Source organism: Pan troglodytes, chromosome 6, assembly GCF_028858775.2.
Source record: "Pan troglodytes isolate AG18354 chromosome 6, NHGRI_mPanTro3-v2.0_pri, whole genome shotgun sequence".
NCBI classification, from domain to species: domain Eukaryota; kingdom Metazoa; phylum Chordata; class Mammalia; order Primates; family Hominidae; genus Pan; species Pan troglodytes.
Window position 1 is genome coordinate 64,090,615 of NC_072404.2, and position 72,089 is coordinate 64,162,703.

A 72,089-nucleotide genomic window follows, 5' to 3' on the forward strand; every position below is an offset into this window, starting at 1 on the left:
GAATGGAATGGAATGGAATGGAATGGAATGGAATCAACCCGAAAGGAATGGAATGGAATGGAATTGAATGGAATGGAATTGAATGCAATCAACCCGAATGGAATGGAATGGAATGGAATGGAATCAACCCGTATGGAATTGAATGGAATGCAATGGAATGGAATGGAATGAAACAGAATGTAATAGAATGGAAAGGAATGGAATGGAATGGAATCCACCCGAATGGAATGGAATGGAATGGAATGGAATGGAATCAACCCGAATGGAAAGGAATGGAATGGAATGGAATGGAATGGAATGGAATGGAATCAACCCGAATGGAATGGAATGGAATGGAAAGGAATGTAATGGAATGGAACGGAATGGAATCCACTGGAATGGAATGGAATGGAATGGAATGGAATGAAATGGAAGGGAATCAACCCGTATACAATGGAATGGAATGGAATTGAATGCAATGGAATGGAATCAACCAGAATGCAATGGAATGGAATGGAATGGAATGGATTTCACCCGAATGGAATGGAATGGAATGGAATGGAATCAACCAGAATGGAATGGAATGAAATGGAAACAACCCGAATGGAATGGAATGGAATGGAGTGGAATGGAATGGAATGGAATGGAATGGAATGGAGTGGAATCAACGCGAATGGAATGGAATGGAATGGAATGGAATGGAATGGAATGGAATCAACCCGAATGGAAAGGAGTGGAATGGAATGGAATGGAATGGAATGGAATCAACCCGAATGGAATGGAATGGAATGGAAAGGAATGTAATGGAATGGAACGGAATGGAATCCACTGGAATGGAATGGAATGGAATGGAATGAAATGGAAGGGAATCAACCCGTATACAATGGAATGGAATGGAATTGAATGCAATGGAATGGAATCAACCAGAATGCAATGGAATGGAATGGAATGGAATGGATTTCACCCGAATGGAATGGAATGGAATGGAATGGAATCAACCAGGATGGAATGGAATGAGATGGAAACAACCCGAATGGAATGGAATGGAATGGAGTGGAATGGAATGGAATGGAATGGAATGGAATGGAGTGGAATCAACGCGAATGGAATGGAATGGAATGGAATGGAATGGAATGGAATGGAATCAACCCGAATGGAAAGGAGTGGAATGGAATGGAATGGAATGGAATCAACCCGAATGGAATGGAATGGAATGGAAAGGAATGTAATGGAATGGAACGGAATGGAATCCACTGGAATGGAATGGAATGGAATGGAATGGAATGGAATGAAATGGAAGGGAATCAACCCGTATACAATGGAATGGAATGGAATTGAATGCAATGGAATGGAATCAACCAGAATGCAATGGAATGGAATGGAATGCAATGGATTTCACCCAAATGGAATGGAATGGAATGGAATGGAATGGAATCAACCAGAATGGAATGGAATGAAATGGAAACAACGCGAATGGAATGGAATGGAATGGAGTGGAATGGAATGGAATGGAATGGAATGGAATGGAGTGGAATCAACGCGAATGGAATGGAATGGAATGGAATGGAATGGAATGGAATCAACCAGAATGGAATGGAATGGAATGGAATGGAATCAACCCGAATGGAATGGAATGGAGTAGAATGGAATGGAATGGAATGGATTAGAATGGATTGGAATGGAATGGAATGGAATGGAATCAACACGAATGGAATTTAATGGAATGCAATGGAATGGAATGGAAAGGAATGGAATCAACCTGAATGGAAAGGAATGGAATGGAATTGAATGGAATGGAATTGAATGCTATCAACCCGAATGGAATGGAATGGAATGGAATCAACCCGTATGGAATTGAATGGAATGCAATGGAATGGAATGGAATGAAACAGAATGAAATAGAATGGAAAGGAATGGAATGGAATGGAATCAACCGAAATGGAATGGAAAGGAATGGAATGGAATGGAATCAACCCAAATGGAAGGGAATGGAATGGAATGGAATGGAATGGAATAAACTCGAATGGAATGGAATGGAATAGAACGCAATGGATTGGAATGGAATCAGTCGGAATGGAATGGAAAGGAATGGAAAGGAATGGAATGGAATGGAATCAACCCAAATGGAATGGAATGGAATGGAATGGAAAGTAATGGAATGGAATAAACTCGAATGGAATGGAATGGAATAGAACGGAATGGATTGGAATGGAATCAGTCGGAATGGAATGGAATGGATTGAAATGGAACAGAATGTAGTCAACTGGAATGGAATGGAATGGAATGGAATGGAATGGTATGGAATGGAATAGCATCAACCCGAAGGGAATGGAATGAAATGGAATGGAAAGCAATCAACACTAAGGAATGGAATGGAATGGAATGGAATGGAATGGAATGGATTGGAATCAACCCGAATGGAAAGGAATAGAATGGAATGGTATGGAATGGAATGGAATAGAATGGAATGGAATCAACCCGAATGGAATAGAATGCAATGGAATGCAATGGAAAGGAATCAACCCAAATGGAATGGAATGGAATGGAAAGGAGTGGAATGGAATGGCATGGAAAGGAATGGAATGCAATAAACCCGAATGGAATGGAATGGAATAGAATGAAATGGATTGGAATGGAATCAACCAGAATGGAATGGAATGGAATGAAATGGAACGGAATGGAATCAACTGGAATGGAATGGAATGGAAGGGAATGGTATGGAATGGAATGGAATGGTATGGAATGGAATGGAATGGGATGGAATCAACACGAATGGAATGGAATGGAATGGAATGGAATGGAATGGAATGGAATTGGATGGAATGGAATGGAAAGGAATGGAATGCAATCAACCCGAATGGAATGGAATGCAATGCGATGTAATGGAATGGAATGGAATTAACCCGAATGGAAAGGAATGGAATGGAATGGAATGGAATCAACACGAATGGAATGGAATGGAATGGAATGTATTGGAATGGAATGGAATCAACCCGAATGGAATAGAATGGAATGGAATGCAATGGAATGAAATCAACCCAAATGGAATGGAATGGAATGGAATGGAATGGAATGGAATGGAATGGAATGGAATGCTATGGAAAGGAAAGGAATGGAATAAACCCGAATGGAATGGAATGGAATGGAATGGAATGGAATGGAATGGTATGGAATGGAATGGAATGGAATGGAATGGATTGGAATGGAATGAAATAGAATGGAAAGGAATGGAATGGAATGGAATCAACCCAAATGGAATGGAATGCAATGGAATGGAATGGAATGGAATGGAATGGAATGGAATAAACTCGAATGGAATGGAATGGAATAGAACGGAATGGATTGGAATGGAATCAGTCGGAATGGAATGGAATGGAATGAAATGGAACAGAATGTAGTCAACTGGAATGGAATGGAATGGAATGGAATGGTATGGAATGGTATAGCATCAACCCGAATGGAATGGAATGAAATGGAATGGAATGAAATCAACCCGAAGGTATGGAATGGAATGGAAAGGAATGGAATGGATTGGAATCAACCCGAATGGAATGGAATGGAATGGAATGGTATGGAATGGAATGGAATGGTATGGAATGGAATGGAATCAACCCGAATGGAATAGAATGGAATGGAATGCAATGGAATGGAATCAACCCAAATGGAATGGAATGGAATGGAATGGAAAGGAATGGAATGGAATAAACCCGAATGGAATGGAACGGAATAGAATGAAATGGATTGGAATGGAATCAACCAGAATGGAATGGAATGGAATGAAATGGAACGGAATGGAATCAACTGTAATGGAATGGAATGGAATGGTATGGAATGGAATGTAATGGTATGGAATGGAATGGAATGGATTGGAATCAACCCGAATGGAATGGAATGGAATGGAAAGGAATGGAATGGAATGGAATGGAATTGAATGGAATGGAATGGAAAGGAATGGAATGCAATCAACCCGAATGGAATGGAATGCAATGCGATGAAATGGAATGGAAAGGAATCACCCCGAATGGAAAGGAATGGAATGGAATGGAATGGAATCAACACGAATGGAATGGAATGGAATGGAATGGAATGGAATGGAATGGATTGCAATGGAATGGAATCAACTCGAATGGAATGGAATGGAATGGAATGGAATGGAATCAACGGGAATGGAATGGAATGGAATGGAATGTAATCAACGGGAATGGAATGGAATGGAATGGAATGGAATAGAATGGAATGGAATCAACCAGAATTGAATGGAATGGAATGGAATGGAACGGAATGGAATGGAATCAACCCGAATGGAATGGAATGGAATGGAATGGAATGGAATGGAATGGAGTAGAATGTAATGGAATGTAATGGAAGTGAATGGATTGGAATGGAATCAACCGGAATGGAATGGAATTGAAAGGAATGGAATCAACCCGAATGTTATAGAATGGAATGGAATGGAATCAACACGAATGGAATGGAATGCAAAGGAATAGAATGGAATGGAAGAAGTCAACCCGAATGGAATGGAATGGAATGGATTGGAAAGGAATGGAATGGAATGGAAAGAAAACGAATGGAATGGAAGGGAATGGAATGGAGTGGAATGGAATGGAATGGATAGAAAACGAATGGAATGGAAGGGAATGGAATGGAGTGGAATGGAATGGAATGGAATGGAATGGAGTGGAATGGAACGGAATCAACCCAAATGGAATGGAATGGAATGGAATCAACCTGAATGGAATGGAATGGAATTGAATGGAATGCAATGGAATGGCATGGAATGGAATCAAGTCGAATGGAATGGAATGGAATGGAATCAACCCGAATGGAATGGAATGGAATGGAATCAACCCGAATGTAATGTAATGTAATGGAATGGAATGGAATGGAATGGAATGGAATGGAATCAACCTGAATGGAATGGAATGGAATGGAATTGAATGGCATGGAATTGAATGCAATTAACCCGAATGGAATGCAATGGAATGAAATGGAATCAAACAGAATGAAATAGAATGGAAAGGAATGGAATGGAATGGAATCAACCCAAATGGAATGGAATGGAATGGAATAAAGTCGAATGGAATGGAATACAATAGAACGGAATGGATTGGAATGGAATCAATCGGAATGGAATGGAATGGAATGAAATGGAACAGAATGTAGTCAACTGGAATGGAATGGAATGGAATGGTATGGAATGGAATAGCATCAACCCGAATGGAATGGAATGAAATGGAATGGAATGGAATCAACCCGAATGCAATGGAATGGAATGGAATGGAATTGAATGCAATCAACCCGAAGGAATGGAATGGAATGGAATGGAATGGAATGGAATGGGTTGGAATCAACACGAATGGAATGGAATGGAATGGAATGGAATGGAATGGAATGGAATCAACCCGAATGGAATAGAATGGAATGGAATGGAATGGAATGGAATCAACCCAAATGGAATAGAATGGAATGGAATGGAATGGAATGGAATGGAACGGCATGGAAAGGAATGGAATGGAATAAACTCGAATGGAATGGAAGGGAATAGAATGAAATGGATTGGAATGGAAACAATCAGAATGGAATGGAATGGAACGGAGTGGAATGGAATCAACCCGAAGGGAGAGGAATGGATTGGAATGGAATGGAATGGAATGGAATATAAACGAATGGAATGGAAGGGAATGGATTGGAATGGAATGGAATGGAATGGAATGGAATGGAATCAACCCGAATGGAATGGAATGGAATGCAATGGAATGGAATGGAATGGAATGGAACGGAATGGAATGGAATGGAATCAACCCGAATGGAATGGAATGCAATGCAATGCAATGGAATGGAATGGAATGGAATCAACCGGAATGCAGTGGAATGGAATAGAACGGAATGGATTGCAATGGAATCAAACGGAATGGAATGGAATGGAATGAAATGGAACGGAAAGGAATCAACCGGAATGGAATGCACTGGAATGGAATGGTATGGAATGGAATAGAATCAACCCGAATGGAATGGAATGGAATGGAATGGAATCAACCCGAATGCAGTGGAATGGAAAGGAATGGAATGGAATGGAATTGAATGGAATCAACCCGAATGGAATGGAATGCAATGCAATGGAATGGAATTGAATGGAAAGGAATGGAATGGAATCAACCCGAATGGAATGGAACGCAATGCAATGGAATGGAATGGAATGGAATGGAATCAACCCGAATGGAATGGAATGGAAGGGAATGGAATGGAATGGAAGGGAATGGAATGGAATGGAATGGAATCAACCCGAATGGAATGTAAAGGAATGGAATGGAATGGAACGGAATGGAATCCACTGGAATGCAATTGAAGGCAATGGAATGGAATGGAATGGAGGGGAATCAACCCATATGCAATGGAATGGAATGGAATGGAATGCAATGGAATGCAATCAACCAGAATGCAATGGAATGGAATGGAATGGAATAGAATGGAATTCACTCGAATGGAATGGAATGGAATGGAATGGAATGGAATGGAATGGAATCAACGCGAATGGAATGGAATGGAATGGAATGGAACAGAATGGAATGGAATCAACCAGAATTGAATGGTATGGAATGGAATGGAAGGGAATGGAATGGAATCAACCCGAATGGAATGGAATGGAATGGAATGGAATGGAGTAGAATGTAATGGAATGTAATGGAGTTGAATGGATTGGAATGGAATCAACCGGAATGGAATGGAATTGAAAGGAATGGAATCAACCCGAATGTTATAGAATGGAATGGAATGGAATCAACACGAATGGAATGGAATGCAAAGGAATAGAATGGAATGGAAGAAGTCAACCCGAATGGAATGGAATGGAATGGATTGGAAAGGAATGGAATGGAATGGAAAGAAAAGGAATGGAATGGAAGGGAATGGAATGGAGTGGAATGGAATGGAATGGAAAGAAAACGAATGGAATGGAAGGGAATGGAATGGAGTGGAATGGAATGGAATGGAATGGAATGGAGTGGAATGGAACGGAATCAACCCAAATGGAATGGAATGGAATGGAATCAACCTGAATGGAATGGAATGGAATTGAATGGAATGCAATGGAATGGCATGGAATGGAATCAAGTCGAATGGAATGGAATGGAATGGAATCAACCCGAATGGAATGGAATGGAATGGAATCAACCCGAATGGAATGGAATGTAATGGAATGGAATGGAATGGAATGGAATGGAATGGAATCAACCTGAATGGAATGGAATGGAATGGAATGGAATGGCATGGAATTGAATGCAATCAACCCGAATGGAATGCAATGGAATGAAATGGAATCAAACAGAATGAAATAGAATGGAAAGGAATGGAATGGAATGGAATCAACCCAAATGGAATGGAATGGAATGGAATAAAGTCGAATGGAATGGAATACAATAGAACGGAATGGATTGGAATGGAATCAATCGGAATGGAATGGAATGGAATGAAATGGAACAGAATGTAGTCAACTGGAATGGAATGGAATGGAATGGTATGGAATGGAATAGCATCAACCCGAATGGAATGGAAGGAAATGGAATGGAATGGAATCAACCCGAATGCAATGGAATGGAATGGAATGGAATGGAATGGAATGGAATGGAATTGAATGCAATCAACCTGAAGGAAAGGAATGGAATGGAATGGAATGGGTTGGAATCAACACGAATGGAATGGAATGGAATGGAATGGAATGGAATGGAATGGAATGGAATCAACCCGAATGGAATAGAATGGAATGGAATGGAATGGAATGGAATGGAATCAACCCAAATGGAATAGAATGGAATGGAATGGAATGGAATGGAACGGCATGGAAAGGAATGGAATGGAATAAACTCGAATGGAATGGAACGGAATAGAATGAAATGGATTGGAATGGAATCAACCATAATGGAATGGAATGGAATGAAATGGAACGGAATGGAATCAACTGGAATGGAATGGAACGGAATGGTATGGAAGGGAATCAACCCGTATGCAATGGAATGGAATGGAATGCAATGCAATGGAATGGAATGGAATCAATCCGAATGGAATGGAATGGAATGGAATGGAATAAACCGGAATGGAATGGAATGGAATAGAACGGAATGGATTGGAATGGAATCAACCGGAATGGAATGGAATGGAATGAAATAGAACGGAGTGGAATGAACCGGAATGGAATGCACTGGAATGGAATGATATGGAATGGAATAGAATCAACCCGAATGGAATGGAATGGAATGGAATGGAATCAACCCGCATGCAGTGGAGTGGAATGGAATGGAATTGAATGGAAACAACCCGAATGGAATGGAATGCAATGCAATGGAAAGGAATTGAATGGAAAGGAATGGAATGGAATCAACCCGAATGGAATGGAACGCAATGGAATGGAATGGAATGGAATGGAATGAACCCGAATGGAACGGAATGTAAGGGAATGGAATGGAATGGAATGGAATCAAACAGAATGGAATGGAAAAGAATGGAATGGAATGGAACGGAATGGAATCCACTGGAATGGAAAGGAATGGAATGGAATGGAAGGGAATCAACACGTATGCAATGGAATGGAATGGAATGGAATGCAATGGAATGGAATCAACAGGAAGGCAATGGAATGGAAAGAAATGGAATGGAATTCACCCGAATGGAATGGAATGGAATGGAATGGAATGGAATGGAATGGAATGGAATGGAATCAACCAGAATGGAATGGAATGAAATGGAAACAACCCGAATGGAATGGAATGGAATGGAGTGGAATGGAATGGAATGGAATGGAATGGAATGGAATGGAATGGAATGGAATCAACGCGAATAGACGGGAATGGAATGGAATGGAATGGAATGGAATCAACCAGAATGGAATGGAATGGAATGGAATGGAATGGAATGGAATCAACCCGAATGGAATGGAATGGAATGGAATGGAGTAGAATGGAATGGAATGGAATGGAGTAGAATGGATTGGAATGGAATCAACCGGAATGGAATGGAATGAAAAGGAATATAATGGAATGGAAGAAGTCAACCCGAATGGAATGGAATGGAATGGAATGGATTGGAATGGAATGGAATGGAATGGAAACAAAACGAACGGAATGGAAGGGAATGGAATGGAGTGGAATGGAATGGAATGGAATGGAGTGGAATGGAATGGAATGGAATCAACCCAAATGGAATGGAATGGAATGGAATGGACTGCAATGGAATGGAATCAACCTGAATGGAATGGAATGGAATGGAATGGAATGCAATGGAATGGCATGGAATGGAATCAAGTCGAACGGAATGGAATGGAATGGAATGGAATGGAAAGGAATTGAATGGACTCAACCCAAATGGAATGGAATGGAATGGAATGGAATGGAATCAACCCGAATGGAATGGAATGGAATGGAATGGAATGCAATCAAGCTGAATGGAATGGAATGGAATGGAATGGAATCAACCCGTATGGAATTGAATGGAATGCAATGGAATGGAATGGAATCAAACAGAATGAAATAGAATGGAAAGGAATGGAATGGAATGGAATCAACACAAATGGAAAGGAATGGAATGGAATCAAACAGAATGAAATAGAATGGAAAGGAATGGAATGGAATGGAATCAACCCAAATGGAAAGGAATGGAATGGAAAGGAATGGAATGGAATCAACCCAAATGGAATGGAATGGAATGGAATGGAATGGAATGGAATGGAATAAACTCGAATGGAATGGAATGCAGTAGAACGGAATGGATTGGAATGGATTCAGTCGGAATGGAATGGAATGGATTGAAATGGAACAGAATGTAGTCAACTGGAAAGGAATGGAATGGAATGGAATGGTCTGGAATGGAATAGCATCAACCCGAATGGAATGGAATGAAATGGAATGGAACGGAATCAACCCGAATGGAATGGAATGGAATGGAATGGAATGGAATGGAATTGAATGCAATCAACCCGAAGGAATGGAATGGAATGGAATGGAATGGATTGGAATCAACCCAAATGGAATGGAATGGAATGGAATGCTATGGAATGGAATGGAATGGAAAGGAATGGAATGGAATGGAATGGAATTGAACGGAATGCAATGGAATGGAATCAACCCAAATGGAATGGAATGGAATGGAATGGAATGGAATGGCATGGAATGGAATGGAATAAACTCGAATGAAATGGAATGGAATAGAACGGAATGGATTGGAATGGAATCATTCGGAATGGAATGGAATGGAATGAAATGGAACAGAATGTAGTCAACTGGAATGCAATGGAATGGAATGGAATGGTATGGAATGGAATAGCATCAACCCGAATGGAATGGAATGAAATGGAATGGAATGCAATCACCCGAAGGAATGGAATAGAATGGATTGGAATCAACCCGAATGGAATGGAATGGAATGGAATGGTATGGAATGGAATGGAATGGAAAGGAATGAACCCGAATGGAATAGAATGGAATGGAATGAAATGGAATGGAATCAACACAAATGGAATGGAATGGAATGGAATGGCATGGAAAGGAATGGAATGGAATAAACCCGTATGGAATGGAATGGAATAGAATGAAATGGATTGGAATGGAATCAACCAGAATGGAATGGAATGGAATGAAATGGAAGGGAATGGAATCAACTGGAATGGAATGGAATGGTATGGAATGGAATGGAATGGAATGGAATCAACACGAATGGAATGGAATGGAATGGAATGGAATGGAATGCAATGGAATGGCATGGAATGGATTCAAGTCGAATGGAATGGAATGGAATGGAATGGAATGGAATGGAATCAACCCGAATGGAATGGAACGGAATGGAATCAACCCGAATGGAATGTAATGTAATGGAATGGAATGGAATGGAAAGAAATGGAATGGAATGGAATGGAATGAACCCGAATGGAATGGAATGGAATGGAATTGAATGTCATGGTATTGAATGCAATCAACCCGAATGGAATGCAGTGGAATGGAATGGAATCAAACAGAATGAAATAGAATGGAAAGGAATGGAATGGAATGGAATCAACCCAAATGGAATGGAATGGAATGGAATGGAATAAACTCGAATGGAATGGAATAGAATAGAACGGAATGGATTGGAATGGAATCAATCGGAATGGAATGGAATGGAATGAAATGGAACAGAATGTAGTCAACTGGAATGGAATGGAATGGAATGGAATGGAAAGGTATGGAATGGAATAGCATCAACCCGAATGGAATGGAATGAAATGGAATGGAATGGAATGAACCCGAATGCAATGGAATGGAATGGAATGGAATGGAATGGAATGGAATTGAATGCAATCAACCCGAAGGAATGGAATGGAATGGAATGGAATGGAATGGAATGGAATGGAATGGATTGGAATCAACACGAATGGAATGGAATGGAATGGAATGGAATGGAATGGAATCAACCCGAATGGAATAGAATGGATTGGAAACTAATGGAATGGAATCAACCGAAATGGAATAGAATGGAATGGAATGGAATGGAATGGAATGGAATGGAATGGAATGGAATGGCATGGAAAGGAATGGAATGGAATAAACCCGAATGGAATGGAATGGAATAGAATGAAATGGATTGGAATGGAATCAACCAGAATGGAATGGAATGGAATGAAATGGAACGGAATGGAATCAACTGTAATGGAATGGAACGGAATGGTATGGAAGGGAATCAACCTGTATGCAATGGAATGGAGTGGAATGCAATGCAATGGAATGGAATGGAATCAACCCGAATGGAATGGAATGGAATGGAATGGAATGGAATAAACCGGAATGGAATGGAATGGAATAGAACGGAATGGATTGGAATGGAATCAACCGGAATGGAATGGAATGGAATGAAATAGAACGGAGTGGAATCAACCGGAATGGAATGCACTGGAATGGAATGGTATGGAATGGAATAGAATCAACCCGAATGGAATGGAATGGAATGGAATGGAATCAACCCGAATGCAGTGCAATGGAATGGAATGGAATTGAATGGAATCAACCCGAATGGAATGGAATGCAATGCAATGGAATGGAATTGAATGGAAAGGAATGGAATGGAATCAACCCGAATGGAATGGAACGCAATGCAATGGAATGGAATGGAATGGAATGGAATGAACCCGAATGGAACGGAATGTAAGGGAATGGAATGGAATGGAATGGCATCAACACGAATGGAATGGAAAAGAATGGAATGGAATGGAACGGAATGGAATCCACTGGAATGGAATGGAATGGAATGGAATGGAATGGAATGGAATGGAAGGCAATCAACACGTATGCAATGGAATGGAATAGAATGGAATGGAATGCAATGGAATGGAATCAACACGAAGGCAATGGAATGGAAAGAAATGGAATGGAATTCACCCGAATGGAATGGAATGGAATGGAATGGAATGGAATGGAATGGAATCAACCAGAATGGAATGGAATGAAATGGAAACACCCCGAATGGAATGGAATGGAATGGAGTGGAATGGAATGGAATGGAATGGAATGGAATCAACGCGAATGGAATGGAATGCAATGGAATGGAATGGAATGGAATGGAAACAACCAGAATGGAATGGAATGGAAAGGAATGGAATGGAATCAACCCGAATGGAATGGAATGGAAACAACCACAATTGAATGGAATGGAAACAACCAGAATGGAATGGAATGGAAAGGAATGGAATGGAATCAACCCGAATGGAATGGAATGGATTGGAATGGAGTAGAAGGGAATGGAATGGAATGGAGTAGAATGGATTGTAATGGAAACAACCGGAATGGAATGGAATGAAAAGGAAGATAATGGAATGGAAGAAGTCAACCCGAATGGAATGGAATGGAATGGATTGGAATGGAATGGAATGGAATGGAAACAAAAGGAATGGAATGGAAGGGAATGGAATGGAGTGGAATGGAATGGAGTGGAATGGAATGGAATGGAATCAGCCCAAATGGAATGGAATGGAATGGAATGGACTGGAATGGAATGGAATCAACCTGAATGGAATGGAAGGGAATGGAATGGAATGCAATGGAATGGCATGGAATGGAATCAAGTCGAATGGAATGGAACGGAATGGAATGGAAAGGAATTGAATGGATTCAACCCAAATGGAATGGAATGGAATGGAATGGAATGGAATCAACCCGAATGGAATGGAATGGAATGGAATGGAATCAACCCGAATACAATGGAATGGAATGGAATTGAATGGAATGGAATTGAATGCAATCAACCCGAATGGAATGGAATGGAATGGAATGGAATCAACCCGTATGGAATTGAATGGAATGCAATGGAATGGAATGGAATCAAACAGAATGAAATAGAATGGAAAGGAATGGAATGGAATGGAATCAACCCAAATGGAAAGGAATGGAATAGAAAGGAATGGAATGGAATGGAATCAACCCAAATGGAATGGAATGGAATGGAATGGAATAAACTCGAATGGAATGGAATGCAATAGAACGGAATGGATAGGAATGGAATCAGTCGGAATGGAATGGAATGGATTGAAATGGAACAGAATGTAGTCAACTGTAATGGAATGGAATGGAATGGAATGGTATGGAATGGAATAGCATCAACCCGAAGAGAATGGAATGAAATGGAATGGAATGGAATCAACCCGAAAGGAATGGAATGGAATGGAATGGAATGGAATGGAATTGAATGCAATCAACCCGAAGGAATGGAATGGAATGGAATGGAATGGAATGGAATGGAATGGATTGGAATCAACCCGAATGGAATGGAATGGAATGGAATGGTATGGAATGGAATGGAATGGAATGGAATGCAATGGAAAGGAATCAACCCGAATGGAATAGAATGGAATGGAATGCAATGGAATGGAATCAACCCCAATGGAATGGAATGGAATGCAATGGAATGGAATGGAATAAACGGGAATGGAAAGGAATGGAATGGAATGGAATGGAATGGAATCAACCTGAATGGAATGGAATGGAATGGAATGGAATGAAATGGATTGGAATCAACCCGAAAGGAATGGAATGGAATTGAATCGAATGGAATGGAATCAACACCAATGGAATGTAATGGAAAGGCATAGAATGGAATGGAATCGAATGGAATGGAATCAACACGAATGGAATGTAATGGAATGGCATAGAATATAATGGAATGGAATGGAATCAACCCGAATGGAATACAATGGGATGGAATGGAATCAAACCAAATGGAATGGAATGGAATGGAATGGAATCAACCCGAATGGTATGGAATGCAATGGAATGGAATGGAATGGAATGGAATCAACCCGAATGGAATGGAATGGAATGGAATGGAATCAACCCGAATGGTATGGAATGGAATGGAATGGAATGGAATGGAATCAACCCGAATGGAATGGAATGAAATGGAATGGAAAAAATTAATCCGAGTGGAATGGAATGGAATGGAATGGAATGCAATGGAATGGAATCAACTTTAATGGAATGGAATGGAATTGCATGCAATGGAATGTAATGGAATGGAATCAACCAAATGGAATGGAATGGAATGCAATGAACCCGAATGGAGTGGAATGTAATGAAATGGAATAGAATGGAACGGAATGGAATGAACCCGAATGGAATGGAATGGAATGGAATGGAATGAAAAAAATCAACGCGAATGGAATGGAAAGAAATGGAATGGAATGGAATGGAATGGAATCAAACCGAATGGAATGGAATGAATTTGAATGGAATGGAATGGAATGGAATTAAAATAAATGGAATGGAAGGGAATGGAATGGAATGCAATGGATTGGAATGGAAAGGAATGGAGAAAACCCGAATGGAATGGAATGGAATGGAAAGGAATGGAATGGAATGGAATGGAATGAACCCGAATTGAACGGGATGGAATGGAATGGAATGGAATGGAATCAACCCGAATGGAATGGAATGGAATGGAATGGATTGGAATGGAATGGAATCAACCCGAATGGAATGGAATGGAATGGAAGGGAATGGAATGGAATGGAAGGGAATGGAATGGAATCAACCTGAATGGAATGGAATGGAATGGAATGGAATGGAATCAAACCAAAGGGAATGGATTGGAATGGAATGGAATGCAATGGAATGGAATGGAATGGAATGGAATGGAATGGAATGGAATAAACCGGAATGGAATGGAATGGAGTAGAACGGAATGGATTGGAATGGAATCAACCGGAATGGAATGGAATGGAATGAAATGGAACGGAAAGGAATCAACCGGAATGGAATGGAATGGAATGGAATCATATGGAATGGAATAGAATCAACCCGAAAGGAATGGAATGGAATGGAATGGAATGAACAGGAATGCAGTGGAATCGAAAGGAATGGAATGGAATGGAATGGAATGGAATGGAATGAACCCGAATGGAATGGAATGGAATGCAAGGGAATGGAATGGAATGGAATTTAATAAACCCGAATGGAATGGAAAGGAATGGAATGGAAAGGAGCAGAATGGAATCAACTGGAATGGAATGGCAATGAATGGAATGGAATGGAAGGGAATCAACCCGTATGCAATGGAATTGAATGGAATGGAATGCAATAAAATGGAATCAAAACGAATGCAATGGAATGGAATGGAATGGAATGGAATGGAATGGAATGGAATGGAATGGAATTCACCCGAAGGGAATGGAATGGAATGGAATGGAATGGAATCAATCAGAATGGAACGGAATGGAATGGAATGAAATGGAAACAAACCGAATGGAATGGAATGGAATGGAGTGGAATGGAAAGGAAAGGAATGGAATGGAATGGAATGGAATGGAATGGAATGGAATGGAATCAACGCGAATGGAATGCAATGGAATGGAATGGAATGGAATGGAATGGAATCAAACCGAATGGAATGGTATGGAATGGAATGGAATCAACCCGAATGGAATGGAATAGAATGGAATGGAATGGAATCAACTAGTATGGAATGGAATAGAATGGAATTAAATGGAATGGAATGGAATCAACCCGAATGGAAAGGACTGGAATGGAATGGAATGAAATGGAATGGAATAAACTGGCATGGAATGGAATGGAATTGAATGGAATGGAATGGATTGCAATGGAATGGAATGGAATCAACTGAAATGGAATGTAATGGAATTGAATGGAATGGAATGGATTGGAATGGAATTGAATGGAATCAACGCGAATGGAATGGAATGGAATGGAATGGAATGGAATGGAATGGAATCAACCCAAATGGAATGGAATGGAATGGAATGGAATGGCTTGGAATTGAATCAACCCGAATGGAATGGAATGGAATGGAATGAAATGGAATGGAATCAACCGGAATGGAATGGAATGGAATGGAATGGAATCAACCCGTATGGAATAGAATGGAATGGAATGGAATGGAATGCAATAAATCCGAATGGAATGGAATGGAATGGAATGGATTCAACCGGAATGGAATGGAATTGATTGGAATGCAATGGAATGGAATCAACTGGAATGGAATGGAATGGAATGAAATGGAATGGAATAGAATGGAATCAACCCGAATGGATGGAAATGGAATGCGATGGAATGGAATCAACCCAAATGTAATGTAATGTAATGGAATGGAATAGTATGGTATCAACCCGAATGGAATGGAATGGAATGGAATGGAATGGAATTGAATGGAATGGAATGCAATCAACCCGAATGGAATGGAATGGAATGGTATGGAATCAAGGCGAATGGAATGGAATGGAATGGAATGGAATGGAATCAACCCGAATGGAATGGAATGGAAAGGAATGGAATGGCTTGGAATGGAATCAACACGAATGGAATGGAATGGAATGCAATGGAATGGAATGGAATGGAATCGAATCAACCGGAATGGAATGGAATGGAATGAAATGGAATGGAATGGAATGGAATGGAATGGAATGGAATGGAATGGAATCAATCCGTATGGAATAGAATGGAATGGAGTGGAATGGAATGCAATAAATCCGAATGGAATGGCATGGAATGGAATGGAATGGAATGGAATCAACCTGAATGGAATGGAATGGAATGGAATGGAATGGATTCAACCCGAATGGAGTGGAATGCAATATAAAGGAACGCAATGGAATGGAATGGAATGCAATGGAATGCAATGGAATGGATTGGATTCAACCCCAAAGGAATGGAATGGAATGGAATGGAATGAACACGAATGGAATGTAATGGAATGGCATAGAATGGAATGGAATGGAATGGAATAAACCGAAATGGAATGGAATGGAATGGAGTGGAATGGAATGAAATGGAATGGAATAGAATGGAGTTAAACCGAATGGAATGGAATGGAATGGAATGGAATGGAGTAAACCCGAATGGAATGGAAATGAATGGAATGGAATGGAATTGAATCAACCTGCACGGAATGCAGTGGAATGGACTGGAATGGAAAGGAATGGAGTGGAATCAACCCGAAAGTATTGGAATGGAATGGAATCAACACGAATGGAATTGAATGGAATGGAATGGAGTGGAATGGAATGGAATAAAATGGAATCAACACGAATGGAATGCAACGGAATGGAATGGAATGGAAAAAATCAACCCGAATGGAATGGAATGGAATGGAAAGGGATGGAATGGAATAAACACGAATGGAATGGAATGGAGTGGAATGGAATGGAATGGAATGGAATGGAATGGAATGGAATGGAATCAACCCGAATGGAATTGAATGGAATGGACTGGTATCAACCCGAATGGAATGGAATGGAATGAATCGGAATGGAATCAACCCGAATGGAAAGGAATGGAATGGGATGGAATCAACCCGAATGGAATGGAATAGAATGGAATGGAATGGAATCAACTAGTATGGAATGGAATAGAATGGAATGGAATGGAATGGAATGGAATCAACCCGAATGGAATGGAATGGAAAGAAATGGAATGGCTTGGAATGGAATCAACCCGAATGGAATGGAATGGAATGGAATGGAATGGAATGGAATGGAATCAACCGGAATGGAATGGAATGGAATGGAATGGAATGGAATGGAATGGAATCAACCCGTATGGAATAGAATGGAATGGAGTGGAATGGAATGCAATAAATCCGAACGGAATGGCATGGAATGGAATGAACACGAATGGAATGTAATGGAATGGCATAGAATGGAATGGAATGTAATGGAATAAACCGAAATGGAATAGAATGGAATAGAGTGGAATGGAATGAAATGGAATGGAATAGAATGGAGTTAAACCGAATGGAATGGAATGGAATGGAATGGAATGGAGTAAACCCGAATGGAATGGAAATGAAAGGAATGGAATGGAATTGAATCAACCTGCATGGAATGCAGTGGAATGGACTGGAATGGAAAGGAATGGAGTGGAATCAACCCGAATGTATTGGAATGGAATGGAATCAACACGAATGGAATTGAAAGGAATGGAATGGAGTGGAATGGAATGGAATAAAATGGAATCAACCCGAATGGAATGCAACGGAATGGAATGGAATGGAAAAAATCAACCCGAATGGAATGGAATGGAATGGAAAGGGATGGAATGCAATAAACACGAATGGAATGGAGTGGAATGGAATGGAATGGAATGGAATGCAATCAACCCGAATGGAATGGAATGGAATGGTATGGAATCAAGGCGAATGGAGCGGAATGGAATGGAATGGAATGCAATCATCCCGAATGGAATGGAATGGAATGGAATGGAATGGAATGGATTGGAATCAACCCGAATGGAATGGAATGGAATGGAATGGAATAAACCGGAGTGAAATGGAATGGAATGGAATGGAATCAACCCGAATGGAATGGAATGGAATGGAATGGAACGGATTCAACCCGAATGGAGTGGAATGGAATATAAAGGAATGCAATGGAATGGAACGGAATGGAATAGAATGGAATGGCATGGAATGGAATCAACCCGAATGGAATGGAATGGAATGGAATGGAATGGAATGGAATGGAATCAACCCGAATCTAATGGAATGGAATGCAATGGAATCAACCTGAAAGGAATGGAATGGAAAGAAATGGAATGGAATGCAATGGAATGGAATCAACCCGAAGGTAATGATATTGAATGGAATGCAATGGCATGGAATGCAATTAACCCGAATGGAATGGATTGGAATGGAACGGAATGGAATCAACCCGAATGGAATGGAATGGAATGAAATGGAATGGAATGGAATGGAATGGAGTGGAAAGCAACCAACCCGAATAGAATGGAGCGGAATTCAATGGAATGAAATGGAATCAACCCGAATGGAATGGAATGGAAAGGAATGGCATGGAATGGAATGGAATGGAATCAACCCGAATGGAAAGGAATGGAATGGAATGGAATGGAATCAACTGGAATGGAATGTAATGGAATTGAATGGAATGGAATGGAATCAACCCGAATGGAATGGAATGGAAAGGAATGGAATGGCTTGGAATGGAATCAACACGAATGGAATGGAATGGAGTGGAATGGAATGGAATGGAATGGAATCAACCGGAATGGAATGGAATGGAATGGATTGGAATGGAATCAACCCGTATGGAATAGAATGGAATGGAGTGGAATGGAATGCAATAAATCCGTTTGGAATGGCATGGAATGGAATGGAATGGAATCAACGTGAATGGAATGGAATGGAATGGATTGGAATGGAATGGATTCAACCTGAATGGAGTGGAATGCAATAGAAAGGAACGCACTGGAATGGAATGGAATGGAATGGAATGGAATGGATTGGATTAAACCCCAAAGGAATGGAATGGAATGGAATGGAATGAACACGAATGGAATGTAATGGAATGGCATAGAATGGAATGGAATGGAATGGAATAAACCGAAATGGAATGGAATGGAATGGAGTGGAATGGAATGAAATGGAATGGAATAGAATGGAGTTAAACAGAATGGAATGGAATGGAATGGAATGGAATGGAATGGAATGGAATGGAGTAAACCTGAATGCAATGGAAATGAATGGAATGGAATGGAATTGAATCAACCTGCATGGAATGCAGTGGAATGGACTGGAATGGAAAGGAATGGAGTGGCATCAACCCGAATGTATTGGAATGGAATGGAATCAACACGAATGGAATTGAATGGAATGGAATGGAGTGGAATGGAATGGAATAAAATGGAATCAACCGAATGGAATGCAACGGAATGGAATGGAATGGAAAAAATCAACCCGAATGGAATGGAATGGAATGGAAAGGGATGGAATGGAATAAACACGAATGGAATGGAATGGAATGGAATGGAATGGAATCAACCCGAATGGAATGGAATGGAAAGAAATGGAATGGCTTGGAATGGAATCAACCCGAATGGAATGGAATGGAATGGAATGGAATGGAATGGAATGGAATGGAATCAACCGGAATGGAATGGAATGGAATGGAATGGAATGGAATGGAATGGAATCATACCGAATGGAATGGAATGGAATGGAACGGAATGGAATGGAATGGAATCAACCCGAATGGAATGGAATGGAATGGAACGGAAAGGAATCAACCCAAATGGAATGGAATGGAATGGAATGGAATGGAATGGAATGGAATGGAATTGAATGGAATGGAATGGCATGGAATGCAATCAACCTGAATGGAATGGAATGGAATGGATTGGAATGGAATGGAATCAACCCGAATGGAATGGAATGGAATGGAATGGAACGGAATGGAAGCAACCCGAATGGAATGGAATGGAATGGACTGGAATCAACCTGAATGGAATGGAATGGAATGGGACGGAATGGAATCAATCCGAATGGAATGGAAAGGAATGGAATGGAATGGAATGGAATGGAATCAACCCGAATGGAATTGAATGGAACGGAATGGAAAGGAATCAACCCGAATGGAATGGAATGGATTCATCCCGAATGGAATGGAATGGAATGGAATGGAATCAACCCGAATGCAATGGAATGGAATGGAATGGAATGGAAAGGAGTCAACCCAAATGGAATGGAATGTAATGGAATGGAATGGAATGGAATGGAATGGAATGGAATGGAATGGAATGGAATGGAATGGCATGGAATGGAATCAACCCGAATGGAATGGAATGGAATGGAATGGAATGGAATCAACCCGAATGGAATGGAATGGAATGGAATAGAATGGAATGCAATAAACGGGAATGGAATGGAATGCAATGGAATGCAATCAACATGAATGGAATTGAATGGAATGGAATGAAATGGAATCAACCCGAAAGGAATGGAATGGAATGGAATGGAACGGAATGGAATGGAATGGAATCAACTGGAATGGAATGGAATGGAATGCAATGGAATGGAATGCAATCAACCCGAGTGGAATGGAATGGAAAGTAATCAACCCGAAATACATGGAATGGAATGGAATGAAATGGAATGGAATGGAATGGAATGGAATGGAATCAACCCGAATGGAATGGAATGGAATGGAATGGAATGGAAAGGAATCAACCCTAATGGAATGGAATAGAATGGAATGGAATGGAATGGAATGGAATGGAATGGCATGGAATGGAATCAACCCGAATGGAATGGAATGGAATGGAATGGAATGGAATGGAATCAAACCAAATGGAATGGAATGGAATGGAATGAATTGGAATGGAATCAAATGGAAGGGAAAGGAATGGAAAGGAATGGAATCAACCCGAGCGGAATGGAATGGAATGGAATGGCATGGAATGGAATCAACCCAAATGGAATGGAATGGAATGGAATGGAATGGAATCAACCCGAATGGAATGGAATGGAATGGAATGGAATCAACCTGAAAGGTATGGAATGGAATGGAATGGAATGGAATGGAATGGAACGCAATGGAATGAAATCAACCCGAAGGGAATGGAATGGAATGGAATGGAATGGCGTGGAATGGAATCAACCCGAATGGAATGGAATGGAATGGAATCAACCCGAATGGAATGGAATGGAATGAAATGGAATGGAATGGAATGGAATGGAATGGAATGCAATCAACCCGAATGGAATGGAACGGAATTCAATGGAATGAAATGGAATCAACCCGAATGGAATGGAATGGATAGGAATGGCATAGAATGGAATGGAATGGAATCAACCCGAATGGAAAGGAATGAAATGAAATGGAATGGAATGGAATCAACTGGAATGGAATGTAATGGAATGGAATGGAATGGAATGGATTGGAATGGAATGGAATGCAACAGAATGGAATCAACTGCAATGGAATGGAATGGAATGGAATGGAATGGAATCAACTGGAATGGAATGTAATGGAATTGAATGGAATGGAATGGATTGGAATGGAATGGAATGGAATCAAGCCGAATGGAATGGAATGGAATGGAATCAACCCGAATGGAATGGAATGGAAAGGAATGGAATGGCTTGGAATGGAATCAACCCGAATGGAATGGAATGGAGTGGAATGGAATGGAATGGAATGGAATCAACCGGAATGGAATGGAATGGAATGGAATGGAATGGAATGGAATGGAATCAACCCGTATGGAATAGAATGGAATGGAGTGGAATGGAATGCAATAAATCCGAATGGAATGGCATGGAATGGAATGGAAAGGAATGGAATGGAATCAACCTGAATGGAATGGAATCGAATGGAATGAAATGGAATGGATTCAACCCGAATGGAGTGGAATGCAATAGAAAGGAACGCAATGGAATGGAATGGAATGGAATGGAATGGAATGGATTGGATGAAACCACAAAGGAATGGAATGGAATGGAATGGAATGGAATGGAATGAACACGAATGGAATCTAATGGAATGGCATAGAATGGAATGGAATGGAAAGGAATAAACCGAAATGGAATAGAATGGAATGGAGTAGAATGGAATGAAATGGAATGGAATAGAATGGAGTTAAACCGAATGGAATGGAATGGAATGGAATGGAATGGAATGGATTGAAATGGAAGGGAGTAAACCCGAATGGAATGGAAATGAATGGAATGGAATGGAATGGAATCAACCTGCATGGAATGCAGTGGAATGGACTGGAATGGAAAGGAATGGAGTGGCATCAACCCGAATGTATTGGAATGGAATGGAATCAACACGAATGGAATTTAATGGAATGGAATGGAGTGGAATGGAATGGAATAAAATGGAATCAACCCGAATGGAATGCAACGGAATGGAATGGAATGGAAAAAAACAACCCGAATGGAATGGAATGGAATGGAAAGGGATGGAATGGAATAAACACGAAAGGAATGGAATGGAATGGAATGGAATGGAATGGAATGGAATGGAATGGAATGGAATGGAATCAACCCGAATGGAATGGAATGGAATGGACTGGTATCAACCCGAATGGAATGGAATGGAATGGAATCAACCCGAATGGAATGGAATGGAATGGAATCAACCCGAATGGAATGGAATAGAATGGAATGGAATGGAATCAACTAGTATGGAATGGAATAGAATGGAATGGAATGGAATGGAATCAACCAGAATGGAAAGGAATGGAATGGAATGGAATGGAATAAACTGGAATGGAATGTAATGGAACTGAATGGAATGGAATGGATTGGAATGGAATGGAATGGAATCAACTGGAATGGAATGTAATGGAATTGAATGGAATGGAATGGATTGGAATGGAATGGAATGGAATCAATCCGAATGGAATTGAATGGAATGGAATGGAATGCAATCAACCTGAATGGAATGGAATGGAATGGAATGGAATGGAATGGAATGGCTTGGAATTGAATCAACCCGAATGGAATGGAATGGAATGGAATGGAATCATCCCGAATGGAATGGAATGGAATGGAATGGAATCAACCCGAATGGAATGGAATGGAATGGAATGGAAAGGAATCAACCCAAATGGAATGGAATGGAATGGAATGGAATGGAATGGAATTGAATCGAATGGAATGGCATGGAATGCAATCAACCTGAATGGAATGGAATGGAAAGGAATGGAATGGAATCACCCCTAATGGAATGGAATGGAATGGAATGGAACGGAATGGAATCAACCCGAATGGAATGGAATGGAATGGACTGGAATCAACCCGAATGGAATGGAATGGAATGGAACGGAATGGAATCAACCCGAATGGAATGGAATGGAATGGAATGGAATGGAATGGAATGGAATCAACCCGAATGGAATGGAATGGAATGAAATGGAATCAAAGTGAATTGAATGGAATGGAAAGGAATGGAATGGAATGGAATCGAATCAACCCGAAAGGAATGGAATGGAATGGAGTGGAATCAACCCGAAGGGAATGGAATGGAATGGAATGGAATGGAATCAACCCCAATGGGATGGAATGGAATGGAAAGGAATGGAATGGAATGGAATCAACCTGAATGGAATGGAATGGAATGGAATGGAATGGAATGGAATGGAATGGATTCAACCCGAATGGAGTGGAATGGAATAGAAAGGAATGCAATGGAATGGAATGTATTGGAATCTACTCCAAAGGAATGGAATTGAAAGGAATGGAATGGAATGGAATGAACACGAATGGAATGTAATGGAAAGGCATAGAATGGAATGGAATGGAATGGAATAAACCCAAATGGAATGGAATGGAACGGAGTGGAATGGAATGGAGTGGAATGGAATGGCATGGAATGGAATCAACCGGAATGGAATGGAATGGAATGGAATGGAAAGGAATGGAATGGAATGAAATCCACCCGAATGAAATGGAATGGAATGGAATGGAATAGAATGGAATGCAATAAACCGGAATGGAATGGAATGCAATGGAATGCAATCAACCTGAATGGAATGGAATGGAATGGAATGGAATGGAATCATCCCGAATTTAATGGAATGGAATGGAATGGAACGGAATGGAATCAACCCGAATGGAATTTAATGGAATGGAATAGAAAGGAATCAACCCGAATGGAATGGAATGGAATGGAATGGAATGGAATGCAATGGAATGGAATCATCCCGAATGGAATGGAATGGAATGGAATGGAATGGAATCAACCCGAATGGAATGGAATGGAATGGAATGGAAAGGAATCAACCCAAATGTAATGGAATGGAATGGAATGGAATGGAATGGAATGGAATGGAATGGAATGGAATGGAATGGAATGGCATGGAATGCAATCAACCTGAATGGAATGGAATGGAATGGAATGGAATGAAATGGAATCAACCTGAATGGAATGGAATGGAATGGAATGGAACGGAATGGAATCAACCAGAATGGAATGGAATGGAATGGACTGGAATCAACCTGAATGGAATGGAAGGAATGGGACGGAATGGAATCAATCCGAATGGAATGGAACGGAATGGAATGGAATGGAATGGAATGGAATGGAATCAACCCCAAAGGGATGGAATGGAATGGTAAGGAATGGAATGTAATGGAATAACCCGGAATTGAATGGAATGGAATGGAATGGAATGGAATGGAACCAACCTGAATGGAATGGAATGGAATGGAATGGAATGGAATGGAATGGATTCAACCCGAATGGAGTGGAATGGAATAGAAAGGAATGCAATGGAATGGAATGGATTGGAATCTACCCCAAAGGAATGGAACGGAGTGGAATGGAATGGAATGGAATGAACACGAATGGAATGTAATGGAATGGCATAGAATGGAATGGAATGGAATGGAATAAACCCAAATGGAATGTTATGGAATGGAGTGGAATGGAATGGATTGGACTCAACCCGAATGGAATGGAATGGAATGGAATGGAAACAACGCGAATGGAGTGGAATGGAATGGAATGGAATGGAATGGAATGGTATGGAATCAACCTGAATGGAATGGAATGGAATGGAACGGAATGGAATCAACCCGAATGGAATGGAATGAAATGGAATGGAATGGAATGGAAGGGAATGGAATCAACACGAATAGAATTGAATGGAATGGAATGGAAAGGAATCAACCCGAATGGAATGGAATGGAATGGAATGGAATGGAATCATCCCGAATGGAATGGAATGGAATGGAATGGAATGAAATGGAATGGAATGGAATCAACCCGAATGGAATGGAATGGAAAGGAATCAACACAAATGGAACGGAATGGAATGGAATGGAATGGAATTGAATGGAATGGAATGGCATGGAAAGCAATCAACCTGAATGGAATGGAATGGAAAGGAATGGAATGGAATCAACCCTAATAGAATGGAATGGAATGGAATGGAACGGAATGGAATCAACCCGAATGGAATGGAATGGAATGGACTGGAATCAACCCGAATGGAATGGAATGGAATGGAACGGAATGGAATCAACCCGAATGGAATGGAATGGAATGGAATGGAATGGAATGGAACCAACCTGAATGGAATGGAATGGAATGGAATGGAATGGAATGGAATGGATTCAACCCGAATGGAGTGGAATGGAATAGAAAGGAATGCAATGGAATGGAATGGATTGGAATCTACCCCAAAGGAATGGAACGGAGTGGAATGGAATGGAATGGAATGAACACGAATGGAATGTAATGGAATGGCATAGAATGGAATGGAATGGAATGGAATAAACCCAAATGGAATGGTATGGAATGGAGTGGAATGGAATGGATTGGACTCAACCCGAATGGAATGGAATGGAATGGAATGGAAACAACGCGAATGGAGTGGAATGGAATGGAATGGAATGGAATGGAATGGTATGGAATCAACCTGAATGGAATGGAATGGAATGGAACGGAATGGAATCAACCCGAATGGAATGGAATGAAATGGAATGGAATGGAATGGAAGGGAATGGAATCAACCCGAATGGAATTGAATGGAATGGAATGGAAAGGAATCAACCCGAATGGAATGGAATGGAATGGAATGGAATGGAATCATCCCGAATGGAATGGAATGGAATGGAATGGAATGGAATGGAATCAACCCGAATGGAATGGAATGGAATGGAATGGAAAGGAATCAACACAAATGGAACGGAATGGAATGGAATGGAATGGAATTGAATGGAATGGAATGGCATGGAAAGCAATCAACCTGAATGGAATGGAATGGAAAGGAATGGAATGGAATCAACCCTAATAGAATGGAATGGAATGGAATGGAACGGAATGGAATCAACCCGAATGGAATGGAATGGAATGGACTGGAATCAACCCGAATGGAATGGAATGGAATGGAACGGAATGGAATCAACCCGAATGGAATGGAATGGAATGTAATGGAATCAACCCGAATGGAATGGAATGGAATGGAATGGAATGAAAGTGAATGGAATGGAATGGAAAGGAATGGAATGGAATGGAATCGAATCAACCCGAAAGGAATGGAATGGAATGGAATGGAATGGAATGGAATGGAATCAACCCGAATGGAATGGAATGGAATGGAATGGAATGGAATACAATGGAATGCAATAAACCGGAATGGAATGGAATGGAATGGAATGGAATGGAATGCAATCAACCTGAATGGAATGGAATGGAATGGAATGGAATGGAACGGAATGGAATCAACCCGATTGGAATGGAATGGAATGGACTGGAATCAACCCGAATGGAATGGAATGGAATGGAATGGATTGGAATCAACCCGAATGGAATGGAATGGAATGGAATGGAATGGAATGGAAAGGAATCAACCCAAATGGAATGGAATGGAATGGAATGGAATGGAATGGAATGGAATGGAATGAAATGGAATGGAATGGCATGGAATGCAATCAACCTGAATGGAATGGAATGGAAAGGAATGGAATGGAATCAACCCGAATGGAATGCAATGGAATGGAACGGAATGGAATCAACCAGAATGGAATGGAATGGAATGGACTGGAATCAACCCGAATGGAATGGAATGGAATGGAACGGAATGGAATCAACCCGAATGGAATGGAATGGAATGGAATGGAATGGAATGGAATGCAATGGATTGGAATGGAATGGAATGGAATCTACCCGAATGGAATGGAATGGAATCAAAGTGAATGGAATGGAATGGAAAGGAATGGAATGGAATGGAATCGAATCAACCCGAATGGAATGGAATGGAATGGAGTGGAATCAACCCGTAAGGGAATGGAATGGAATGGAATGGAATGGAATGGAATCAACCCCAATGGGATGGAATGGAATGGTAAGGAATGGAATGTAATGGAATAACCCGGAATTGAATGGAATGGAATGGAATGGAATGGAACCAACCTGAATGGAATGGAATGGAATGGAATGGAATGGAATGGAATGGAATGGATTCAACCCGAATGGAGTGGAATGGAATAGAAAGGAATGCAATGGAATGGAATGGATTGGAATCTACCCCCAAAGGAATTTAACGGAGTGGAATGGAATGGAATGGAATGAACACGAATGGAATGTAATGGAATGGCATAGAATGGAATGGAATGGAATGGAATAAACCCAAATGGAATGGTATGGAATGGAGTGGAATGGAATGGATTGGACTCAACCCGAATGGAATGGAATGGAATGGAATGGAAACAACGCGAATGGAGTGGAATGGAATGGAATGGAATGGAATGGAATGGTATGGAATCAACCTGAATGGAATGGAATGGAATGGAACGGAATGGAATCAACCCGAATGGAATGGAATGAAATGGAATGGAATGGAATGGAAGGGAATGGAATCAACCCGAATGGAATTAAATGGAATGGAATGGAAAGGAATCAACCCGAATGGAATGGAATGGAATGGAATGGAATGGAATCATCCCGAATGGAATGGAATGGAATGGAATGGAATGGAATGGAATCAACCCGAATGGAATGGAATGGAATGGAATGGAAAGGAATCAACACAAATGGAACGGAATGGAATGGAATGGAATGGAATTGAATGGAATGGAATGGCATGGAAAGCAATCAACCTGAATGGAATGGAATGGAAAGGAATGGAATGGAATCAACCCTAATAGAATGGAATGGAATGGAATGGAACGGAATGGAATCAACCCGAATGGAATGGAATGGAATGGACTGGAATCAACCCGAATGGAATGGAATGGAATGGAACGGAATGGAATCAACCCGAATGGAATGGAATGGAATGGAATGGAATCAACCCGAATGGAATGGAATGGAATGGAATGGAATCAAAGTGAATGGAATGGAATGGAAAGGAATGGAATGGAATGGAATCGAATCAACCCGAAAGGAATGGAATGGAATGGAATGGAATGGAATGGAATGGAATGGAATCAACCCTAATGGGATGGAATGGAATGGAAAGGAATGGAATGGAATGGAATCAACCTGAATGGAATGGAATGGAATGGAATGGAATGGAATGGAATGGAATGGATTCAACCCGAATGGAGTGGAATGGCATAGAAAGGAATGCAATGGAATGGAATGTATTGGAATCTACTCCAAAGGAATGGAATGGAATGGAATGAACACGAATGGAATGTAATGGAATGGCATAGAATGGAATGGAATGGAACAAACCCAAATGGAATGGGATGGAATGGAGTGGAATGGAATGGAGTGGAATGGAATGGCACGGAATGGAATCAACCGGAATGGAATGGAATGGAATGGAAAGGAATGGAATGGAATGGAATCCACCCGAATGGAATGGAATGGAATGGAATGGAATAGAATGGAATGCAATAAACCGGAATGGAATGGAGTGGAATGGAATGCAATCAACCTGAATGGAATGGAATGGAATGGAATCAAACCGAATGGAATGGAATGGAATGGAATGGAACGGAATGGAATCAACCCGAATGGAATGGAATTTAATGGACTGGAATCAACCCGAATGGAATGGAATGGAATGGGACGGAATGGAATCAACCCGAATGGAATGGAATGGAATGGAATGGAATGGAATGGAATGGAATCAACCCGAATGGAATTGAATGGAATGGAATGGAAAGGAATCAACCCGAATGGAATGGAATGGAATGGAATGGAATGGAATGGAATGGAATGGAATGGAATGGAATCATCCCGAATGGAATGGAATGGAATGGAACGGAATGGAATGGAATGGAATCAACCCGAATGGAATGGAATGGAATGGAATGGAAAGGAATCAACCCAAATGGAATGGAATGGAATGGAATGGAATGGAATGGAATGGAATGGAATGGAATGGAATGGAATTGAATGGAATGGAATGGCATGGAATGCAATCAACCTGAATGGAATGGAATGGAATGGATTGGAATGGAATGGAATCAACCCGAATGGAATGCAATGGAATGGAATGGAACGGAATGGAAGCAACCCGAATGGAATGGAATGGAATGGACTGGAATCAACCTGAATGGAATGGAATGGAATGGGACGGAATGGAATCAATCCGAATGGAATGGAAAGGAATGGAATGGAGTGGAATGGAATGGAATCAACCCGAATGGAATTGAATGGAACGGAATGGAAAGGAATCAACCCGAATGGAATGGAATGGATTCATCCCGAATGGAATGGAATGGAATGGAATGGAATCAACCCGAATGCAATGGAATGGAATGGAATGGAATGGAAAGGAGTCAACCCAAATGGAATGGAATGGAATGGAATGGAATGGAATGGAATGGAATGGAATTGAATGGAGTGGAATGGCATGGAATGGAATCAACCCGAATGGAATGGAATGGAATGGAATGGAATGGAATGGAATGGAATGGAATGGAATCAACCCGAATGGAATGGAATGGAATGGAATAGAATGGAATGCAATAAACGGGAATGGAATGGAATGCAATGGAATGCAATCATCATGAATGGAATTGAATGGAATGGAATGAAATGGAATCAACCCGAAAGGAATGGAATGGAATGGAATGGAACGGAATGGAATGGAATGGAATCAACCCAAACGGAATGGAATGGAATTCAATGGAATGGAATGGAATCACCTCAAATGGAATGGAATGGAATGAAATGGAATGGAATGGAATGGAATGGAATCAACCCGAATGGAATGGAATGGAATGGAAAGGAATCAACCCTAATGGAATGGAATAGAATGGAATGGAATGGAATGGAATGGAATGGAATGGCATGGAATGGAATCAACCCGAATGGAATGGAATGGAATGGAATGGAATGGAATGGAATGGAATCAAACCAAATGGAATGGAATGGAATGGAATGAATTGGAATGGAATCAAATGGAAGGGAAAGGAATGGAAAGGAATGGAATCAACCCGAGCGGAATGGAATGGAATGGAATGGCATGGAATGGAATCAACCCAAACGGAATGGAATGGAATGGAATGGAATGGAATCAACCCGAATGGAATGGAATGGAATGGAATGGAATCAACCCGAAAGGTATGGAATGCAATGGAATGGAATGGAATGGAATGGAATGGAACGCAATGGAATGAAATCAACCCGAAGGGAATGGAATGGAATGGAATGGAATGGCGTGGAATGGAATCAACCCGAATGGAATGGAATGGAATGGAATCAACCCGAATGGAATGGAATGGAATGAAATGGAATGGAATGGAATGGAATGGAATGGAATGGAATGCAATCAACCTGAATGGAATGGATTGGAATGGAATGGAATGGAATGGAACGGAATGGAATCAACCCGATTGGAATGGAATGGAATGGACTGGAATCTACCCGAATGGAATGGAATGGAATGGAATGGATTGGAATCAACCCGAATGGAATGGAATGGAATGGAATGGAATGGAATGGAAAGGAATCAACACAAATGGAATGGAATGGAATGGAATGGAATGGAATGAAATGGAATGGAATGGCATGGAATGCAATCAACCTGAATGGAATGGAATGGAAAGGAATGGAATGGAATCAACCCGAATGGAATGGAATGGAATGGAACGGAATGGAATCAACCTGAATGGAATGGAATGGAATGGACTGGAATCAACCCGAATGGAATGGAATGGAATGGAACGGAATGGAATCAACCCGAATGGAATGGAATGGAATGGAATGGAATGGATTGGAATGGAATGGAATGGAATCTACCCGAATGGAATGGAATGGAATGGAATCAAAGTGAATGGAATGGAATGGAAAGGAATGGAATGGAATGGAATCGAATCAACCCGAATGTAATGGAATGGAATGGAGTGGAATCAACCCGTAAGGGAATGGAATGGAATGGAATGGAATGGAATCAACCCCAATGGGATGGAATGGAATGGTAAGGAATGGAATGTAATGGAATAACCCGGAATTGAATGGAATGGAATGGAATGGAATGGAATGGAATGGAATAGAACCAACCTGAATGGAATGGAATGGAATGGAATGGAATGGAATGGAATGGAATGGAATGGAATGGAATGGATTCAACCCGAATGGAGTGGAATGGAATAGAAAGGAATGCAATGGAATGGAATGGATTGGAATCTACCCCAAAGGAATGGAACGGAGTGGAATGGAATGGAATGTAATGAACACGAATGGAATGTAATGGAATGGCATAGAATGGAATGGAATGGAATGGAATAAACCCAAATGGAATGGTATGGAATGGAGTGGAATGGAATGGATTGGACTCAACCCGAATGGAATGGAATGGAATGGAATGGAAACAACGCGAATGGAGTGGAATGGAATGGAATGGAATGGAATGGAATGGAATGGTATGGAATCAACCTGAATGGAATGGAATGGAATGGAACGGAATGGAATCAACCCGAATGGAATGGAATGAAATGGAATGGAATGGAATGGAAGGGAATGGAATCAACCCGAATGGAATTGAATGGAATGGAATGGAAAGGAATCAACCCGAATGGAATGGAATGGAATGGAATCATCCCGAATGGAATGGAATGGAATGGAATGGAATGGAATGGAATGGAATGGAATGGAATCAACCCGAATGGAATGGAATGGAATGGAATGGAAAGGAATCAACACAAATGGAACGGAATGGAATGGAATGGAATGGAATTGAATGGAATGGAATGGCATGGAAAGCAATCAACCTGAATGCAATGGAATGGAAAGGAATGGAATGGAATCAACCCTAATAGAATGGAATGGAATGGAATGGAACGGAATGGAATCAACCCGAATGGAATGGAATGGAATGGACTGGAATCAACCCGAATGGAATGGAATGGAATGGAACGGAATGGAATCAACCCGAATGGAATGGAATGGAATGGAATGGAATGGAATCAACCCAAATGGAATGGAATGGAATGGAATGGAATCAAAGTGAATGGAATGGAATGGAAAGGAATGGAATGGAATGGAATCGAATCAACCCGAAAGGAATGGAATGGAATGGAATGGAATGGAATGGAATGGAATGGAATCAACCCTAATGGGATGGAATGGAATGGAAAGGAATGGAATGGAATGGAATCAACCTGAATGGAATGGAATGGAATGGATTGGAATGGAATGGAATGGAATGGATTCAACCCGAATGGATTGGAATGGAATAGAAAGGAATGCAATGGAATGGAATGTATTGGAATCTACTCCAAAGGAATGGAATGGAATGGAATGGAATGGAATGAACACGAATGGAATGTAATGGAATGGCATAGAACGGAATGGAATGGAACAAACCCAAATGGAATGGAATGGAATGGAGTGGAATGGAATGGAGTGGAATGGAATGGCAAGGAATGGAATCAACCGGAATGGAATGGAATGGAATGGAAAGGAATGGAATGGAATGGAATCCACCCGAATGGAATGGAATGGAATGGAATGGAATAGAATGGAATGCAATAAACCGGAGTGGAATGGAGTGGAATGGAATGCATTCAACCTGAATGGAATGGAATGGAATGGAATCAAACCGAATGGAATGGAATGGAATGGAATGGAACGGAATGGAATCAACCCGAATGGAATGGAATTTAATGGACTGGAATCAACCCGAATGGAATGGAATGGAATGGGACGGAATGGAATCAACCCGAATGGAATGGAATGGAATGGAATGGAATGGAATGGAATGGAATCAACCCGAATGGAATTGAATGGAATGGAATGGAAAGGAATCAACCCGAATGGAATGGAATGGAATGGAATGGAATGGAATGGAATGGAATGGAATCATCAGAATGGAATGGAATGGAATGGAACGGAATGGAATGGAATGGAATCAACCCGAATGGAATGGAATGGAATGGAATGGAAAGGAATCAACCCAAATGGAATGGAATGGAATGGAATGGAATGGAATGGAATGGAATGGAATGGAATTGAATGGAATGGAATGGCATGGAATGCAATCAACCTGAATGGAATGGAATGGAATGGATTGGAATGGAATGGAATCAACCCGAATGGAATGGAATTGAATGGAATGGAACGGAATGGAAGCAACCCGAATGGAATGGAATGGAATGGACTGGAATCAACCTGAATGGAATGGAATGGAATGGGACGGAATGGAATCATTCCGAATGGAATGGAAAGGAATGGAATGGAATGGAATGGAATGGAATCAACCAGAATGGAATTGAATGGAACGGAATGGAAAGGAATCAACCCGAATGGAATGGAATGGATTCATCCCGAATGGAATGGAATGGAATGGAATGGAATCAACCCGAATGCAATGGAATGGAATGGAATGGAATGGAAAGGAGTCAACCCAAATGGAATGGAATGTAATGGAATGGAATGGAATGGAATGGAATGGAATGGAATTGAATGGAATGGAATGGCATGGAATGGAATCAACCCGAATGGAATGGAATGGAATGGAATGGAATGGAATGGAATCAACCCGAATGGAATGGAATGGAATGGAATAGAATGGAATGCAATAAACGGGAATGGAATGGAATGCAATGGAATGCAATCAACATGAATGGAATTGAATGGAATGGAATGAAATGGAATCAACCCGAAAGGAATGGAATGGAATGGAATGGAACGGAATGGAATGGAATGGAATCAACTGGAATGGAATGGAATGGAATGCAATGGAATGGAATGCAATCAACCCGAGTGGAATGGAATGGAAAGTAATCAACCCAAAATACATGGAATGGAATGGAATGAAATGGAATGGAATGGAATGGAATGGAATCAACCCGAATGGAATGGAATGGAATGGAATGGAATGGAAAGGAATCAACCCTAATGGAATGGAATAGAATGGAATGGAATGGAATGGAATGGAATGGCATGGAATGGAATCAACCCGAATGGAATGGAATGGAATGGAATGGAATGGAATGGAATGGAATGGAATCAAACCAAATGGAATGGAATGGAATGGAATGAATTGGAATGGAATCAAATGGAAGGGAAAGGAATGGAAAGGAATGGAATCAACCCGAGCGGAATGGAATGGAATGGAATGGCATGGAATGGAATCAACCCAAATGGAATGGAATGGAATGGAATGGAATGGAATGGAATGGAATCAACCCGAATGGAATGGAATGGAATGGAATGGAATCAACCTGAAAGGTATGGAATGGAATGGAATGGAATGGAATGGAATGGAATGGAATGGAACGCAATGGAATGAAATCAACCCGAAGGGAATGGAATGGAATGGAATGGAATGGCGTGGAATGGAATCAACCCGAATGGAATGGAATGGAATGGAATCAACCCGAATGGAATGGAATGGAATGAAATGGAATGGAATGGAATGGAATGGAATGGAATGGAATGCAATCAACCCGAATGGAATGGAACGGAATTCAATGGAATGAAATGGAATCAACCCGAATGGAATGGAATGGATAGGAATGGCATAGAATGGAATGGAATGGAATCAACCCGAATGGAAAGGAATGAAATGAAATGGAATGGAATGGAATCAACTGGAATGGAATGTAATGGAATGGAATGGAATGGAATGGATTGGAATGGAATGGAATGCAACAGAATGGAATCAACTGCAATGGAATGGAATGGAATGGAATGGAATGGAATGGAATGGAATCAACCGGAATGGAATAGAATGGAATGGAATGGATTGGAATGGAATCAACCCGTATGGAATAGAATGGAATGGAGTGGAATGGAATGCAATAAATCCGTATGGAATGGCATGGAATGGAATGGAATGGAATGGAATCAACCTGAATGGAATGGAATGGAATGGAATGGAATGGAATGGATTCAACCCGAATGGAGTGGAATGCAATAGAAAGGAACGCATTGGAATGGAATGGAATGGAATGGAATGGAATGGATTGGATTAAACCCCAAAGGAATGGAATGGAATGGAATGGAATGAACACGAATGGAATGTAATGGAATGGCATAGAATGGAATGGAATCAACCCGAATGGAATGGAATGGAATGGAAAGGAATGGCATGGAATCAACCCGAATGGAATGGAATGGAATGGAATGGAAAGGAATCAACCCTAATGGAATGGAATGGAATGGAATGGAATGGAATGGAATGGAATGGAATTGAATGGAATGGAATGGCATGGAATGGAATCAACCCGAATGGAATGGAATGGAATGGAATGGAATGGAATCAACCCGAATGGAATGGAATGGAATGGAATGGAATGGAATAGAATGGAATGCAATAAACTGGAATGGAATGGAATGGAATGGAATAGAATGGAATGCAATAAACTGGAATGGAATGGAATGGAATGCAATCAACCTGAATGGAATGGAATGGAATGGAATGGAATGGAATGGAATCAACCCGAATGCAATGGAATGGAATGGAATGGCATGGAACGGAATGGAATCAACCCGAATGGAATGGAATGGAATGGAACTGAATGGAATCAACCCGAATGGAATGGAATGGAATGGAATGGAATGGAATGGAATGGAATCATCCCGAATGGAATGGAATGGAATGGAATGGAATGGAATGGAATGGAATGGAATTGAATGGAATGGAATGGCATGGAATGCAATCAACCTGAATGGAAGGGAATGGAAAGGAATGGAATGGAATCAACCCGAATGGAATGGAATGGAATGGAATGGAACGGAATGGAATCCACCCGAATGGAATGGAATGGAATGGAATGGAATGGAATGGACTGGAATCAAACCGAATGGAATGCAATGGAATGGAACGGAATGGAATCAACCCGAATGGAATGGAATGGAATGGAATGGAATGGAAAGGAATGGAATCAACCCGAATGGAATGGAATGGAATGGAATCAAAGTGAATGCAATGGAATGGAAAGGAATGGAATGGAATGGAATCGAATCAACCCGAATGGAATGGAATGGAATGTAGTGGAATCAACCCGAAAGGAATGGAATGGAATGGAATGGAATGGAATGGATTGGAATGGAATAACCCGGAATTGAATGGAATGGAATGGAAAGGAATGGAATGGAATCAACCTGAATGGTATGGAATGGAATGGATTCAACCCGAATGGAGTGGAATGGAATAGAAAGGAATGCAATGGAATGGAATGGATTGGAATCTACCCCAAAGGAATGGAATGGAATGGAATGGAATGAACACGAATGGAATGTAATGGAATTGCATAGAATGTAATGGAATGGAATGGAATAAACCCAAATGGAATGGTATGGAATGGAGTGGAATGGAATGGAATGGACTCAACCCGAATGGAATGGAATGGAAACAACGCGAATGGAATGGAATGGAATGGAATGGAATGGAATGGTATGGAATCAACCTGAATGGAATGGAATGGAATGGAATGGAACGGAGTGGAATTGAATGGAATGGAATCAACACGAATGGAATGCAATGCAATGGAATGGAATGGAATCATCACCAATGGAACGTAATGGAATGAAATGGAATCCACTGGAATGGAATGGGATGGCATGGAATGGAATCAAACCGAATGGAATGGAATGGAATGGAATGGAATGGAATGGAATGGAATCAACACGAATGGAATGGAATGGAATGGAATGGAATGGAATTGAACAGAATCAACCCGAATGTAATGTAATGTAATGTAATGTAATGGAATGGAATGGAATGGAATGGAATAGAATGGAATGGAATGCAATGGAATGGAATGGAATGGAATCAACAAGAATGGAATGAAATGGAATGGAATGGAATCAACTGGAATAGAATGGGATGGAATGGAATGGAATCAAACCGAGTGGAATGGAGTGGAATGGAATGGAATGGAATGGAATGCATTGGAATCAACCTGAATGGAATGGAATGGAATGGAATGGAATGGATTCAACCCGAATGGAGTGGAATGGAATAGAAAGGAATGCAATGGAATGGAATGGATTGGAATCTACCCCAAAGGAATGGAATGGAATGGAATGGAATGGAATGGAATGGAAAGAACACGAATGGAATGTAATGGAATGGCATGGAATGGAATGGAATGGAATAAACCCAAATGGAATGGAATGGAATGGACTCAACCCGAATGGAATGGAATGGACTCAACCCGAATGGAATGGAATGGAATGGAATGGAAACAACGCGAATGGAATGGAATGGAATGGAATGGAATGGTATGGAATCAACCTGAATGGAATGGAATGGAATAGAATGGAATGGAATGGAATGGAGTGGAATTGAATGGAATGGAATCAACCCGAATGGAATGCAATGGAATGGAATGGAATGGAATGGAATGGAATCAACACAAATGGAATGTAATGGAATGAAATGGAATCAAGTGGAATGGAATGGGATGGCATGGAATGGAATCAAACCGAGTAGAATGGAATGGAATGGAATGGAGTGGAATGGAATGGAATCAACAGGAATGGAATGGAATGGAATGGAAGGGAATGGAATCAACCCGAATGGAAGTGAATGGAATGGAATGGAAAGGAATCAACCCGAGTGGAATGGAATGGAATGGAATGGAATGGTATGGAATGGAATCATCAAGAATGGAATGGAATGGAATGGAAAGGAATGGAATGGAATCAACCCGAATGGAATGGAATGGAATGGAATGGAATGGAAAGGAATCAACCCTAATGGAATGGAATGGAATGGAATGGAATGGAATGGAATGGAATGGCATGGAATGTAATCAACCCGAATGGAATGGAAAGGAATGGAATGGAATGGAATGGAATGGAATCAACCCGAATGGAATGGAATGGAATGGAATGGAATGGAATAGAATGGAATGCAATAAACCGGAATGGAATGGAATGGAATGGAATGGAATGCAATCAACCTGAATGGAATGGATTGGAATGGTATGGAATGGAATGGAATCAACCCGAATGGAATGGAATGGAATGGAATGGAATGGAATGGAATGGAATGGAATCAACCCGATTGGAATGGAATGGAACGGACTGGAATCAACCCGAATGGAATGGAATGGAATGGAATGGATTGGAATCAACCCGAATGGAATGGAATGTAATGGAATGGAATGGAAAGGAATCAACCCAAATGGAATGGAATGGAATGGAATGGAATGGAATGGAATGGAATGGAATGGAATGGCATGGAATGCAATCAACCTGAATGGAATGGAATGGAAAGGAATGGAATGGAATCAACCCGAATGGAATGGAATGGAATGTAATGGAACGGAATGGAATCAACCCGAATGGAATGGAATGGAATGGACTGGAATCAACCCGAATGGAATGGAATGGAATGGAACGGAATGGAATCAACCCGAATGGAATGGAATGGAATGGAATGGAATGGATTGGAATGGAATGGAATGGAATCTACCCGAATGGAATGGAATGGAATCAAAGTGAATGGAATGGAATGGAAAGGAATGAAATGGAATGGAATCGAATCAACCCGAATGGAATGGAATGGAATGGAGTGGAATCAACCCGTAAGGGAATGGAATGGAATGGAATGGAATGGAATGGAATCAACCCCAATGGGATGGAATGGAATGGTAAGCAATGGAATGTAATGGAATAACCCGGAATTGAATGGAATGGAATGGAATGGAATGGAACCAACCTGAATGGAATGGAATGGAATGGAATGGAATGGAATGGAATGGAATGGAATGGATTCAACCCGAATGGAGTGGAATGGAATAGAAAGGAATGCAATGGAATGGAATGGATTGGAATCTACCCCAAAGGAATGGAATGGAGTGGAATGGAATGGAATGGAATGAACACGAATGGAATGTAATGGAATGGCATAGAATGGAATGGAATGGAATGGAATAAACCCAAATGGAATGGTATGGAATGGAGTGGAATGGAATGGATTGGACTCAACCCGAATGGAATGGAATGGAATGGAATGGAAACAACGCGAATGGAGTGGAATGGAATGGAATGGAATGGAATGGAATGGTATGGAATCAACCTGAATGGAATGGAATGGAATGGAACGGAATGGAATCAACCCGAATGGAATGGAATGAAATGGAATGGAATGGAATGGAAGGGAATGGAATCAACCCGAATGGAATTGAATGGAATGGAATGGAAAGGAATCAACCCGAATGGAATGGAATGGAATGGAATGGAATGGAATCATCCCGAATGGAATGAAATGGAATGGAATGGAATGGAAGGGAATGGAATCAACCCGAATGGAATGGAATGGAATGGAATGGAAAGGAATCAACCCTAATGGAATGGAATAGAATGGAATGGAATGGAATGGAATGGAATGGAATGGAATCAAAGCAAATGGAATGGAATGGAATGGAATGAATTGGAATGGAATCAAATGGAAGGGAAAGGAATGGAAAGGAATGGAATCAACCCGAGCGGAATGGAATGGAATGGAATGGCATGGAATGGAATCAACCCAAATGGAATGGAATGGAATGGAATGGAATGGAATGGAATCAACCCGAATGGAATGGAATGGAATCGAATGGAATCAACCCGAAAGGTATGGAATGGAATGGAATGGAATGGAATGGAATGGAATGGAACGCAATGGAATGAAATCAACCCGAAGGGAATGGAATGGAGTGGAATGGCGTGGAATGGAATCAACCCGAATGGAAAGGAATGGAATGGAATCAACCCGAATGGAATGGAATGGAATGAAATGGAATGGAATGGAATGGAATGGAATTGAATGCAATCAACCCGAATGGAATGGAACGGAATTCAATGGAATGAAATGGAATCAACCCGAATGGAATGGAATGGATAGGAATGGCATAGAATGGAATGGAATGGAATCAACCCGAATGGAAAGGAATGAAATGAAATGGAATGGAATTAAATCAACTGGAATGGAATGTAATGGAATTGAATGGAATGGAATGGATTGGAATGGAATGGAATGCAACAGAATGGAATCAACTGCAATGGAATGGAATGGAATGGAATGGAATGGAATCAACTGGAATGGAATGTAATGGAATTGAATGGAATGTAATGGATTGGAATGGAATGGAATGGAATCAAGCCGAATGGAATGGAATGGAATGGAATGGAATGGAATCAACCCGAATGGAATGGAATGGAAAGGAATGGAATGGCTTGGAATGGAATCAACCCGAATGGAATGGAATGCAGTGGAATGGAATGGAATGGAATGGAATCAACCGGAATGGAATGGAATGGAATGGAATGGAATGGAATGGAATGGAATGGAATCAACCCGTATGGAATAGAATGGAATGGAGTGGAATGGAATGCAATAAATCCGAATGGAATGGCATGGAATGGAATGGAATGCAATGGAATGGAATCAACCTGAATGGAATGGAATGAAATGGAATGGATTCAACCCGAATGGAGTGGAATGCAATAGAAAGGAACGCAATGGAATGGAATGGAATGGAATGGAATGGAATGGATTGGATTAAACCACAAAGGAATGGAATGGAATGGAATGGAATGGAATGGAATGAACACGAATGGAATGTAATGGAATGGCATAGAATGGAATGGAATGGAAAGGAATAAACCGAAATGGAATGGAATGGAATGGAGTGGAATGGAATGAAATGGAATGGAATAGAATGGAGTTAAACCGAATGGAATGGAATGGAATGGAATGGAATGGAATGGAATGGAATGGAATGGAATGGAGTAAACCCGAATGGAATGGAAATGAATGGAATGGAATGGAATTGAATCAACCTGCATGGAATGCAGTGGAATGGACTGGAATGGAAAGGAATGGAGTGGCATCAACCCGAATGTATTGGAATGGAATGGAATCAACACGAATGGAATTGAATGGAATGGAATGGAGTGGAATGGAATGGAATAAAATGGAATCAACCGAATGGAATGCAACGGAATGGAATGGAATGGAAAAAATCAACCCGAATGGAATGGAATGGAATGGAAAGGGATGGAATGGAATAAACACGAAAGGAATGGAATGGAATGGAATGGAATGGAATGGAATGGAATCAACAAGAATGGAATGAAATGGAATGGAATGGAATCAACGGGAATAGAATGGGATGGAATGGAATGGAATCAAACCGAGTGGAATGGAGTGGAATGGAATGGAATGGAATGGAATGGATTGGAATCAAACTGAATGGAATGGAATGGAATGGAATGGAATGGATTCAACCCGAATGGAGTGGAATGGAATAGAAAGGAATGCAATGGAATGGAATGGATTGGAATCTACCCCAAAGGAATGGAATGGAATGGAATGGAATGGAATGGAATGGAATGGAATGGAAAGAACACGAATGGAATGTAATGGAATGGCATGGAATGGAATGGAATGGAATAAACCCAAATGGAATGGAATGGAATGGACTCAACCCGAATGGAATGGAATGGACTCAACCCGAATGGAATGGAATGGAATGGAATGGAATGGAAACAACGCGAATGGAATGGAATGGAATGGAATGGTATGGAATCAACCTGAATGGAATGGAATGGAATGGAGTGGAATTGAATGGAATGGAATCAACCCGAATGGAATGCAATGGAATGGAATGGAATGGAATGGAATCAACACAAATGGAATGTAATGGAATGAAATGGAATCAACTGGAATGGAATGGGATGGCATGGAATGGAATCAAACCGAGTGGAATGGAATGGAATGGAATGGAAAGGAATGGAATGGAATGGAATCAACACGAATGGAATTGAATGGAATGGAATGGAATGGAATGGAATTGAACAGAATCAACCCTAATGTAATGTAATGTATTGTAAAGTAATGGAATGGAATGGAATGGAATGGAATAGAATGGAATGGAATGGAATGGAATGGAATGGAATGGAATGGAATGGAATCAACACGAATGGAATGGAATGGAATGGAATGGAATCAACTGGAATAGAATGGGATGGAATGCAATGGAATCAAACCGAGTGGAATGGAGTGGAATGGAATGGAATGAAATGGAATGGAATCAACAAGAATGGAATGGAATGGAATGGAAGGAAATGGAATCAACCCGAATGGAATTGAATGGAATGGAATGGAAAGGAATCAACCCGAGTGGAATGGAATGGAATGGAATGGAATGGTATGGAATGGAATCATCAAGAATGGAATGGAATGGAATGGAAAGGAATGGAATGTAATCAACCCGAATGGAATGGAATGGAATGGAATGGAATGGAAAGGAATCAACCCTAATGGAATGGAATGGAATGGAATGGAATGGAATGGAATGGCATGGAATGGAATCAACCCGAATGGAATGGAATGGAATGGAATGGAATGGAATCAACCCAAATGGAATGGAATGGAATGGAATGGAATGGAATAGAATGGAATGCAATAAACCGGAATGGAATGGAATGGAATGGAATGGAATGGAATGCAATCAACCTGAATGGAATGGATTGGAATGGAATGGAATGGAATGGAACGGAATGGAATCAACCCGATTGGAATGGAATGCAATGGACTGGAATCAACCCGAATGGAATGGAATGGAATGGAATGGATTGGAATCAACCCGAATGGAATGGAATGGAATGGAATGGAATGGAATGGAAAGGAATCAACCCAAATGGAATGGAATGGAATGGAATGGAATGGAATGGAATGGAATGAAATGGAATGGAATGGCATGGAATGCAATCAACCTGAATGGAATGGAAAGGAATGGAATGGAATCAACCCGAATGGAATGGAATGGAATGGAACGGAATGGAATCAACCCGAATGGAATGGAATGGAATGGACTGGAATCAACCCGAATGGAATGGAATGGAATGGAACGGAATGGAATCAACCCGAATGGAATGGAATGGAATGGAATGGAATGGATTGGAATGGAATTGAATGGAATGGAATCTACCCGAATGGAATGGAATGGAATCAAAGTGAATGGAATGGAATGGAAAGGAATGGAATGGAATGGAATCGAATCAACCCGAATGGAATGGAATGGAATGGAGTGGAATCAACCCGTAAGGGAATGGAATGGAATGGAATGGAATGGAATCAACCCCAATGGGATGGAATGGAATGGTAAGGAATGGAATGTAATGGAATAACCCGGAATTGAATGGAATGGAATGGAATGGAATGGAATGGAATGGAATGGAACCAACCTGAATGGAATGGAATGGAATGGAATGGAATGGAATGGAATCGAATGGAATGGATTCAACCCGAATGGAGTGGAATGGAATAGAAAGGAATGCAATGGAATGGAATGGATTGGAATCTACCCCAAAGGAATGGAACGGAGTGGAATGGAATGGAATGGAATGAACACGAATGGAATGTAATGGAATGGCATAGAATGGAATGGAATGGAATGGAATAAACCCAAATGGAATGGTATGGAATGGAGTGGAATGGAATGGATTGGACTCAACCCGAATGGAATGGAATGGAATGGAATGGAAACAACGCGAATGGAGTGGAATGGAATGGAATGGAATGGAATGGAATGGTATGGAATCAACCTGAATGGAATGGAATGGAATGGAACGGAATGGAATCAACCCGAATGGAATGGAATGAAATGGAATGGAATGGAATGGAAGGGAATGGAATCAACCCGAATGGAATTGAATGGAATGGAATGGAAAGGAATCAACCCGAATGGAATGGAATGGAATGGAATGGAATGGAATCATCCCGAATGGAATGGAATGGAATGGAATGGAATGGAATGGAATGGAATCAACCCGAATGGAATGGAGTGGAATGGAATGGAAAGGAATCAACACAAATGGAACGGAATGGAATGGAATGGAAAGGAATTGAATGGAATGGAATGGCATGGAAAGCAATCAACCTGAATGGAATGGAATGGAAAGGAATGGAATGGAATCAACCCTAATAGAATGGAATGGAATGGAATGGAACGGAATGGAATCAACCCGAATGGAATGGAATGGAATGGACTGGAATCAACCCGAATGGAATGGAATGGAATGGAACGGAATGGAATCAACCCGAATGGAATGGAATGGAATGGAATGGAATCAACCCGAATGGAATGGAATGGAATGGAATGGAATCAAAGTGAATGGAATGGAATGGAAAGGAATGGAATGGAATGGAATCGAATCAACCCGAAAGGAATGGAATGGAATGGAATGGAATGGAATGGAATCAACCCGAATGGAATGGAATGGAATGGAATGGAATGGAATGGAATGGAATAGAATGGAATGCAATAAACCGGAATGGAATGGAATGGAATGGAATGGAATGGAATGGAATGGAATGGAATGCAATCAACCTGAATGGAATGGAATGGAATGGAATGGAATGGAACGGAATGGAATCAACCCGATTGGAATGGAATGGAATGGACTGGAATCAAACCGAATGGAATGGAATGGAATGGAATGGATTGGAATCAACCCGAATGGAATGGAATGGAATGGAATGGAATGGAAAGGAATCAACCCAAATGGAATGGAATGGAATGGAATGGAATGGAATGGAATGGAATGGAATGAAATGGAATGGAATGGCATGGAATGCAATCAACCTGAATGGAATGGAATGGAAAGGAATGGAATGGAATCAACCCGAATGGAATGGAATGGAATGGAACGGAATGGAACCAACCCGAATGGAATGGAATGGAATGGACTGGAATAAACCCGAATGGAATGGAATGGAATGGAACGGAATGGAATCAACCCGAATGGAATGGAATGGAATGGAATGGAATGGAATGGAATGGATTGGAATGGAATGGAATGGAATCTACCCGAATGGAATGGAATGGAATCAAAGTGAATGGAATGGAATGGAAAGGAATGGAATGGAATGGAATCGAATCAACCCGAATGGAATGGAATGGAATGGAGTGGAATCAACCCGTAAGGGAATGGAATGGAATGGAATGGAATGGAATCAACCCCAATGGGATGGAATGGAATGGTAAGGAATGGAATGTAATGGAATAACCCGGAATTGAATGGAATGGAATGGAATGGAATGGAATGGAAGGGAACCAACCTGAATGGAATTGAATGGAATGGAATGGAATGGAATGGAATGGAATGGAACCAACCTGAATGGAATGGAATGGAATGGAATGGAATGGAATGGAATGGATTCAACCCGAATGGAGTGGAATGGAATAGAAAGGAATGCAATGGAATGGAATGGATTGGAATCTACCCCAAAGGAATGGAACGGAGTGGAATGGAATGGAATGGAATGAACACGAATGGAATGTAATGGAATGGCATAGAATGGAATGGAATGGAATGGAATAAACCCAAATGGAATGGTATGGAATGGAGTGGAATGGAATGGATTGGACTCAACCCGAATGGAATGGAATGGAATGGAATGGAAACAACGCGAATGGAGTGGAATGGAATGGAATGGAATGGAATGGAATGGTATGGAATCAACCTGAATGGAATGGAATGGAATGGAACGGAATGGAATCAACCCGAATGGAATGGAATGAAATGGAATGGAATGGAATGGAAGGGAATGGAATCAACCCGAATGGAATTGAATGGAATGGAATGGAAAGGAATCAACCCGAATGGAATGGAATGGAATGGAATGGAATGGAATCATCCCGAATGGAATGGAATGGAATGGAATGGAATGGAATGGAATGGAATCAACCCGAATGGAATGGAGTGGAATGGAATGGAAAGGAATCAACACAAATGGAACGGAATGGAATGGAATGGAAAGGAATTGAATGGAATGGAATGGCATGGAAAGCAATCAACCTGAATGGAATGGAATGGAAAGGAATGGAATGGAATCAACCCTAATAGAATGGAATGGAATGGAATGGAACGGAATGGAATCAACCCGAATGGAATGGAATGGAATGGACTGGAATCAACCCGAATGGAATGGAATGGAATGGAACGGAATGGAATCAACCCGAATGGAATGGAATGGAATGGAATGGAATCAACCCGAATGGAATGGAATGGAATGGAATGGAATCAAAGTGAATGGAATGGAATGGAAAGGAATGGAATGGAATGGAATCGAATCAACCCGAAAGGAATGGAATGGAATGGAATGGAATGGAATGGAATGGAATGGAATCAACCCGAATGGAATGGAATGGAATGGAATGGAATGGAATGGAATGGAATAGAATGGAATGCAATAAACCGGAATGGAATGGAATGGAATGGAATGGAATGGAATGGAAAGGAATCAACCCTAATGGAATGGAATGGAATGGAATGGAATGGAATGGAATGGAATGGCATGGAATGGAATCAACCCGAATGGAATGGAATGGAATGGAATGGAATGGAATCAACCCAAATGGAATGGAATGGAATGGAATGGAATGGAATAGAATGGAATGCAATAAACCGGAATGGAATGGAATGGAATGGAATGGAATGCAATCAACCTGAATGGAATGGATTGGAATGGAATGGAATGGAATGGAACGGAATGGAATCAACCCGATTGGAATGGAATGCAATGGACTGGAATCAACCCGAATGGAATGGAATGGAATGGAATGGATTGGAATCAACCCGAATGGAATGGAATGGAATGGAATGGAATGGAATGGAAAGGAATCAACCCAAATGGAATGGAATGGAATGGAATGGAATGGAATGGAATGGAATGAAATGGAATGGAATGGCATGGAATGCAATCAACCTGAATGGAATGGAATGGAAAGGAATGGAATGGAATCAACCCGAATGGAATGGAATGGAATGGAACGGAATGGAATCAACCCGAATGGAATGGAATGGAATGGACTGGAATCAACCCGAATGGAATGGAATGGAATGGAACGGAATGGAATCAACCCGAATGGAATGGAATGGAATGGAATGGAATGGATTGGAATGGAATTGAATGGAATGGAATCTACCCGAATGGAATGGAATGGAATCAAAGTGAATGGAATGGAATGGAAAGGAATGGAATGGAATGGAATCGAATCAACCCGAATGGAATGGAATGGAATGGAGTGGAATCAACCCGTAAGGGAATGGAATGGAATGGAATGGAATGGAATCAACCCCAATGGGATGGAATGGAATGGTAAGGAATGGAATGTAATGGAATAACCCGGAATTGAATGGAATGGAATGGAATGGAATGGAATGGAATGGAATGGAACCAACCTGAATGGAATGGAATGGAATGGAATGGAATGGAATGGAATCGAATGGAATGGATTCAACCCGAATGGAGTGGAATGGAATAGAAAGGAATGCAATGGAATGGAATGGATTGGAATCTACCCCAAAGGAATGGAACGGAGTGGAATGGAATGGAATGGAATGAACACGAATGGAATGTAATGGAATGGCATAGAATGGAATGGAATGGAATGGAATAAACCCAAATGGAATGGTATGGAATGGAGTGGAATGGAATGGATTGGACTCAACCCGAATGGAATGGAATGGAATGGAATGGAAACAACGCGAATGGAGTGGAATGGAATGGAATGGAATGGAATGGAATGGTATGGAATCAACCTGAATGGAATGGAATGGAATGGAACGGAATGGAATCAACCCGAATGGAATGGAATGAAATGGAATGGAATGGAATGGAAGGGAATGGAATCAACCCGAATGGAATTGAATGGAATGGAATGGAAAGGAATCAACCCGAATGGAATGGAATGGAATGGAATGGAATGGAATCATCCCGAATGGAATGGAATGGAATGGAATGGAATGGAATGGAATGGAATGGAATCAACCCGAATGGAATGGAGTGGAATGGAATGGAAAGGAATCAACACAAATGGAACGGAATGGAATGGAATGGAAAGGAATTGAATGGAATGGAATGGCATGGAAAGCAATCAACCTGAATGGAATGGAATGGAAAGGAATGGAATGGAATCAACCCTAATAGAATGGAATGGAATGGAATGGAACGGAATGGAATCAACCCGAATGGAATGGAATGGAATGGACTGGAATCAACCCGAATGGAATGGAATGGAATGGAACGGAATGGAATCAACCCGAATGGAATGGAATGGAATGGAATGGAATCAACCCGAATGGAATGGAATGGAATGGAATGGAATCAAAGTGAATGGAATGGAATGGAAAGGAATGGAATGGAATGGAATCGAATCAACCCGAAAGGAATGGAATGGAATGGAATGGAATGGAATGGAATCAACCCGAATGGAATGGAATGGAATGGAATGGAATGGAATAGAATGGAATGCAATAAACCGGAATGGAATGGAATGGAATGGAATGGAATGGAATGGAATGGAATGCAATCAACCTGAATGGAATGGAATGGAATGGAATGGAATGGAACGGAATGGAATCAACCCGATTGGAATGGAATGGAATGGACTGGAATCAAACCGAATGGAATGGAATGGAATGGAATGGATTGGAATCAACCAGAATGGAATGGAATGGAATGGAATGGAATGGAAAGGAATCAACCCAAATGGAATGGAATGGAATGGAATGGAATGGAATGGAATGGAATGGAATGAAATGGAATGGAATGGCATGGAATGCAATCAACCTGAATGGAATGGAATGGAAAGGAATGGAATGGAATCAACCCGAATGGAATGGAATGGAATGGAACGGAATGGAACCAACCCGAATGGAATGGAATGGACTGGAATAAACCCGAATGGAATGGAATGGAATGGAACGGAATGGAATCAACCCGAATGGAATGGAATGGAATGGAATGGAATGGAATGGAATGGATTGGAATGGAATGGAATGGAATCTACCCGAATGGAATGGAATGGAATCAAAGTGAATGGAATGGAATGGAAAGGAATGGAATGGAATGGAATCGAATCAACCCGAATGGAATGGAATGGAATGGAGTGGAATCAACCCGTAAGGGAATGGAATGGAATGGAATGGAATGGAATCAACCCCAATGGGATGGAATGGAATGGTAAGGAATGGAATGTAATGGAATAACCCGGAATTGAATGGAATGGAATGGAATGGAATGGAATGGAATGGAACCAACCTGAATGGAATTGAATGGAATGGAATGGAATGGAATGGAATGGAACCAACCTGAATGGAATGGAATGGAATGGAATGGAATGGAATGGAATGGAATGGAATGGATTCAACCCGAATGGAGTGGAATGGAATAGAAAGGAATGCAATGGAATGGAATGGATTGGAATCTACCCCAAAGGAATGGAACGGAGTGGAATGGAATGGAATGGAATGAACACGAATGGAATGTAATGGAATGGCATAGAATGGAATGGAATGGAATGGAATAAACCCAAATGGAATGGTATGGAATGGAGTGGAATGGAATGGATTGGACTCAACCCGAATGGAATGGAATGGAATGGAATGGAAACAACGCGAATGGAGTGGAATGGAATGGAATGGAATGGAATGGAATGGTATGGAATCAACCTGAATGGAATGGAATGGAATGGAACGGAATGGAATCAACCCGAATGGAATGGAATGAAATGGAATGGAATGGAATGGAAGGGAATGGAATCAACCCGAATGGAATTGAATGGAATGGAATGGAAAGGAATCAACCCGAATGGAATGGAATGGAATGGAATGGAATGGAATCATCCCGAATGGAATGGAATGGAATGGAATGGAATGGAATGGAATGGAATCAACCCGAATGGAATGGAGTGGAATGGAATGGAAAGGAATCAACACAAATGGAACGGAATGGAATGGAATGGAAAGGAATTGAATGGAATGGAATGGCATGGAAAGCAATCAACCTGAATGGAATGGAATGGCAAGGAATGGAATGGAATCAACCCTAATAGAATGGAATGGAATGGAATGGAACGGAATGGAATCAACCCGAATGGAATGGAATGGAATGGACTGGAATCAACCCGAATGGAATGGAATGGAATGGAACGGAATGGAATCAACCCGAATGGAATGGAATGGAATGGAATGGAATCAACCCGAATGGAATGGAATGGAATGGAATGGAATCAAAGTGAATGGAATGGAATGGAAAGGAATGGAATGGAATGGAATCGAATCAACCCGAAAGGAATGGAATGGAATGGAATGGAATGGAATGGAATGGAATGGAATCAACCCGAATGGAATGGAATGGAATGGAATGGAATGGAATGGAATGGAATAGAATGGAATGCAATAAACCGGAATGGAATGGAATGGAATGGAATGGAATGGAATGGAATGGAATGCAATCAACCTGAATGGAATGGAATGGAATGGAATGGAATGGAACGGAATGGAATCAACCCGATTGGAATGGAATGGAATGGACTGGAATCAAACCGAATGGAATGGAATGGAATGGAATGGATTGGAATCAACCCGAATGGAATGGAATGGAATGGAATGGAATGGAAAGGAATCAACCCAAATGGAATGGAATGGAATGGAATGGAATGGAATGGAATGGAATGGAATGAAATGGAATGGAATGGCATGGAATGCAATCAACCTGAATGGAATGGAATGGAAAGGAATGGAATGGAATCAACCCGAATGGAATGGAATGGAATGGAACGGAATGGAACCAACCCGAATGGAATGGAATGGAATGGACTGGAATAAACCCGAATGGAATGGAATGGAATGGAACGGAATGGAATCAACCCGAATGGAATGGAATGGAATGGAATGGAATGGAATGGAATGGATTGGAATGGAATGGAATGGAATCTACCCGAATGGAATGGAATGGAATCAAAGTGAATGGAATGGAATGGAAAGGAATGGAATGGAATGGAATCGAATCAACCCGAATGGAATGGAATGGAATGGAGTGGAATCAACCCGTAAGGGAATGGAATGGAATGGAATGGAATGGAATCAACCCCAATGGGATGGAATGGAATGGTAAGGAATGGAATGTAATGGAATAACCCGGAATTGAATGGAATGGAATGGAATGGAATGGAATGGAATGGAACCAACCTGAATGGAATGGAATGGAATGGAATGGAATGGAATGGAATGGAATGGATTCAACCCGAATGGAGTGGAATGGAATAGAAAGGAATGCAATGGAATGGAATGGATTGGAATCTACCCCAAAGGAATGGAACGGAGTGGAATGGAATGGAATGGAATGAACACGAATGGAATGTAATGGAATGGCATAGAATGGAATGGAATGGAATGGAATAAACCCAAATGGAATGGTATGGAATGGAGTGGAATGGAATGGATTGGACTCAACCCGAATGGAATGGAATGGAATGGAATGGAATGGAATGGAAACAACGCGAATGGAGTGGAATGGAATGGAATGGAATGGAATGGTATGGAATCAACCTGAATGGAATGGAATGGAATGGAACGGAATGGAATCAACCCGAATGGAATGGAATGAAATGGAATGGAATGGAATGGAAGGGAATGGAATCAACCCGAATGGAATTGAATGGAATGGAATGGAAAGGAATCAACCCGAATGGAATGGAATGGAATGGAATGGAATGGAATCATCCCGAATGGAATGGAATGGAATGGAATGGAATGGAATGGAATGGAATCAACCCGAATGGAATGGAATGGAATGGAATGGAAAGGAATCAACACAAATGGAACGGAATGGAATGGAATGGAATGGAATTGAATGGAATGGAATGGCATGGAAAGCAATCAACCTGAATGGAATGGAATGGAAAGGAATGGAATGGAATCAACCCTAATAGAATGGAATGGAATGGAATGGAACGGAATGGAATCAACCCGAATGGAATGGAATGGAATGGACTGGAATCAACCCGAATGGAATGGAATGGAATGGAACGGAATGGAATCAACCCGAATGGAATGGAATGGAATGGAATGGAATCAACCCGAATGGAATGGAATGGAATGGAATGGAATCAAAGTGAATGGAATGGAATGGAAAGGAATGGAATGGAATGGAATCGAATCAACCCGAAAGGAATGGAATGGAATGGAATGGAATGGAATCAACCCTAATGGGATGGAATGTAATGGAAAGGAATGGAATGGAATGGAATGGAATGGAATGAAATGGAATGGATTCAACCCGAATGGAGTGGAACGGAATAGAAAGGAATGCAATGGAATGGAATGTATTGGAATCTACTCCAAAGGAATGGAATGGAATGGAATGGAATGGAATGAACACGAATGGAATGTAATGGAATGGAATAGAATGGAATGGAATGGAACAAACCCAAATGGAATGGAATGGAATGGAGTGGAATGGAATGGAATGGAATGGAATGGCACGGAATGGAATCAACCGGAATGGAATGGAATGGAATGGAAAGGAATGGAATGGAATGGAATCCACCCGAATGGAATGGAATGGAATGGAATGGAATAGAATGGAATGCAATAAACCGGAATGGAATGGAGTGGAATGGAATGCAATCAACCTGAATGGAATGGAATGGAATGGAATCAAACCGAATGGAATGGAATGGAATGGAATGGAACGGAATGGAATCAACCCGAATGGAATGGAATTTAATGGACTGGAATCAACCCGAAAGAATGGAATGGAATGGGACGGAATGGAATCAACCCGAATGGAATGGAATGGAATGGAATGGAATGGAATGGAATGGAATGGAATCAACCCGAATGGAATTGAATGGAATGGAATGGAAAGGAATCAACCCGAATGGAATGGAATGGAATGGAATGGAATGGAATGGAATGGAATGGAATCATCCCGAATGGAATGGAATGGAATGGAACGGAATGGAATGGAATGGAATCAACCCGAATGGAATGGAATGGAATGGAATGGAAAGGAATCAACCCAAATGGAATGGAATGGAATGGAATGGAATGGAATGGAATGGAATGGAATGGCATGGAATGCAATCAACCTGAATGGAATGGAATGGAATGGATTGGAATGGAATGGAATCAACTCGAATGGAATGGAATGGAATGGAATGGAACGGAATGGAAGCAACCCGAATGGAATGGAATGGAATGGACTGGAATCAACCTGAATGGAATGGAATGGAATGGGACGGAATGGAATCAATCCGAATGGAATGGAAAGGAATGGAATGGAATGGAATGGAATGGAATCAACCCGAATGGAATTGAATGGAACGGAATGGAAAGGAATCAACCCGAATGGAATGGAATGGATTCATCCCGAATGGAATGGAATCGAATGGAATGGAATCAACCCGAATGCAATGGAATGGAATGGAATGGAATGGAAAGGAGTCAACCCAAATGGAATGGAATGTAATGGAATGGAATGGAATGGAATGGAATGGAATGGAATTGAATGGAATGGAATGGCATGGAATGGAATCAACCCGAATGGAATGGAATGGAATGGAATGGAATGGAATGGAATGGAATGGAATCAACCCGAATGCAATGGAATGGAATGGAATAGAATGGAATGCAATAAACGGGAATGGAATGGAATGCAATGGAATGCAATCAACATGAATGGAATTGAATGGAATGGAATGAAATGGAATCAACCCGAAAGGAATGGAATGGAATGGAATGGAACGGAATGGAATGGAATGGAATCAACTGGAATGGAATGGAATGGAATGCAATGGAATGGAATGCAATCAACCCGAGTGGAATGGAATGGAATGGAATGGAATGGAAAGGAATCAACCCTAATGGAATGGAATAGAATGGAATGGAATGGAATGGAATGGAATGGAATGGAATGGCATGGAATGGAATCAACCCGAATGGAATGGAATGGAATGGAATGGAATGGAATGAAATCAAACCAAATGGAATGGAATGGAAAGGAATGAATTGGAATGGAATCAAATGGAAGGGAAAGGAATGGAAAGGAATGGAATCAACCCGAGCGGAATGGAATGGAATGGAATGGCATGGAATGGAATCAACCCAAATGGAATGGAATGGAATGGAATGGAATGGAATGGAATGGAATCAACCCGAATGGAATGGAATGGAATGGAATGGAATCAACCCGAAAGGAATGGAATGGAATGGAATGGAACGCAATGGAATGAAATCAACCCGAAGGGAATGGAATGGAATGGAATGGAATGGCGTGGAATGGAATCAACCCGAATGGAATGGAATGGAATGGAATCAACCCGAATGGAATGGAATGGAATGAAATGGAATGGAATGGAATGGAATGGAATTGAATGCAATCAACCCGAATGGAATGGAACGGAATTCAATGGAATGAAATGGAATCAACCCGAATGGAATGGAATGGATAGGAATGGCATAGAATGGAATGGAATGGAATCAACCCGAATGGAAAGGAATGAAATGAAATGGAATGGAATGGAATCAACTGGAATGGAATGTAATGGAATTGAATGGAATGGAATGGATTGGAATGGAATGGAATGCAACAGAATGGAATCAACTGCAATGGAATGGAATGGAATGGAATGGAATGGAATGGAATGGAATGGAATCAACTGGAATGGAATGTAATGGAATTGAATGGAATGGAATGGATTGGAATGGAATGGAATGGAATCAAGCCGAATGGAATGGAATGGAATGGAATGGAATGGAATCAACCCGAATGGAATGGAATGGAAAGGAATGGAATGGCTTAGAATGGAATCAACCCGAATGGAATGGAATGGAGTGGAATGGAATGGAATGGAATGGAATCAACCGGAATGGAATGGAATGGAATGGAATGGAATGGAATCAACCCGTATGGAATAGAATGGAATGGAGTGGAATGGAATGCAATAAATCCGAATGGAATGGCATGGAATGGAATGGAATGGAATGGAATGGAATGGAATGGAATCAACCTGAATGGAATGGAATGGAATGGAATGAAATGGAATGGATTCAACCCGAATGGAGTGGAATGCAATAGAAAGGAACGCAATGGAATGGAATGGAATGGAATGGAATGGAATGGAATGGATTGGATTAAAACACAAAGGAATGGAATGGAATGGAATGGAATGGAATGGAATGAACACGAATGGAATGTAATGGAATGGCATAGAATGGAATGGAATGGAAAGGAATAAACCGAAATGGAATGGAATGGAATGGAGTGGAATGGAATGAAATGGAATGGAATAGAATGGAGTTAAACCGAATGGAATGGAATGGAATGGAATGGAATGGAATGGAGTAAACCCGAATGGAATGGAAATGAATGGAATAGAATGGAATTGAATCAACCTGCATGGAATGCAGTGGAATGGACTGGAATGGAAAGGAATGGAGTGGCATCAACCCGAATGTATTGGAATGGAATGGAATCAACACGAATGGAATTGAATGGAATGGAATGGAGTGGAATGGAATGGAATAAAATGGAATCAACCCGAATGGAATGCAACGGAATGGAATGGAATGGAAAAAATCAACCCGAATGGAATGGAATGGAATGGAAAGGGATGGAATGGAATAAACACGAAAGGAATGGAATGGAATGGAAAGGAATGGAATGGAATGGAATGGAATGGAATCAACCCGAATGGAATGGAATGGAATGGACTGGTATCAACCCGAATGGAATGGAACGGAATGGAATCAACCCGAATGGAATGGAATGGAATGGAATCAACCCGAATGGAATGGAATAGAATGGAATGGAATGGAATCAACTAGTATGGAATGGAATAGAATGGAATGGAATGGAATGGAATGGAATGGAATCAACCAGAATGGAAAGGAATGGAATGGAATGGAATGGAATAAACTGGAATGGAATGTAATGGAACTGAATGGAATGGAATGGATTGGAATGGAATGGAATGGAATCAACTGGAATGGAATGTAATGGAATTGAATGGAATGGAATGGATTGGAATGGAATGGAATGGAATCAATCCGAATGGAATGGAATGGAACGGAATGGAATGGAATGGAATGGAATGGAATCAACCTGAATGGAATGGAATGCAATGGAATGGAATGGCTTGGAATTGAATCAACCCGAATGGAATGGAATGGAATGGAATGGAATGGAATCATCCCGAATGGAATGGAATGGAATGGAATGGAATGGAATGGAATCAACCCGAATGGAATGGAATGGAATGGAATGGAATGGAATGGAATGGCATGGAATGCAATCAACCTGAATGGAATGGAATGGAAAGGAATGGAATGGAATCACCCCTAATGGAATGGAATGGAATGGAATGGAACGGAATGGAATCAACCCGAATGGAATGGAATGGAATGGACTGGAATCAACCCGAATGGAATGGAATGGAATGGAACGGAATGGAATCAACCCGAATGGAATGGAATGGAATGGAATGGAATGGAATCAACCCGAATGGAATGGAATGGAATGGAATGGAATCAAAGTGAATGGAATGGAATGGAAAGGAATGGAATGGAATGGAATCGAATCAACCCGAAAGGAATGGAATGGAATGGAGTGGAATCAACCCGAAGGGAATGGAATGGAATGGAATGGAATCGAATGGAATCAACCCCAATGGGATGGAATGGAATGGAAAGGAATGGAATGGAATGGAATCAACCTGAATGGAATGGAATGGAATGGAATGGAATGGAATGGAATGGATTCAACCCGAATGGAGTGGAATGGAATAGAAGGGAATGCAATGGAATGGAATGTATTGGAATCTACTCCAAAGGAATGGAATTGAATGGAATGGAATGGAATGGAATGAACACGAATGGAATGTCATGGAATGACATAGAATGGAATGGAATGGAATAAACCCAAATGGAATGGAATGGAATGGAGTGGAATGGAATGGAGTGGAATGGAATGGCATGGAATGGAATCAACCGGAATGGAATGGAATGGAAAGGAATGGAATGGAATGGAATCCACCCGAATGGAATGGAATGGAATGGAATGGAATAGAATGGAATGCAATAAACCGGAATGGAATGGAATGGAATGGAATGCAATCAACCTGAATGGAATGGAATGGAATGGAATGGAATCAACCCGAATTTAATGGAATGGAATGGAATGGAACGGAATGGAATCAACCCGAATGGAATGGAATGGAATGGACTGGAATCAACCCGAATGGAATGGAATGGAATGGAATGGAACGGAATGGAATCAACCCGAATGGAATGGAATGGAATGGAATGGAATGGAATGGAAGGGAATGGAATCAACCCGAATGGAATTGAATGGAATGGAATGGAAAGGAATCAACCCGAATGGAATGGAATGGAATGGAATGGAATGGAATGGAATGGAATCATCCCGAATGGAATGGAATGGAATGGAATGGAATGGAATCAACCCGAATGGAATGGAATGGAATGGAATGGAAAGGAATCAACCCAAATGGAACGGAATGGAATGGAATGGAATGGAATGGAATGGAATGGAATGGAATGGCATGGAATGTAATCAACCTGAATGGAATGGAATGGAATGGAATCGAATGGAATGGAATCAACCTGAATGGAATGGAATGGAATGGAATGGAACGGAATGGAATCAACCCGAATGGAATGGAATGGAATGGACTGGAATCAACCTGAATGGAATTTAATGGAATGGGACGGAATGGAATCAATCCGAATGGGATGGAATGCAATGGAATGGAATGGAATGGAATGGAAAGGAATCAACCCTAATGGAATGGAATAGAATGGAATGGAATGGAATGGAATGGAATGGAATGGAATGGCATGGAATGGAATCACCCCGAATGGAATGGAATGGAATGGAATGGAATCAAACCGAATGGAATGGAATGGAATGGAATGAATTGGAATGGAATCAAATGGAAGGGAAAGGAATGGAAAGGAATGGAATCAACCCGAATGGAATTGAATGGAATGGAATGGAAAGGATTCAACCCGAATGGAATGGAATGGATTCATCCCGAATGGAATGGAATGGAATGGAATGGAATCAACCCGAATGGAATGGAATGGAATGGAATGGAATGGAAAGGAGTCAACCCAAATGGAATGGAATGTAATGGAATGGAATGGAATGGAATGGAATGGAATGGAATTGAATGGAATGGAATGGCATGGAATGGAATCAACCCGAATGGAATGGAATGGAATGGAATGGAATGGAATGGAATGGAATGGAATGGAATCAACCCGAATGGAATGGAATGGAATGGAATAGAATGGAATGCAATAAACGGGAATGGAATGGAATGGAATGGAATGCAATCAACATGAGTGGAATTGAATGGAATGGAATGGAATGGAATCAACCCGAAAGGAATGGAATGGAATGGAATGGAACGGAATGGAATCAAACCGAATGGAATGGAATGGACTGGAATCAACTCGAATGGAATGGAATGGAATGGAACGGAATGGAATCAACCCGAATGGAATGGAATGGAATGGAATCAACCCGAATGGAATGGAATGGAATGGAATGGAATCAACTGGTATGGAATCGAATAGAAAGGAATGGAATGGAATGGAATGGAATGGAATGGAATGGAATGGAATGGAATCAACTGGAATGGAATGGAATGGAATGCAATGGAATGGAATGCAATCAACCCGAGTGGAATGGAATGGAAAGTAATCAACCCGAAATACATGGAATGGAATGGAATGAAATGGAATGGAATGGAATGGAATGGAATCAACCCGAGTGGAATGGAATGAAATGGAATGGAATGGAATGGAAAGGAATCAACCCTAATGGAATGGAATAGAATGGAATGGAATGGAATGGAATGGAATGGAATGGAATGGAATGGAATGGCATGGAATGGAATCAACCCGAATGGAATGGAATGGAATGGAATGGAATGGAATGGAATGGAATGGAACCAAACCAAATGGAATGGAATGGAATGGAATGAATTGGAATGGAATCAAATGGAAGGGAAAGGAATGGAAAGGAATGGAATCAACCCGAGCGGAATGGAGTGGAATGGAATGGCATGGAATGGAATCAACCCAAATGGAATGTAATGGAATGGAATGGAATGGAATCAACCCGAATGGAATGGAATGGAATGGAATGGAATCAACCCGAAAGGTATGGAATGGAATGGAATGGAATGGAATGGAACGCAATGGAATGAAATCAACCCGAAGGGAATGGAATGGAATGGAATGGAATGGCGTGGAATGGAATCAACCCGAATGGAATGGAATGGAATGGAATCAACCCGAATGGAATGGAATGGAATGGAATGGAATGGAATGGAATGGAATGGAATTGAATGAAATCAACCCGAATGGAATGGAATGGAATTCAATGGAATGAAATGGAATCAACCCGAATGGAATGGAATGGAAAGGAATGGCATAGAATGGAATGGAATGGAATCAACCCGAATGGAAAGGAATGAAATGAAATGGAATGGAATGGAATCAACTGGAATGGAATGTAATGGAATTGAATGGAATGGAATGGATTGGAATGGAATGGAATGCAACAGAATGGAATCAACTGCAATGGAATGGAATGGAATGGAATGGAATGGAATGGAATGGAATGGAATGTAATGGAATTGAATGGAATGGAATGGATTGGAATGGAATGGAATGGAATCAAGCCGAAAGGAATGGAATGGAATGGAATGGAATGGAATGGAATGGAATGGAATGGAATGGAATCAACCCGAATGGAATGGAATGGAAAGGAGTGGAATGGCTTGGAATGGAATCAACCCGAATGGAATGGAATGGAGTGGAATGGAATGGAATGGAATGGAATCAACCGGAATGGAATGGAATGGAATGGAATGGAATGGAATGGAATGGAATGGAATCAACCCATATGGAATAGAATGGAATGGAGTGGAATGGAATGCAATAAATCCGAATGGAATGGCATGGAATGGAATGGAATGGAATGGAATGGAATCAACCTGAATGGAATGGAATGGAATGGAATGGATTCAACCCGAATGGAGTGGAATGCAATAGAAAGGAACGCAATGGAATGGAATGGAATGGAATGGAATGGAATGGAATGGAATGGATTGGATTAAACCACAAAGGAATGGAATGGAATGAAATGGAATGGAATGAACACGAATGGAATGTAATGGAATGGCATAGAATGGAATGGAATGGAAAGGAATAAACCGAAATGGAATGGAATGGAATGGAGTGGAATGGAATGAAAGGGAATGGAATAGAATGGAGTTAAACCGAATGGAATGGAATGGAATGGAATGGAATGGAATGGAATGGAATGGCATGGAATGCAATCAACCTGAATGGAATGGAATGGAAAGGAATGGAATGGAATCACCCCTAATGGAATGGAATGGAATGGAATGGAACGGAATGGAATCAACCCTAATGGAATGGAATGGAATGGACTGGAATCAACCGGAATGGAATGGAATGGAATGGAACGGAATGGAATCAACCCGAATGGAATGGAATGGAATGGAATGGAATCAACCCGAATGGAATGGAATGGAATGGAATGGAATCAAAGTGAATGGAATGGAATGGAAAGGAATGGAATGGAATGGAATCGAATCAACCCGAAAGGAATGGAATGGAATGGAGTGGAATCAACCCGAAGGGAATGGAATGGAATGGAATGGAATGGAATGGAATCAACCCCAATGGGATGGAATGAAATGGAAAGGAATGGAATGGAATGGAATCAACCTGAATGGAATGGAATGGAATGGAATGGAATGGAATGGAATGGATTCAACCCGAATGGAGTGGAATGGAATAGAAAGGAATGCAATGGAATGGAATGTATTGGAATCTACTCCAAAGGAATGGAATTGAATGGAATGGAATGGAATGGAATGAACACGAATGGAATGTCATGGAATGGCATAGAATGGAATGGAATGGAATGGAATAAACCCAAATGGAATGGAATGGAATGGAGTGGAATGGAATGGAGTGGAATGGAATGGCATGGAATGGAATCAACCGGAATGGAATGGAATGGAATGGAATGGAAAGGAATGGAATGGAATGGAATCCACCCGAATGGAATGGAATGGAATGGAATGGAATAGAATGGAATGCAATAAACTGGAATGGAATGGAATGGAATGCAATCAACCTGAATGGAATGGAATGGAATGGAATGGAATGGAATGGAATCATCCCGAATTTAATGGAATGGAATGGAATGGAAAGGAATGGAATCAACCCTAATGGAATGGAATGGAATGCACTGGAATCAACCCGAATGGAATGGAATGGAATGGAACGGAATGGAATCAACCCGAATGGAATGGAATGGAATGGAATGGAATGGAATGGAATGGAATGGAATCAACCCGAATGGAATTTAATGGAATGGAATGGAAAGGAATCAACCCGAATGGAATGGAATGGAATGGAATGGAATGGAAGGGAATGGAATCATCCCGAATGGAATGGAATGGAATGGAATGGAATGGAATCAACCCGAATGGAATGGAATGGAATGGAATGGAAAGGAATCAACCCAAATGGAATGGAATGGAATGGAATGGAATGGAATGGAATTGAATGGAATGGAATGGAATGGAATGCAATCAACATGAATGGAATGGAATGGAATGGAATGGAATGGAATCAACATGAATGGAATGGAATGGAATGGGACGGAATGAAATCAATCCGAATGGAATGGAACGGAATGGAATAGAATGGAATGGAATGGAATGGAATGGAATGGAATCAACCCGAATGGAATTGAATGGAATGGAATGGAAAGGAATCAACCCGAATGGAATGGAATGGAATGGAATGGAATGGAATGGAATGGAATGGAATCATCCCGAATGGAATGGAATGGAATGGAATGGAATGGAATGGAATCAACCCGAATGGAATGGAATGGAATGGAAAGGAATCAACCCAAATGGAACGGAATGGAATGGAATGGAATGGAATGGAATGGAATTGATTGGAATGGAATGGCATGGAATGCAATCAACCTGAATGGAATGGAATGGAATGGAATGGAACGGTATGGAATCAACCCGAATGGAATGGAATGGAATGGACTGGAATCAACCTGAATGGAATGGAATGGAATGGGACGGAATGGAATCAATCCGAATGGAATGGAACGGAATGGAATGGAATGGAATGGAATGGAATGGAATGGAATCAACCCGAATGGAATTGAATGGAATGGAATGGAAAGGAATCAACCCGAATGGAATGGAATGGAATGGAATGGAATCATCCCGAATGGAATGGAATGGAATGGAATGGAATGGAATGGAATCAACCCGAATGGAATGGAATGGAATGGAATGGAATGGAAAGGAGTCAACCCAAATGGAATGGAATGTAACGGAGTGGAATGGAATGCAATGGAATTGAATGGAATGGAATGGCATGGAATGGAATCAACACGAATGGAATGGAATGGAATGGAATGGAATCAACCCGAATGGAATGGAATGGAATGGAATGGAATAGAATGGAATGCAATAAACGGGAATGGAATGGAATGCAATGGAATGGAATGCAATCAACATGAATGGAATTGAATGGAATGGAATGGAATGGAATCAACCCGAAAGAAATGGAATGGAATGGAATGGTATCAACCCGAAAGGAATGGAATGGAATGGAATGGAACGGAATGGAATCAAACCGAATGGAATGGAATGGACTGGAATCAACCCGAATGGAATGGAACGGAATGGAATCAACACGAATGAAATGGAATGGAGTGGAATGGAATGGAATGGAATCAACCCGAATGGAATGGAATGGAATCAACTGGTATGGAATCGAATAGAAAGGAATGGAATGGAATGGAATGGAATGGAATGGAATGGAATGGAATGTAATCAACTGGAATGGAATGGAATGGAATGGAATGGAATGGAATGCAATCAACCCGAGTGGAATGGAGTGGAAAGTAATCAACCAGAAATACATGGAATGGAATGGAATGATATGGAATGGAATGGAATGGAATGGAATCAACCCGAATGGAATGGAATGGAATGTAATGGAATGGAATGGAATGGAAAGGAATCAACCCTAATGGAATGGAATAGAATGGAATGGAATGGAATGGCATGGAATGGAATCAACCTGAATGGAATGGAATGGAATGGAATGGAATGGAATGGAATGGAATCAATCCGAATGGAATGGAATGGAATGGAATGAATTGGAATGGAATCAAATGGAAGGGAAAGGAATGGAAAGGAATGGAATCAACCGGAATGGAATTGAATGGAATGGAATGGAAAGGAATCAACCCGAATGGTATGGAATGGATTCATCCCGAATGGAATGGAATGGAATGGAATGGAATCAACCCGAATGAAATGGAATGGAATGGAATGGAATGGAAAGGAGTCAACCCAAATGGAATGGAATGTAATGGAATGGAATGTAATGGAATGGAATGGAATGGAATTGAATGGAATGGAATGGCATGGAATGGAATCAACCCGAATGGAATGGAATGGAATGGAATGGAAAGGAATCAACCCAAATGGAATGGAATGGAATGGAATGGAATGGAATGGAATGGAATGGAATGGAATTGAATGGAATGGAATGGCATGGAATGCAATCAACATGAATGGAATGGAATGGAATGGAATGGAATGGAATGGAATCAACATGAATGGAATGGAATGGAATGGGACGGAATGAAATCAATCCGAATGGAATGGAACGGAATGGAATGGAATGGAATGGAATGGAATGGAATGGAATCAACCCGAATGGAATTGAATGGAATGGAATGGAAAGGAATCAACCCGAATGGAATCGAATGGAATGGAATGGAATGGAATGGAATGGAATGGAATGGAATCATCCCGAATGGAATGGAATGGAATGGAATGGAATGGAACGGAATCAACCCGAATGGAATGGAATTGAATGGAAAGGAATCAACCCAAATGGAACGGAATGGAATGGAATGGAATGGAATGGAATTGATTGGAATGGAATGGCATGGAATGCAATCAACCTGAATGGAATGGAATGGAACGGTATGGAATCAACCCGAATGGAATGGAATCGAATGGACTGGAATCAACCTGAATGGAATGGAATGGAATGGGACGGAATGGAATCAATCCGAATGGAATGGAACGGAATGGAATGGAATGGAATGGAATGGAATGGAATGGAATGGAATCAACCCGAATTGAATTGAATGGAATGGAATGGAAAGGAATCAACCCGAATGGAATGGAATGGAATGGAATGGAATCATCCCGAATGGAATGGAATGGAATGGAATGGAATGGAATGGATTCAACCCGAATGGAATGGAATGGAATGGAATGGAATGGAAAGGAGTCAACCCAAATGGAATGGAATGTAACGGAGTGGAATGGAATGGAATGGAATTGAATGGAATGGAATGGCATGGAATGGAATCAACACGAATGGAATGGAATGGAATGGAATGGAATCAACCCGAATGGAATGGAATGGAATGGAATGGAATAGAATGGAATGCAATAAACGGGAATGGAATGGAATGCAATGGAATGGAATGCAATCAACATGAATGGAATTGAATGGAATGGAATGGAATGGAATCAACCCGAAAGGAATGGAATGGAATGGAATGGTATCAACCCGAAAGGAATGGAATGGAATGGAATGGAACGGAATGGAATCAAACCGAATGGAATGGAATGGACTGGAATCAACCCGAATGGAATGGAACGGAATGGAATCAACACGAATGGAATGGAATGGAGTGGAATGGAATGGAATGGAATCAACCCGAATGGAATGGAATGGAATCAACTGGTATGGAATCGAATAGAAAGGAATGGAATGGAATGGAATGGAATGGAATGGAATGGAATGGAATGGAATGGAATGGAATGTAATCAACTGGAATGGAATGGAAAGGAATGGAATGGAATGGAATGCAATCAACCCGAGTGGAATGGAGTGGAAAGTAATCATCCCGAAATACATGGAATGGAATGGAATGATATGGAATGGAATGGAATGGAATGGAATGGAATCAACCCGAATGGAATGGAATGGAATGTAATGGAATGGAATGGAATGGAAAGGAATCAACCCTAATGGAATGGAATAGAATGGAATGGAATGGAATGGAATGGAATGGAATGGAATGGCATGGAATGGAATCAACCTGAATGGAATGGAATGGAATGGAATGGAATGGAATGGAATGGAATGGAATCAATCCGAATGGAATGGAATGGAATGGAATGAATTGGAATGGAATCAAATGGAAGGGAAAGGAATGGAAAGGAATGGAATCAACCCGAATGGAATTGAATTTAATGGAATGGAAAGGATTCAACCCGAATGGAATGGAATGGATTCATCCCGAATGGAATGGAATGGAATGGAATGGAATCAACCCGAATGGAATGGAATGGAATGGACTGGAATCAACCCGAATGGAATGGAATGGAATGGAACGGAATGGAATCAACCCGAATGGAATGGAATGGAATGGAATGGAATGGAATGGAATGGAATCAACCCGAATGGAATGGAATGGAATGGAATGGAATCAAAGTGAATTGAATGGAATGGAAAGGAATGGAATGGAATGGAATCGAATCAACCCGAAAGGAATGGAATGGAATGGAGTGGAATCAACCCGAAGGGAATGGAATGGAATGGAATGGAATGGAATCAACCCCAATGGGATGGAATGGAATGGAAAGGAATGGAATGGAATGGAATCAACCTGAATGGAATGGAATGGAATGGAATGGAATGGAATGGAATGGAATGGAATGGATTCAACCCGAATGGAGTGGAATGGAATAGAAAGGAATGCAATGGAATGGAATGTATTGGAATCTACTCCAAAGGAATGTAATTGAAAGGAATGGAATGGAATGGAATGAACACGAATGGAATGTAATGGAAAGGCATAGAATGGAATGGAATGGAATGGAATAAACCCAAATGGAATGGAATGGAACGGAGTGGAATGGAATGGAGTGGAATGGAATGGCATGGAATGGAATCAACCGGAATGGAATGGAATGGAATGGAATGGAAAGGAATGGAATGGAATGAAATCCACCCGAATGAAATGGAATGGAATGGAATGGAATAGAATGGAATGCAATAAACCGGAATGGAATGGAATGCAATGGAATGCAATCAACCTGAATGGAATGGAATGGAATGGAATGGAATGGAATCATCCCGAATTTAATGGAATGGAATGGAATGGAACGGAATGGAATCAAACAGAATGGAATTTAATGGAATGGAATAGAAAGGAATCAACCCGAATGGAATGGAATGGAATGGAATGGAATGGAATGCAATGGAATGGAATCATCCCGAATGGAATGGAATGGAATGGAATGGAATGGAATGGAATCAACCCGAATGGAATGGAATGGAATGGAATGGAAAGGAATCAACCCAAATGTAATGGAATGGAATGGAATGGAATGGAATGGAATGGAATGGAATGGAATGGCATGGAATGCAATCAACCTGAATGGAATGGAATGGAATGGAATGGAATGAAATGGAATCAACCTGAATGGAATGGAATGGAATGGAATGGAACGGAATGGAATCAACCAGAATGGAATGGAATGGAATGGACTGGAATCAACCTGAATGGAATGGAAGGAATGGGACGGAATGGAATCAATCCGAATGGAATGGAACGGAATGGAATGGAATGGAATGGAATGGAATGGAATCAACCCCAAAGGGATGGAATGGAATGGTAAGGAATGGAATGTAATGGAATAACCCGGAATTGAATGGAATGGAATGGAATGGAATGGAATGGAACCAACCTGAATGGAATGGAATGGAATGGAATGGAATGGAATGGAATGGATTCAACCCGAATGGAGTGGAATGGAATAGAAAGGAATGCAATGGAATGGAATGGATTGGAATCTACCCCAAAGGAATGGAACGGAGTGGAATGGAATGGAATGGAATGAACACGAATGGAATGTAATGGAATGGCATAGAATGGAATGGAATGGAATGGAATAAACCCAAATGGAATGGTATGGAATGGAGTGGAATGGAATGGATTGGACTCAACCCGAATGGAATGGAATGGAATGGAATGGAAACAACGCGAATGGAGTGGAATGGAATGGAATGGAATGGAATGGAATGGTATGGAATCAACCTGAATGGAATGGAATGGAATGGAACGGAATGGAATCAACCCGAATGGAATGGAATGAAATGGAATGGAATGGAATGGAAGGGAATGGAATCAACACGAATAGAATTGAATGGAATGGAATGGAAAGGAATCAACCCGAATGGAATGGAATGGAATGGAATGGAATGGAATCATCCCGAATGGAATGGAATGGAATGGAATGGAATGAAATGGAATGGAATGGAATCAACCCGAATGGAATGGAATGGAATGGAATGGAAAGGAATCAACACAAATGGAACGGAATGGAATGGAATGGAATGGCATTGAATGGAATGGAATGGCATGGAAAGCAATCAACCTGAATGGAATGGAATGGAAAGGAATGGAATGGAATCAACCCTAATAGAATGGAATGGAATGGAATGGAACGGAATGGAATCAACCCGAATGGAATGGAATGGAATGGACTGGAATCAACCCGAATGGAATGGAATGGAATGGAACGGAATGGAATCAACCCGAATGGAATGGAATGGAATGGAATGGAATGGAATGGAACCAACCTGAATGGAATGGAATGGAATGGAATGGAATGGAATGGAATGGAATGGATTCAACCCGAATGGAGTGGAATGGAATAGAAAGGAATGCAATGGAATGGAATGGATTGGAATCTACCCCAAAGGAATGGAACGGAGTGGAATGGAATGGAATGGAATGAACACGAATGGAATGTAATGGAATGGCATAGAATGGAATGGAATGGAATGGAATAAACCCAAATGGAATGGTATGGAATGGAGTGGAATGGAATGGATTGGACTCAACCCGAATGGAATGGAATGGAATGGAATGGAAACAACGCGAATGGAGTGGAATGGAATGGAATGGAATGGAATGGAATGGTATGGAATCAACCTGAATGGAATGGAATGGAATGGAACGGAATGGAATCAACCCGAATGGAATGGAATGAAATGGAATGGAATGGAATGGAAGGGAATGGAATCAACCCGAATGGAATTGAATGGAATGGAATGGAAAGGAATCAACCCGAATGGAATGGAATGGAATGGAATGGAATGGAATCATCCCGAATGGAATGGAATGGAATGGAATGGAATGGAATGGAATGGAATCAACCCGAATGGAATGGAATGGAATGGAATGGAAAGGAATCAACACAAATGGAACGGAATGGAATGGAATGGAATGGAATTGAATGGAATGGAATGGCATGGAAAGCAATCAACCTGAATGGAATGGAATGGAAAGGAATGGAATGGAATCAACCCTAATAGAATGGAATGGAATGGAATGGAACGGAATGGAATCAACCCGAATGGAATGGAATGGAATGGACTGGAATCAACCCGAATGGAATGGAATGGAATGGAACGGAATGGAATCAACCCAAATGGAATGGAATGGAATGTAATGGAATCAACCCGAATGGAATGGAATGGAATGGAATGGAATGAAAGTGAATGGAATGGAATGGAAAGGAATGGAATGGAATGGAATCGAATCAACCCGAAAGGAATGGAATGGAATGGAATGGAATGGAATGGAATGGAATCAACCCGAATGGAATGGAATGGAATGGAATGGAATGGAATACAATGGAATGCAATAAACCGGAATGGAATGGAATGGAATGGAATGGAATGGAATGCAATCAACCTGAATGGAATGGAATGGAATGGAATGGAATGGAACGGAATGGAATCAACCCGATTGGAATGGAATGGAATGGACTGGAATCAACCCGAATGGAATGGAATGGAATGGAATGGATTGGAATCAACCCGAATGGAATGGAATGGAATGGAATGGAATGGAAAGGAATCAACCCAAATGGAATGGAATGGAATGGAATGGAATGGAATGGAATGGAATGGAATGGAATGAAATGGAATGGAATGGCATGGAATGCAATCAACCTGAATGGAATGGAATGGAAAGGAATGGAATGGAATCAACCCGAATGGAATGCAATGGAATGGAACGGAATGGAATCAACCCGAATGGAATGGAATGGAATGGACTGGAATCAACCCGAATGGAATGGAATGGAATGGAACGGAATGGAATCAACCCGAATGGAATGGAATGGAATGGAATGGAATGGAATGGAATGGAATGGATTGGAATGGAATGGAATGGAATCTACCCGAATGGAATGGAATGGAATCAAAGTGAATGGAATGGAATGGAAAGGAATGGAATGGAATGGAATCGAATCAACCCGAATGGAATGGAATGGAATGGAGTGGAATCAACCCGTAAGGGAATGGAATGGAATGGAATGGAATGGAATGGAATCAACCCCAATGGGATGGAATGGAATGGTAAGGAATGGAATGTAATGGAATAACCCGGAATTGAATGGAATGGAATGGAATGGAATGGAACCAACCTGAATGGAATGGAATGGAATGGAATGGAATGGAATGGAATGGATTCAACCCGAATGGAGTGGAATGGAATAGAAAGGAATGCAATGGAATGGAATGGATTGGAATCTACCCCAAAGGAATTTAACGGAGTGGAATGGAATGGAATGGAATGAACACGAATGGAATGTAATGGAATGGCATAGAATGGAATGGAATGGAATGGAATAAACCCAAATGGAATGGTATGGAATGGAGTGGAATGGAATGGATTGGACTCAACCCGAATGGAATGGAATGGAATGGAATGGAAACAACGCGAATGGAGTGGAATGGAATGGAATGGAATGGAATGGAATGGTATGGAATCAACCTGAATGGAATGGAATGGAATGGAACGGAATGGAATCAACCCGAATGGAATGGAATGAAATGGAATGGAATGGAATGGAAGGGAATGGAATCAACCCGAATGGAATTAAATGGAATGGAATGGAAAGGAATCAACCCGAATGGAATGGAATGGAATGGAATGGAATGGAATCATCCCGAATGGAATGGAATGGAATGGAATGGAATGGAATGGAATGGAATCAACCCGAATGGAATGGAATGGAATGGAATGGAAAGGAATCAACACAAATGGAACGGAATGGAATGGAATGGAATGGAATTGAATGGAATGGAATGGCATGGAAAGCAATCAACCTGAATGGAATGGAATGGAAAGGAATGGAATGGAATCAACCCTAATAGAATGGAATGGAATGGAATGGAACGGAATGGAATCAACCCGAATGGAATGGAATGGAATGGACTGGAATCAACCCGAATGGAATGGAATGGAATGGAACGGAATGGAATCAACCCGAATGGAATGGAATGGAATGGAATGGAATCAACCCGAATGGAATGGAATGGAATGGAATGGAATCAAAGTGAATGGAATGGAATGGAAAGGAATGGAATGGAATGGAATCGAATCAACCCGAAAGGAATGGAATGGAATGGAATGGAATGGAATGGAATCAACCCTAATGGGATGGAATGGAATGGAAAGGAATGGAATGGAATGGAATCAACCTGAATGGAATGGAATGGAATGGAATGGAATGGAATGGAATGGAATGGAATGGATTCAACCCGAATGGAGTGGAATGGCATAGAAAGGAATGCAATGGAATGGAATGTATTGGAATCTACTCCAAAGGAATGGAATGGAATGGAATGAACACGAATGGAATGTAATGGAATGGCATAGAATGGAATGGAATGGAACAAACCCAAATGGAATGGGATGGAATGGAGTGGAATGGAATGGAGTGGAATGGAATGGCACGGAATGGAGTCAACCGGAATGGAATGGAATGGAATGGAAAGGAATGGAATGGAATGGAATCCACCCGAATGGAATGGAATGGAATGGAATGGAATAGAATGGAATGCAATAAACCGGAATGGAATGGAGTGGAATGGAATGCAATCAACCTGAATGGAATGGAATGGAATGGAATCAAACCGA